The sequence below is a fragment of the Hemicordylus capensis genome, chromosome 6 (assembly GCF_027244095.1).
Source record: "Hemicordylus capensis ecotype Gifberg chromosome 6, rHemCap1.1.pri, whole genome shotgun sequence".
Taxonomy (NCBI): domain Eukaryota; kingdom Metazoa; phylum Chordata; class Lepidosauria; order Squamata; family Cordylidae; genus Hemicordylus; species Hemicordylus capensis.
Genome location: NC_069662.1, coordinates 74,521,252 through 74,593,340, shown reverse-complemented (window position 1 = coordinate 74,593,340; position 72,089 = coordinate 74,521,252). Strand labels below are relative to the sequence as shown.

Sequence of the window (72,089 nt, the reverse complement as noted above, 5' to 3'; positions counted from 1 at the left end):
CCAGATAAAATGATAGGGCATGGAGAACAAGGCCCCCTCCTGATGCTAATGCATAAGGAGGAAGCATATACAGAAGATTTTTATAGCATTTTTTTTCTAAGTGCTTCAACTTTCACATGCACATTCTAAGTAATCATTACAAAAATCTGTTAAAGTTAAAGTTATTAACAGATATTAATAACTATTATTCCCATTTTGATTCAAAACATTTAATGTTTCCAGTGCCATTTTGGAGGCCTGTTTTCCCCTTGCTGATTGGTTTTCTGACACTGGCTTCCGATTGGTTTGCAATCTCCTTGTTTCTTGCTCGGCTTGTGTTGTGATGGGCAAATGAAAGTATTGTCATGGGCAAATGTGACCCCATTGACTTGGGGGAGGGAGGAGGGGGAGCCCAAAGGGGAGGCAGAGAAAGTCATTATAGTGTGCCTTTCTCGATCCTATAGGAGTTTTGAGTAAAGGTTTATTTTAAAAAACAACAACACCTGCTTGACCCTTACTTTTGTGTGGGTGGTAGGTAGCACCCATCATGCCCTACCACCCAACCCACTTTAGTGTCCCTAGGAGCTACCCATAGAGAACATTGGGGTATTTTGAGTTTCCCCATTTTTCCTGATGGCTGGAACACTTGAAATGTTTTGAGTTTTGTTCTGTAGAAACAATTGGTTTGACCACTGTTTTGACCAAATGTTTTGGCCATCTGTGTTTTGTTTCAGGCTTGAAAGAAAACACAACATTCGTTTCATGCACATCCCTACTACCTGTATCAAATCTATTAAAAAGGCATGAGCTTACATCTCCCATTGGTCACAACGAAAGAGAGGAATATAGTCTGATAGCTTTCAATACCAATGCCAATTATACATAAGATGATGCATGCATTCCTCTTGAAGCTGTGGGTGTCAGTGAGTACTCATGGAGGGGACTGCAAGGAGTTAAGCAGTCAAAGAAGCCACAAATACAAATTGCATTCTGCCAACTTGCCAAGGTCTCTGGGGGAGAGAAAAAAAATGACAATCAAAGCCTGCTGTGAGTCAGCCTTAAAACTGTAGCAGGCCTGCTCATCTCACGCTACATGCATGAAATCACACCTTTATACTCTCTACTAATCAATCTGGATTAATCACATGTCCCTGGTTTTGCATTTGTAACAACAACACCAACACCAACACATACATACTCAAACATTTCTTAGGATGTGCTTTTTGAAAACCAATATATCTTACCAGTGGTAACTAAGCAAAGATGTCTGGTGAGCCCTACACTTCAGGAAAAGTTTAATAGGAGTTTAATGCACCACCATCCAGATAAAATGATAGGGCATGGAGAACAAGACCCCCCCCCACCCCCAATGCATAAGGAGGGATATACAGAACATTTCGATAGCATTTCTTTTCAAAGTGCTTGGACTTTCCCATACACATTTTCCGTAATCATTACACAGACTTGTTAAAGTAGGCTACTATTACCCCCAAATTATAGATGAAGGTTGGGAGACTGAGAGAATATTGGCTTGCCATTCTCTAAGTGACCAGAATTCCCTGGGCACCTAGATAATTCATTGCTGAGTTAAAATATGAACTGCTGTACTTCATCAGCTCTCGGAACCAGTTTTGAATTCCTCACTTTGTGCACTATGGTGTCCTTTATACATTACATGCCATGGTGTGGGAGCCACTTTTCCTTGGCTTCAGTCCACTTTCTGTTGCAACATTTAAAGACTCAGCAGCACAGGGCCAGTCATGCAGGTCTCTCCACCCAGTCGGCTGGTGTAGAATCCAGAGGAAAGAGCTATGGTATGCAAGGACAAGACAGTAGAGTTGAATCAGGAATATTAATGGTTTAATGAGATAGATATTATTTGCAGAGAGGCACGTGCAGTCTGCTTTCAGTGCTTTTGCTGCTGGCTGTTTGTTAGCCCCGCCTCTATTCCAGGACTGGATCACAAGTAATTAAAGCCCCATTCAAAAGCTGGCCTGGAACAAGGAATGGATTAAGCAAAAACTCCACATCTGGCTGGAGGAAAATTGTATAGGAAGGACCTATGAGACTGGCCCTGCGTATCTGGTACCAAGCCTTTAAAAGTTACAGCAGTTTCATGGGATGAAGGCAAGGAAAAGCGGTTCCTACACTGCTGCTATATTAAGTCATACTTTGCTGTAAGGCACCAAAGTACTGAAAGAGTGGTCATGGTGAATCTACCCTAACAACACACTTAAAATCAGGGGCTGACATGATGAGGAAAATTGCTCAAAGTAATTCGATTGAAATCAAAAGGACAAGTTAGGCATTTTGAGCAATTTTCCTCAGCCTGTCGGCCAGGGTGGTTAAACAGTGTGATTAAAAGAGGTTTAGTGGCAATGAAGTTGTTCGAAGTGATCTTGAGTATCTCCCCATGGTGCTTCCCCACCATGTTCCCTTTCACCATGTCCTGTTTGGGATTTCTGTGCGGTCACTCCCAGCACAGTACCCCTACAGTGGCTGTTGCTGGTGTCTACCTTATGTTTCTTTTTTAGATTGTGAGCCCTTCAGGGACAGGGATCCATCTTATCTTTATATATATTTCTCAAAGGTGCACCTGTCGCTAATCTCATGCGTGGCAGCTCCCATGAGAATTCGTAAGCAGCTGTCTGGATAGCGATGGGGACGGGGGAGAAAATAGCAGTGGCTGGCCGGCTGGCAGGCGCGGAGGGGAAGTGCTCCCAGAATGCAGAGAAAGGAAAACATTGGCCAGGCCGGCTGGCAAGGGAAAGCACCGCCAGCAGGCGGGGAGGAAAGTTCCGGCCAGGCTGGCTGGGGAAAGTGCTGCTGGCAGGTGGGAAGCCGCCAAGGGAAAGTGGACTGGGATGGGGAGAACGGACTGGAGCTGAAGCGGTGGGGAAAAATGAAGATGAGGAGGAGAGACAGGGAGAACTAGGGGCGCAGATGCTCTGTGCTGGATCAGCTAGTTTATTTAGTATTTCTCTATGTATACCACTTTAGAAACCTTTGTTAAAAAGTGGTATATAAATACTGGAGTAGTAGTAGTTTTTCTCCAGAACTGATTTCCCATTCATCATTCATCCATTCACATTTTCAGGAGAATCCACATAAAATTGACATCAAGCCAGTGTATCACAGTGTTTCTCCTGCTGTCTTCACATTTTTTGAAATACCTGGTTTGTGATGTGTTTTTTGTCTCCTGATTTCAAGAGAACTGCCGAGACATCTTTTCATGAGGAGACTGTCAATCACTTACGACAAGCATGGCCTGTAGAGGTGGTAGGGCTGGGGAGGCAGCAGTGGGACCCTTCCACTTCCACCGCTGCCAGTCTGCCACTTGAGACAACCACCTCCCAGGGGCTGATTAGAGGACTGGACCTCTAATCTACATAAGAGGAGAAGGAAATCAAGACACTATCCTGTTTTGCATGTTATCATATTGCCAAAACATAATTACAGGAACCTCTTGGGGAATATTGAAAGATGTGTATGGTAACTTACTGGTTATTTTACAAGTTACCCAAATAAAAATTACCGTTCAATGTTAGAAGGAAGAAGTCAAAGATACAGTCCTTTTCATTCCCTATTATATCCCGATTCCATGCTAAAGTGACACCTCAGAAATACACTAGCTGTGAAAAGAAACACATAGCCTCATGAATTAAAAATGTGCTCTTTGCTATTACTGTATTAATTTTAGTGAGTAAACTGGTATAAATTTTCAGCCCTCGAAAAAGGACTCTCAGTAAAACAAGCCAAGTGAAAAAGCATGTGAAAAAGCAGGTATTAGCATACCTGCCAATAGTGTACTTTTCCCTCTCCAACTTTGGTAATTTCCCCCATTACTGTTTGTGGTTAGTAGTGAGAGTGCTGAAACACCACAATAAATATTTATCTAGGATTTTTCTAACCCCCATTAAAGCCACAAAGAACTAGAAATCTAGCTGAGAAAATTCCCACAAAACCTAAAGCTTTGTTTGGAGTTGTATTCTTTCAGCTGCTTGCACATTCTGGGAAATGAGACAATTAGAAAAATAAATCAGGTATAACACGGCCCAAGTTTGCTGCTGAGTTGATGAAGTAACACTATGGATCAATTCAGATTTCATTTTTTGTGATAACCATAGATTGCTATGAGGTGTGAATCTGGTGAGCTATGGTGGCCTCCAAACCATGAACAGCATCCAGACGTTGAGCCGGGTCTCACGATCAGTGAGACCCGGTTTTTGTGAGTGCGCGGGGAGAGCGGGCTAAGCCCGAGCAGGGAGGGAGCCCTGGGTGGCCAGATCAGCTGCCCACACAATTACCGGCTCCATGACAGAGCCGGCAGGGGCTTGGGGGTGCGGGGGCCAATCGACCCCCAGAAGCTCTAGCATGCCCTGCGTGAGTGTGCAGGGCATGCTGGTGAGACCCCCGGAGCCAGGAGGCGGCTTTTCGCCTCTCCTCCAGGAGGTCTCCTCGTGAGTAGCCACGGAGCCACACCACGGCTACTCATGATCGGGAAGCCTGGGTTTGCAGAGCGCTCGCTCCAGAAACCCGGGCTAAGGGGAAGGCTACAAAAGCGGGCTAGCCGCTTGTCTGTTTTGGATATTCATGGTAAACTGGATACTGAAAACCAGGGAAAGAACTCTGTTTATAAGAGGGGAGCAGAAAGGAAAGAGCCCAGAGATGAGGTTTTGTGATATGTGAATTAAGTCAATGATTGCAATCTTCCATCTTTTTCCAGAAAGATCCAGAAAACTACTCCAAAGTGTGTGCTAGGGATAGTCTAATTATAAACTATTTTTTTCCAGCTTCTTGTGAACGAAACAAATGCAGTAATGTGTGCAGTAGCAAGCTCTGAAGGGGTCTGTGTGCAAGAATTGAACTTGGACCCCATTGGATAATTTCCCCACAGGGATCAATGCAAAACTCAAAAAGGTTAATAACTAATAAATGTTATTAAAATATTAATAAAATATTAATTAAAATATGCAGAACTAACAAACGGCTGGGCTGAAAGCTCTAAAATTTCACATGGTATTAAATTAAACACTTAATGCTGTCACATGACTTTCAAGAATATTGGTTCACTTGTTGATTTTTAATTGTTTTAAATTCTAAAACTGTTAAAAGTGTCATAACTGCTTTGTTTCAAGGCAGAAACTTACAAAAAATTCTGAAATTGAATCTCCCACTCTGTCCATCATTCAAGCTTCATTTGGAGGAAACTGTCCCTAGCCTTCATATTAAAAGAGTAGTACCCCCCATTTTGGGGGGTTATCCAAAAAGAGTAGTACCCCATGTTATAATTCCAGAATGACTGGGCAGAAATTTCTCAGAATTCATGATGGTAGCAGCCTATGATGATAGCATTAAATGTGTGGACATTCAAGGAGATCAACCCACCTGTTGATTTTTAATGAATATTTAATTTTAAAAAACAACTTTAAAATGCATTAAGAATCAACAGGTGGACTGATCTACTCGAACAGCCACACATTCAATGTTAACATCATGTAGGAACACCATGTGATGTTTCATAGCTTTCTGACCAGCCATTTGCGTGTAATTAATATTTCTGTGTTTCCCATTGATCCCTAAGAGGAAATTTTGATTTAAGTTGGAAATTTGGGCACATCTCCCCTAGTGGCGGCCCATGTTCATTGCTCATGTTCGCTCAATGGTAGCTCTATCCCATATGCTGCAGTTGTTTTCATCACCAACTGCAGTATTTAAGTACGTGTAACTGCAATTGTTCATTTTCATAATCTCTCACTCTTGCTTCTCTCATACCTCTCCTCCTTATGTTATTTCAGAAGTAATGTAAGGTATTTGGAGCAGGTATTGTCTTTTTAACTTATCCTATTCTGTTAAGCAACATACTTGATAATGTCTATGGGTAGCATCTACAGTTGCTCTTAGTCTGGAACAATGGCGCTTGCTCCAGAACAGGGGTGTATCTAGGGTGGGGCAGGCAGGGCATGTGCCCCAGGCACCACTTGAAGGGGGGCACAACTTTTTAAAATTATATATTTTTAAAATGGCCACTGGAAACAAAATGGCCACCGCACATGCTCAAATGGCCTCTGTGAGGCCCTAGGCCAGGCCAGGCCTCGCAGAGGCCATTTGAGCATGCATGGTGGCCATTTTGTTTTTAGCATCCATTTTTTAAAAAAAAATATTTTAAAAAATGGCCACCGCCCATGCTCAAATGGTCCCTGTGAGGCCCTAGAGGCCAGCAGGGGGGAGGGGGAACCTTTGTAGACCTCCCCCCCACAGCCTTTAGGAAGCCCCCCGAAGGGGCTACAGGTTAAAAATAAAAATAACTATAATATAAGTCACTGTACACATATTTAGTTTGGCACTATGCACAGAGAATCAGGGCTTGTGAATACTGAGCTGAAGCTTATAAGCTAGGATTGTATTCATTTGCTCTTACTTTGCTCCTTGTGATAAATGAGTTAAATGTGATGTCTTAATAATATGGCTATTAATGGTGAGTTTGTCTTTGAATCAGTGTGAAATCCTTAGTATTAAGGCCCACTGGGAGTTTCTTGCTCTCTTTCTCTCATTTTAACTGTCTTTCTGAAATACTAGAATTTATTCCAAGCAGTTACACAGTTTACTCTGCATATCCTTTAATTATTTTCAGAGTATCTGGGAAAAGTCAAATTCTCCATTTATTTTTGAAACTTATGTAATGGTGATGCTACAATGCATAGTAGAGAATTAGACAGGCATTTCTGTTTAGTTTTCCAAGTACACCTCCACATAGTATTGGGGTATTTCATGAGCCCCAGCATACTGAAATTTGTAGTTTTCCAGCATTTTTTTGGTCTGGCTACATCCACTGCTAAATAGTTTTTGAAATATTAAAAGATTAACGAGTTTGACTTGTATTTTTCAGCTGATATTATGCTAAAGTTATCTGGAAGATGGGTGTAGATGTTTGGACAGGGAGCACAATTTCAGTGCTTGCCCTAGGCGCTATTTTCCCTAGACACGCCTCTGCTCCAGAATAGCAAATACTTGTTTCAAAGTAAGGACCATTATAGATTAAGGACAACTGTGTATGCTATCCACTGTATAAAAAAGAACCACCACCACCAGTGGTGAAGAGGCCATAAAAAATAAGGTAAAAGAACAAGCACTGTTAAGAGCCTTCTGGATGTAACCCTGCTCAATGAGCAAAGAGGCACCTTTTTAAAAGTGGTGATTCTCTTTATTTAGTAGGGGGAGAGCAACTGGCCCTATCCAACCCCAGCTCAGCATTCCTCCCGTGGCTGTTGCTGGTGTCTATGTTTCTTTTTATATTGTGAGCCCTTTGGGGACAGGTGCCATCTTATTTACTTACTTATGCACTTACTTATTTCTGTGTAAATGCTTTGAGAACTTTGGTTGAAGAGCAGTATATAAATATTTGTAGCAGCAGCAGCAGCAGCAGCAGTAGCAGTAATGTAATGTAACACTCTGACAGTGTTCAGCTTTGAGAGAAATGAAGCCCTGGTACCACACAGAATATTTGGTGTGGAATAATATCTTCAGTTCTTTCTCATACTTAAAATAGGCGATGCATATTTTGGAGGTCAGCACACTTATATTTGAGAGATGAAAAATCTGTGGCGTAGTGTGGTGTGTTTCTGCTTAGTACTGCGTCATGGAATGTTTTGAAATAAATTTTCCTTAATTCTTAGCACAACATTTAAGAGTATGTAAGAAATTGCTAAGAAATGAACCATGACAGAAGGGAAGGGGGAGAGAGAGGGAGAGAGAAGGAAGCACCAGAAATTTATATCAAAAATTCTGAAGTCCTAGAAATACCTTCCCATCAAAGAGCATCAAAGCCAATGCTTACATGCTGCTAGCCTATCTGATACATCATGTTTCATTTGGCTTTTTCGCAGGCTTCCTCATTTGTTTGATACCAATAAATCGAAGCTGTCTCTCACAGCTGTGTGGTCTTTTAAGTCTGTCTTGGGAACCTAACAAGAAGACAAGAGTTTCAGTCTCAGGAAAGATCCAGCACATGATCTTCAGCAAAGCAATTGTGGCTTGTGCTGTTACACTATGCCTCCATTTGGGGGTTTCCTATAAATTACATTGCTGAATTCCTGTAGGGGGAACAATTCAAAAGATACCAGTTTCCACAATATTTCACAGAAAGCTTACACAAATAAACAAACAGAAGCAAGTGGGTCTTTCAAGCAGTGCGGCAGATTATGTTAGGATACCAGTTGATGTTGGCCTATAGTGAATAAGGTTTTGGCATGGCAGTGGTGTTCTTAGAGAGCCCTGGCAGGGTGTGGGGCCTGGGACAAATCAGCCGGTGTGGCGGGCCTCTTCCAGTTAATTTTAAGGGAAGCAATAAGAGGGGGGCCAAGCGGTCGCCTTGCTTGCCCTACCCTAAGGACAGCCCTGCGGCATGGAAAGGGCAGGAGTGAAATGTGTGTGTGGGATAAGGGGGTTGGAAAACAGCATTCACTAAACAGTTTTTGTGCCATTTCTTGTTTCTTTCCTTGTTTATTCTGTATAAAGCCACTTCCAAATACAGTTAAAGTGGGATGGTTCATTCTAGGAATGTGTGTGAACCAAGGTACATGCACAGGTTCGGCGCCATGGGGAAGAGAGCAGCGAGCAGGATCTTTAAGAAAAAGAAGAGCAGGTCTTTACTTGCATGCACCGGGGACAAGTGCTGCCACAGTAGGAAGCTACATGTGGTGGCTGAGAGCAGGTAAGGACCTCCTCTCCTTTTTATTAAAGATCCCGCCTCACTGCTCCCCTCCCCATGGCACCGAACCAGTTCGGACCTTGTCCAAACCGGTTCGGTGCCAAACTTGTGCACAAAACTCAGTTTGTGCACACCTCTAGTTCAGAATTTCTAACAAACATTTAATCATTCAGAAAATGTAAAGATTCAGAAAAAGAAAAATTATTTCTCTTTCTTAGAACAAAGTCATTTACAATAAGACAGTGTGTCCCCTTCCCTCATGCTTCACTCCTCTTCCTCCACAAATACAAGCATGAAATCACAATAAAAGGCATTAATATACATTGTTCTCTTTAGAGAAAGGGGGAAACCCATAACCAGCCTTGTCTGTTTTCTCTAAGCTGCGGAATAAGCCAGCCACAAGAGAGCTGTAAATCAGCACTCTGATCTGAGAACATTCTACAGTTTCTTTCGTACTCTAGGCTTTGGTTTTGTAAACTGCTTCTTGTACTATTTCCAGAGAGGACAGGTCTTGAGATTATAGTTGGTACATTAAAAAAGAAAAGAAAAGAAAAAGATTATGAGTGGAAAGCAGGGACTGACCATATGACACAAGAACACTATTTTCCATATTTGCCTGTTATCGAAGAACTGGAATCAGCATTGACGAAGATAATATGATGTCACTCTTTAATCTGGCAAGCCAAGGAAACCACTTCCTCCATGTGTAGGCTGGCGGTCTCATGATTGCCATTTAATTCTGAAACGCTCATTGAAATGATGTAAGAAAGAAGGGCTTTGGTTTTTAAAGAAAAATATAATAATGAATGAACACTGTTATGAAATGCTCTCCAGCTATGTTAGGAAATATGCTGGTTATTCAACAAAATATACTGATTATCTAAAAACAAAGGAGGGATGGGGGGGCACAGCATGTGAGCTACAAATGTACAGAGCTGACTGCTGAGTTTAACTGTTTCCCCACACAGCACAGACAAACTCCCAGACATTCTTGGAAACCTGAATTTTAGTTTCACACACTCACTGTGGGTTAGTGAGGATGAAATACAGGTTAACTGTAATAAATCAGTTTTGATTCTGGCTGAGATGTTTGAAATAAGGAAGTCTCTGTGTGGGGTGTTTGAGTGTGCGTAATAGAACAAGACCTGTTCCACACAGGTTTGCCAACATGATTACTGGTTTGTGGGGGTGGGGGGTGTAGTGGTTAGAATGCTGGACTAGGACCGGGGAGACCTGAGTTCAAATCCCCCATTCAGCCATGATACTTGCTGGGTGACTCTGGGCCAGTCACTTCTCTCTCAGCATGCTGGCCTTGGGCCGAAATAAACAAATACATACATTCTCTCTCAGCCTAACCTACTTCACAGGGTTGTTGTGAGGAGAAATTTAAATACGTAGTACACTGCTCTGGGCTCCTTGGAGGAAGAGCAGGATATAGAAATGTTTTTTTTTAAATGTTAAAAAAATAAGGAGATAAATGTTATGTGAATGTATAGTCTAGTATAGGTTTGACATGTATAGTATAGGTGTACACATGAGCATCTATCACTTGATTACATGATAGGAAGCAGTTTTAGATTACATAGAAAGCTGTCTCAGATCATTGGTTCATCTAGCTCTGTACTGTCTGAGTCTCTAGGGTTTCAGGAAGAGCTGTTTCCTGGCCCTGGCTGACATACTGTACAGTGTTATGCATGTGGTGGAAAGTAGAGTCATGCATTGTTGTGCATGTCCGTTTCTGCAGTTTTTACACTTGCTCTTGCACAACTGCACAAATGGCACATCCCAGTGCATGCATAAATGTTGCACATTATGTCAGCCCCTATTTAACTGGAGTGATCAGTACTGAATCTGCCAGCAAATATGTGCTCTGCTACTGAGCTACAGGCCCCTCTTGATTTAGCCATCTTTGAGCATAATTGGCAGCTTAAATTGTGAAATGACTAGGGGCAACCAGTGAAACAATTCACAAGCAGGTTGCCACTGGGTAGTGACTGAAGGGGAGGGGAATTCCTGCCCTTACCAGTAGCTATTGGGAGGTGGTGGCAGAGGCAAGGACCACCTCAGTCGGCATCATGCAAGTGTTGCTGAGTGCTAGCTGCCCTCACTGATGTCAGCACCCACAATAGCTAGCAGGAATGACACGCTTGCTTTGGTGCTGGCCAAGGTGCCCCCTTCTGTCACCGCCCAACAGTTACCAGTAAGGATGGGAACTCCCTCTCCCCCTTTGATTCCCCGAAACTGCTATTGGCAGTTCCTACTAGTGAACTGCTTCATTGGTTGCCACTGGAACAGATTCTGTTGAAATGCATGAGGATGATCAAAAGCTTCCCTTTCTCTGAAGAAAGGCAGCAGTACTCCCACTCTCCTAGGAAGACTTCTTCTGCTGGAGGAAGCTTCTTCCATGAGAGGAAGGGAAACTCTGAATCCATCCCACTTGGTGATGATGTGATGTGATATGAACATTCTGTGTGTCACACTTCAAAAACAAAATGAATACAAGTTCTAGTGATCTTATTATATCTGTGATGGCCCATACACAAATGCAAGTCATTATATTGATGGTGTTGCAGTCATCAGCAAGGCATTCATGACTTCACTGGTTCTCCCTTCACCCCCCACTTCATCTCCCAGTTCAATTGTGAATGTAAAGGCATGTGGTCAGTCTTCAATTTGCAACTTGACAAACAGCTACTTTTCACAAGAGATCAGAAAAAATGACAGTCATCTTCCAAAGTGTTCATATTATTTCTTTCAAGCAGTTGTGGGAAAACAGCAGCAAACTCACCTGGATCTTTGTGCAGTAAATTAACACTGAACTACCACTGGACAAATGTCAATTGTACATCTAGGAGCACATGCAGTAGTAGTTTCAGCAGTAAGCTGCCAGTACAAATGCACCCAAAAGAGACACTTTGGAAAAGTTCTTTTTGTGGAGCAGCAGCCATGATGTGGTTCAGTGTGTTGAACAAGGAAGGGGTGGTTCACATGTGGGTGGTTGAATCAAGCAAGTAGTAGTAGCATGAACCAACCAAAGGGTGGTTCATGCTACTACTACAAATATTTATACACTGCTCTCCAACCAAAGTTCACAAAGCAGTTTACATAGTCAAATAAATAATACATAAATAAGATGGGCCTCTGTCCCCAGAGGGCTCCCAATCTAAAAAGAAACATAAGGCAGATACCAGCAACAGCCACTGGAGGGATGCTGTGCTGGGGTTGGATAGGGCCAATTACTCTCCCCCTGCTAAATATAAGAGAATCACCACTTTAAAAGGTGTGTCTTTGCACAGTTAGCAGGGCTCATCATCATGACTGGAACATCATCATGACTGGAAGATCACGTGATAACTTGCCCACATGAATGGGTCATTATGAGCCTAACACCACAGATAGAGCTTCCATATAAATAGCACTTCAAACTCAATGGTTTTCAATTAATGTTATTGCCTAAGGTTGACAGAGGCAAACTATAAATGCATAGGTTAGCCCTGTGTCTTTGTTTTCCTTTTCTAACTTAAATAGCAGTGCAGGGGGCAGGGAGGGTGGGCAGCCAGAATTAGCACTGTGGCATGGAGGAGGGGGCTTTAATCCTTTCCCGTCCCTTGTCCTGATCCAGATTGTGCCCTCCTTTGTGGCCAGTAATACTTGAGGCAAGGTGCAAAGTCCCTGCTGGTCCCCCACAGGCCTTGCCCTCTGGGTTGGAGCTCACTGACACTTCATATTCCCCTCCCTCCTCCTGAAGTGTGCTTTGCTGGCACCCCGCTGGTGCTGCTCCCTTCCTCATTTTCCCTTGTTGGCATCCCCTCCCAGGTCTGTGGGTTTGCCACATCTGGCTTCACCTTGTCCAACTCTCCCTTGGTGCAGCTATTGCTGTAGTTTGGTTGCTTGCCTGTCTGCCACTCATTGTCTTTTTGATAAAGAAGGAAGCTCCAAGAAAAGGACTCTTTTGTAAGTGCAGTGCTGAGGAGACAGTGAGCAAGTAAGCTGGAATGGAGGGGGCACTGAACATTCCAGCAAGTAAGCTGGAATGGAGGGCAGATGAGGCAAAGCTGAATATCATGGTCAGAGTGTGCCCTGGGAGGGGGATGTTGGTGAGGCGAAAAAGGGAAGAAGGGCAGTTCTTCACTTTGCCCGTCCCTCTCGCCATGCTGCTGCAACTCCAGCGTGTTGTCTCCCCAGCATTGAACAAAAGAGTTCCTTCCTTGGAGCTTCCTTCTCCAGTGTGAAGAGAGCAAGTGATGGATGGGCAGGCAATTGAACTGGTGTAGCAGCAGTGCCAAGAGAAAGATGAGAGAGGCAAAGCTGGATGTGGTGGTGGGCAGGCAGAGGGTGCCCTGAGTAGGAACGCGCTGGTGAGGGGAAAGAGGGAAGGAGTGGTACCAGTGGGGGAAGCCAGCAGAATGCACCCCCAGAGGAGGGGGAGAGGAGCAGGACAGAGAGAAGGCGGGTGGTAATGCGTCAGTGGGCCCCAGCCCAGAGCTCCAGCTCAGGGTGTGGGACTGGTGAAGAAGATGAGCTAGAAAAGGAGCAGCAATAGGGAGGAGATGGGGCAGCAGCAGGGACCAGCAGAAACAAGGAGATTGAAAGCCAATTGGAAGCCAGTGCCCAAACCAGTCAGCAAGAGGAAAACACGCCTCCAAAATGGCACTTGAAACACTCAGAACTTCCGACCAGTTGTTCTGACGGAATGTTTCAGGCATTTGCATTCCATTCTGAGCTCAGAAACGAATGCAAACCCCATTCTGTGCACATCCTTACAAGTGAATCCTGCCCTCCTGAGTTTTAAATCGGTGCTTTTCAGTACAAGGACTCTCTTCCTCTTTTATGGTTCTCTGATAGGAACGTTTTTGACAGTGCTATAAGCCTAACACTACAGGGCCTGCACTGTGGGAATGGCTATGTTTTTCTACAGAGAAATTTCCTGTCATGTTGAATTTACAGACATAATGGTGCTGGAAGGCTTTCCTAAGGAGTATGCAACCAGCTGTATGGTGTGACTATTCTTAAGATTGTTGACTGCTTTCTTTAACAAGGCAGAAGTGAGGAAAGCTTGTCCTATCAATCAACCCTTACAGACCAGGGTGTGGCTTGGGGCTCTCTTGCAACTTCTCTCTGTTGGTATGGAGAGTTGAGGAGTTGACTGCCATCTACTGACACCAAAATATCAAAGTACTGTTTTGATCTTTAGCTTTCCTGCTTCACAGTTCTTCAGATTCTGGCAACCAGCTTGATTCAGATTATCTCTATCCAACTCAAATTCATTCAGCAGAATTTCTGAATTTGCCCATACATAGCAAATACCTGTGGACAGTAACTGTAGTGCATTCTAATGATCCTAGCAAGCTGGTCTGTTTAAGGACATTGTGTGACCCAGCCTCATAACTAGAAAATCTAATGAGATTTTTTTTGTTTCCTTGTGAAGGCTCCCTGAACCATCCCCAACTTGAATAAAAAGCCTGGCACCAATAAGCAATTAATGTGATAATATATTATGTTAGTCTTTAACCATTTAAAATGTAACTAGTTTAACCTGTGCAGAGCATCTGAGCACTAGTACTTGATTGCTCCCCTCATCCGCTGCCACAGCTCCCCTCACCTCAGAGATCTCTCCACCCTCACCTGAACCACACTTCTGCTCCTCCTCCATCTGGTTGCTTCCATCCCCCTCATCTCTCTTGGTCACAGCTGAAGCGTTGCTGGTCAAGCTGCAGGCTCCTATCCCCAGATACCTCCCCAACCTCACTCACTTGTTCCCCTCAGGCCACTGACAGGCCTGTGCCTGTCCCTTGCCTGCCTGCCTGCCTGCCTCCCTCCGCCAATAGTCTCAGTAGCCCTAAACAGCAGCAGTGGTTGACTGGGCCTTTCCTTGCTGCCAATGGGCACCACCATGGCCGCTCATTCCCTTCAGGCCGCTGACAGGCTCAGGCCTGTCCCTTGCCCTTCCTTCTTTCTCTCTTCCCCTCCTTTCTCGCTCCTCCACTCTTTCTTTCTTTCTTTCTTTCTTTCTTTCTTTCTTTCTTTCTTTCTTTCTTTCTTTCTTTCTTTCTTTCTCCCTTCTTGAGTTAACAGATCTTGTTCATCTTGTTTTCTCATCTAATTCACACAATGGCAGCCTCCTTCTCCTGAAGGGGCTCTTTCCTTCCTCACGACTCCTCTCTTTACAAACCCCTGCCCACTATCCTCTTATATATATAGATTCCTCTCCTCTACAACCAAGAACATCTTCCAACCAATAACCGTTGCATTCCAACTGTCCTTAACCATCACAGGCTCCTCTCCTCCATCTGCATATGGAATCCCCACTGCCCAATCACCATGGTACCACTGACTCCTCCTCCCTATCTGCATATGGAATCTCCACTGCCCAATCACCATGGTGTTTCTGCTCATGAACTGTCACGAGAGCTGCCATACATGGGATTAGCCATGGGTACGCCTTAGAGAATTTTATATATAAATATAGTTAGATTTCCAGTTCAAAAGCTGATCTTTAGACCCATCAATAAAGGGAAAACACAATACCATCAGACTATGGCTGCTTTAGGGGTGCTTGTCAGTCTAATACCTAGTCACAGCAGTTACCACATAGGCTGCCTGTGTCTTTTTAACCTTAGTTTACAAATAAAGCTATTTTGCATAGATAGAAGGGATTATCAGGTAGAACAAAGAAAATCTGCAAATTTTTAAAATTTGCCAAAATTCCATATTTTGCCTTTCCAATTTAGAATGCTAAATTTCAGATTTGAAATCTAAACTGTGAATGTGAAATTTATCTCAAAATTTGAAATTTGGCAGTTTTAGACTGTTGACATTTCTGCATTGTGAAAATCACAAAATGCTACAGAATGTGAGCTCTCATAAGCTATGAACAATCAAATAAATACTAAATACCATTGCATATATATATGTGCATTCCTCAATATCCTGCTAACATATATGTATAACACGCATAATAAAAGTACTCTAAAACATTAAGTGATAAGTTTGAAATATACCCGTTTTATAGCAAATAGTTTGTTAGGCATTTTGCTGACAAACATTGATAAGACCCATGCTGACAGTATCAAGAGAAAAGGATGGTTTTATTTATTTTTTTAGCTACATCTATTCTATTTGGACAATGACAAATTCAAGCCTCTGGCACATATACCTCTGGTTTGGTGTCATGTCATTCAGGCCCCCTGATTGGTTTGAAAAGGCACCAAAAGAGGGTCGAATCAATTTGAATTCAATTCTAATTCTAAGGTTAGAATTTGATTTGAATTCAAAGTGAATTTTTGGAATTGGATTTGAGTTCAAAATGAATAAAAAATTAATTTCGTGCACATCTCTAGTGTGAGCAAATACAGGGGTACATCTAGGTCATTTTGGTGCCCAGGCCACCCCTATTGGGAGGCCCCCCAGCACGAGGCCACCACAAACATACTTTTGGGGGCCTCCTGCACCCACCCTCCCACACTGAACACTCCTTTAAAATTTTGTTTCCAGCTGCTGCAAGGCTGATGGGTGGCTGCCAGGAGGTGCCAGCAGTCCTTCTCCCCCCACCTCCCACCGGCGATGGCGGCAATGGCCGAAGAGCGACACTGGGCCTGCTGTTCAGCCTGCTGTTCGACACTGGGCCTGCTGTTCTAACAAACTGCGAGGCGCACCTGCGCAGTTGTGAGAGCTCATCACAAGCCTGTGACGTCACGGGCTTGCGATGAGCTCTCACAACTGCACAGGCGCGTCTCTCACACGGCAGTTCATTAGAGATGCTGGGCTGAACAGCAGGCCCAGCGTCACTTTCTGGTCACCGCTGACAGTGGGGGGAGAAGGACTGGGGGACTGCCACAGGCCGTGTAGCCTGCCATGGCAATGGAGGGAGGGAGTGTTTGGAGCCCCCCCCGCCGCCGGCAAGGACTGGGCCAGATCCCCGTGGCCTGGTCCTAAGAATGCCTCTGAATAAACACACATTCATACATATCTGCACATGCATGCAGTGTACACAGATTGTATATATGGTGAATATAATGTGTGAATAGAGCTTGACTTCAGATGTACCTCACAGCAGCAAAGCAGGGAGCAGACAAACACACTGGAGGCAAAAATGAGGCAAGATAAATCCCGAGTTCTGCTTCCTCAGCAGAAAAGGGATCCTCAAAATACAGATCAGTTAGCTTTAGGATTGCCAGACAAGCCCCTGAGAGAGCTCTTATGCTTTTAAAAGACTATCATAGATATGAGAATGTCATCAAGTGTGGCTTTCCCATAACAGACCTGCCGTGATAGAAGAAGCTGCAGCTAGTGACATTTCCCTTTTTATGGAAAAATCTCAAGGATTAGAGCTCACCATCCTACCATCCTGGCCACTTTAAACACATCCTTTAATCTTCCACTTTAATGCCAGCCCTCCCCTTTAAAAACCCATAAAGCCAAATCATCTTTAAATTTTACTAACATGAATAGTTTTTCTCACTGATCCTGACAGATAAGATCCCATACATTGGAAGCTATTAAATGAACTAATGCAGCCCAGTTAGCCTGAGAATTCCGTCAACAATAGACCCATTGCTTGAGTGTCACTCCACATAGCTCAGGAGGGGTTGAGAAGCTGAGTTTATTGGTTCTGACAGACATCCTCTGATCAGTGTCAGTGTGAGGATCAAGGCATGGAACAGGAAGGCAAGGCAAAAGGAAACTACGCTGATGGTTAACATCTGTTTGCAGCCAATTTGAGCCTGAGCCACTAAGCCATACCTTCCATCAGCAGAGTGCAGCTGCTTGTAGGAAGTAAAGAATCCGCCTAACAGCAACAGTATTTCTTTGGGTGCATTTGTACCAACACTCTCAAGCTGCAATTGTTTACTCCAGCAGTAACCATATGAAGTAAAGTTAGATTGTTTCTTTTCCTTTGTGTGTGAAATTTAGTAATACATTCCATCAAATAGCTCACCCCCACCAACAATCATTAGATAGATTAATTCCATTTTCTGAATCTATGAATCCTTATTTGGTTTGGACAAGAACAGCTGAGGGCAGAATCACATCTCCTAATTGCAATTTAATCAAAATAATAAAATTGGTTCTCCTTTTGACTATTAAATTGTACTCCTACCATATGATTAAGACTGAGAGCATCTGCTTACTTCCGTTCACCTTACACCTTTGTAAAGCTACTTCAAAGGGGGAAGGCTGTCAAATTGTACAACTCTGTTATCTTGCCAGTTGTTTAAGATATATAAGGCTAAACCAACCAGCACACAATGAGCACTGAATGGAATACCATTTATAACATAATCATCACTATCTTAGAAGTTTTGCAAACCAAACTAATACATTATATGTATTAATGCTTCTGCAAGGATGCTCATTGGTGTGAGTCGCTTCACGAGTATTACACCCATCCTGCGTCAGCTTCACTGGCTACCGGTCAGCTTCCAGGCTAGATTCAAGGTGCTGGTATTGACCTTTAAAGTCCTACATGGTTTGGAGCCGGGGTACCTGTCAGACCGCATTTGCCCACATGAATCTGCCAGGGCCCTCCGATCATCATCTCAGGCCCTGCTCATGACCTCGCCACTAACAGAGATCCAGTTGGCGTGGACTAGAGACAGGGCTTTTTCGGTTGTGGCCCCTCGGCTTTGGAATGCCCTCTCTGAAGAGCTTCACCATGCTCCCTCCCTCAGCGTTTTTAAAAAACATCTTAAAACACACCTTTTCAAGGAGGCTTTTTAATGTCATTATTTTGTTATATCTGGTAGGTTCTTTAGCTTCTTTAGCTTTTTATAATTTTCAGTTTTAATTTGAACCTAATAATTATTTTTAATCTGACTTTTTAAAAAAATTAATTTTATTACTTGTATCTGTGTCTATGTGATTGTTGTAAGCCACCCTGAGCAGTACTGCACTGGAGGGGCGGGGTATAAAAATTCTAAATAAATAAATAATAAATAAATTATATTGGGTAGAATCCATGATGCTAAATGTCTTGCCATCTAGTTGTTTTTACACAAAAAGTAGCAGCTGCACAAGGGCCCAATTCAGATCAGGAATGCTGCATTTAACCTACCTTGTTTCCCCCACCAAAAATCATATACTGAGTAACTATTAAACCCTGGAAGTGTCAGTACAATGGTAGTAAATAGTACTTTCAAAATTCAATAGCTGCAGGTGGGAGGAAAATTTAGGGAGAAAATGGTGCAGAAGTAATGGATCAGACACCCACTACCTCAATGCAATATTCCTAGTCTAGATTAGAGCCTCACGTGGCTACCTCTGTACTGAAATATGAGATGTTTTACAATTTAAGAAATAGAAGCTACTACTCAGTGACTGACACATCCTGAATAAATTTCTTGACAAAAGTCCTATTGAAATTAAGTAGTCTTTGAAAATAACTCCTGAGTAATAATATTGTGTAACTTTGTATAGACATCAGCCAGTGTTTGCAGGGCAGGATATTCCCCCCGCCCTCTCTCCCCGTCCCCCTCTGGCCAATGACTGAAAATTTCTACTGTATATATCTCATCCCTTGTTATTTTTTAAATTCCCTATTACATTAACAAATAGCCTCAAAAAATAAAAATAAAATAAACAAGTGCAAACTTAATTGTCAGCCTCAGCAGTCAATATACCCCTGATTCTCATTAATCTCCTGATAATACTGCTTGCAGCCCTAATTTTCCCCCCAACAGACAACGATGTTAATTTTCCTGGCAAACCTTGCGGGTGAGAGGTACACATTATATGCACTTTACAGAATCTCAAGTACGTATATTCAGTCCATGAGTCTTTCCAGAAGATAGTTTATTCCAACATGACCACTGATAGTTATGGGTGATTTTGTGGGAAATCCAGATGACATGGGTGGAGAGCTGATCTTGTGGTCAGACAAGCATGCATTGCCCCCTTTGCTAAGCAGGGCCTGCCCTGGTTTGCATTTAAATGGGAGACTACATGTGAGCACTGTAAGATGGGGCCGCTCTGGGAAGAACATCTGCATGCTTGCATGCAGAAGGGTTCCAAGTTCCCTCCCTGGCATCTCTAAGATAGGGCTGAGAGAGACTCCTTCCTGCAACCTTGGAGAAGCCGCTGCCAGTCTGTGCAGACAATGGTGAGCTAGATGGACCAAGGGTCTGACTTGGTATAAGGCAGCTCCCTTTGTTAACAGGCCATAACTTTGTTGCATGATCTGCATTACAAGGTGTGAAACACCAGTGTTTTTTCATACTACATTTATTCTAACTTGAACAGGAAAATGGAAAAATTTTCAAGGAGGAAAAGGTGTAGTAAATAACCTATAAAAGAATGGTTATTTGCATAAGTGGTATTACAGTGGAGGCTTGGTTCCCAAGGATATGCCCCACACACCTGCTCACTTCTGCACCGGAGTTCACTTTCCTTTTGGTTCTTACCTTGTGCAGTCTTTAAACAACAAGAGCAACAAAAACTGAGGCCAGTTTGATTAATACTATGATCTTTCAGGCCCCTTATGAATTTTTATTGATGTTCTTGTGCAATTTTTGTGTGGCGTTTGCTCTTTTGTTTTGTTTTTAATTCAGTCTTTAGGGAAACCATATTTGAAGATGGCAACAATATGTCCCTTTTAGTCTTCTCTTCTCAAGGTTAAACATACCCAGCTCCTTCAACCATTCCTTGTAGGACTTGCAGTGGCGTATCGGGGGGAAACGGCGCCCAGGGCAAGCGCCCTGAAATGGTGCCCCCCCCGCCGCCCCCACATACTTGGGCCGCCGCCGGCGGCGCCGCCCCCAGGAAGCAGATTGCTGGTGGTGGCAGCAATTCGGTGGCGGCGTGCGGCGGCGATGTGGCGGGCCGTGGCGGCGGGTCGCCCGCCACGCTGAGTGTGGCGGTGGCTGGCCTGGCGGCGATGGGATGGCCTCCTCAGTGTAGCAGCCGAGCGGCGGCGCGGAGTGCAGGCAGCGACGCCGAGCCTGCCTTCTGGCCCGGCGTTGCTTCTGAGCAGGCGCGCCTGCGCAGAAACGACGCCGGGCCAGAAGGCAGGCTCGGCGTCACTGCCTGCACTCCACACCGCCGCTCGGCTGCTACACTGAGGAGGCCATCCCATCGCCGCCAGGCCAGCCACCACCGCAGCGGGCGACCTGCCGCCGCCGCCACTCGGCGGGCGACCCGCCGCCAAATTGCCGCCCGCATGCCCGCCGCCACACTCGGCGGGCGATCCAGGGGGGGAGGCGGGGGAAGCCACTTTTTGGCGCCCCCCACGTGACCCACCGGGGTGGCGCCTGGGGCACCTGCCCCCCCTGCCCCCTTATAGTTACGCCCCTGAGGACTTGGTTTCTAGACATCATCATCTATGTTGCCTTCCTCTGATCAACATCCTTCTTAAAATGTAGGGCCCAGAACTGGACACAGTATACTAAGTGTGCATCTAAACAATGCAGAAGAGAGTGGAATGATTACTTCTTGTGATCTGTTCACTATGCTTGCCTAAGATTGCATTAGCTTTTTTAGCAGCTGGCTCATATTCAACTTACTAGCCATGGGATCTTACCTAATTTTTCTATGAGTCCATTAAAATCAGCTTTAACAGAAAAAGTAATTCAAAAACTGCATATAGCTGGGATTAGCAATTTACTGATCATCCAGATAATTTAAGAAAGAAAAAGCCAAGGAGAGGCAAAATTTTAAAAAAGATGAGTAACTATTTTGTAGCATTAGACTAGTAACCACAGACAGCTAGTCAGGCATAAGAACTGGTGTATATCTATTCGTATCACATCAAAAGCTGATCAGTTCCCAAGCACCTGCCATGACTAGATATATCCAATCCAGTCTAGTGAAGTTGAATTGCACCACCACATGGATATTAGAAGAGTGAGTGGAAGAAGAAATTCCTTGCATCCCATCCTAGGACTGTTCGTGTGATGCTCACACCCACTATTTATGCACATAGAAAAGAGGAGCATTCAAACATGCGATTCCCCACCTGCACACTTCCCCCACTCACCTGCACACTAAAGTTGTACAATCCAGGAACAGCTTTAAACATGATCTGCTGTTTGTGAAGATAAGGTCTTACTTTGTTCCTCTACCTGAATTAGGTTGTAAAGAAAATCCCAATGACTAACGGCGGGTGGCGGGGGGAGGGGGGGAGGTTAGTCATAGCTTTCTTCTGTGGAACAGTATCACAAAAGGACTGGTAGTTGTAGTGATTAAGCAACATGATTAACATTTCCTTTTCCTCCATTTAAACTAAGCCCTTTGTTCCCTTCCCATCTCACATACTGATACAGAGTTATCTTTTTAGTTTTCCAGTATCCAGACCTGTGCATCCTCTGATATCTATGACACCAAAGAAAGAGGATGTAATTTAAGAGTCCTTACTTCTTACTTACAAATAAATTCAATCTGGCTCATTCACATCAAAGTTCAAAATAGTGAAACCAATAAGCAAAGATGCCAGAGATGTGGGATCTAGGAGAAGACAAAATTTAGAAACAGGGGCATGCACTTTATTGAATTATGGTGCAGGATGGATTATTTTCAAGTCAATCAAGAATGTGTTTCTAATAAAAAGCTAAGTTCTTGATCTCCATTCACTTACATGGGACTTACGTGCACATTTCAGTTAATTTGTCTCAGCAGTGCCCATGAGGACCTTTACTTTCCAAAACTTGGACATTCCATAATTTTTTAGGGTCTTCACTTTTAATCTGTTTGATGTTGTGGTAAACTGCCCAGAGAGGGAAGTTTGGGGTGGTCTACAAATTCAATAAATAAATAAAATAAAATAAAAAGCCCAGCAGAAACAATAGAAACAGTAGGAGATGGGGCAGGCAAAGTTCATCAACATATCTCTGGATGTCCTTAGGCTGGCCTAAGGTAGTGTAACAACACTACCGGGAAGATTAACTGAAGGTTTCCAAAGTATCTAGTCTATGAATGACATTGACTAAGGAGGTTAGTAGAAGCAAGGGAATTCTTGTTTCAGGACACTGCATGAAGAACAAGATGCAAAACAGCCACAGTTGTCATGGAGACAATAAGAAATTAATGGCAGCAATCTTAGAGGGAGTGCTAAGGTTCTGCCTACAAGAGGTCCTTTCCACACAAGTGAATATTCTAAGGAACTCCTGGCCATTGCAGAAGATTCTGGGGCATTTTTAGGGCATATATACTCAGTTCGTATGGGGAATTAGGTAGACATATTGGGCTTCATCATCATCCGTATGAATTGAGAGTGCAGTGCACCAAAGAATACACCCCAGACTCCCTTGTAGTTGCATGTTGCAGGGGAAGACTGACAGTGGTGAGAAAGTTGTCTTTCAATGAAGTCCATCACTGATCTTCTTGCTGAGAACCCCGTGAAATAATTTCAGGGAATATCTCTTGATAAAAGGCTGCTGTTGTATTGTTCATGGTCCCTCAAACAGGTCCATCCCTAGGGGTGTGTGGGGCTCAAGACAAATGGGGGGGATGGGGCCCCAACAAGGCAAACTGGCAGCAGTGTAGACATGCAGGGCACAGGTGAGCATAGTGTGGGTTGGGGCTACAGCTGCAGTGGCAGCCAGAGGTCTGTTCAGCATTGGCAAAGAGAAGGAGAAGAGGTCACAATTCCATTGCAGGGCATATTGCAATGGTTGGAAGGGCAGTGCCAAGCAAGAGATCTGCAGGCAGAGGAAGTAAGTAAGTGAGAACAGCACTGTGCTGGGGGGGGGGGGAAGAGAAGCAGCTTGCAGTGGGTCATGGCTAGCCACATTCACGCTGGAAGGTAGCCAATTTCCAGTTAGGAGATAGAAGGGAACTGCTGAATGGACTCAGGTAAGCCCCACCCACCCACCGACTGATGCATCAAGTGAATCCAATATATCTGCTCAGTTCAATGCGTCTCCCCCCCATGTATCATCAAGATGATGCAAAATTAAACTGACTCTCAAGCTAATAATTTGCTCAGTGCACAGCCCCTATCTATACAAGTTGTGAACAAATGTGACAACAAGCTAGTTCTTGTTGCTCAGCTCTCCAAAGGGACTAGTGAGGCATTTTTTTAAGACTCTGAAAAAGCATCCCTCCCAAAGTCTTCTGATGTTCTGTTCACTTATGTACAGAGAAATCCAAAAGCAAAGGGTTATCAGGAAACCGCTTATCCTGAAGCACAAAGAGTTGTAGAAAAACAAGCATATTCAAAGAAGGGATGTAGGTTTCATGTTTCCTTGATTGCTTTGCAGAGATACAGCAAAAGGCCAAGATAGTCAAGATGATAAGTAGAGAACCAGTTTGCCATTGAGCCCTGGAGCCTGTACAGGCCAATAATTTTGTTTCATAATAATAATTTGGTTTTTGGGGGGGGAAACTGTAAAAGACACACACCAAAGGGTAGTTCATACTTGCAAGTCTTTTTCAGCACTATGGCTCCAGGTCAGTTCTAGCAATGCATTAAAAAGGCGTTAACATGTTAATTTTGACAAGAACATGGATGGGAATGTATGTCAGAATGCATACCGCATCCAAAGTACTACAGTGTCATAGATTGCATCTTACTTGGATGCCAATTTGAATGCATAATTGAATGTGCATCCAACTTACAGCCAATTTCTCAATATCAATAAAGTGATACTTTCACAAAAGCCCACTTACTTGCATGGGTCTCCTTTCCTGGATTGGGATACATATATATTTAATATATTTTAGCAAGCCACCCTATGTGATGTTTCCAATAATACAGTTTTATTTGGAATTTTATGTAAAAAGGTCAACAAAGCATAATCGTTTTTGAGGAGAACTGTATCACTTCATGTCTCAAACACTAATTAAACAACTCTACTCGACGTCCGTGCGAAGACCCACGTCAAGCAGTTAATGCAACTTGTTACTGCAAAATGTGTTCTGACATATCCCTTGCAGCAGAGCAAGATGGGAAGAAGGCATCTCTCTAGAGACTGCCGGTAGGCAGCCAATAAAAAAAAGCAAGGGGCTTTTGTTTAATGAGATTAAAGCTCTTTGCTGACATACTTCCTAATTGAATCATCTTGAATACTAACCACATCACCCAGAAAGAACCAGTTCCCTCCATCCTTCTCCTTCACCAAATGCTTTTAGGCCATATATATCAACCATCCATAAACTCAGCATGATGTACTGCTAGGAGACTAGCTTCTGCACTCTTCTCATTGCTAATTTTTAGCACCACCAGGCAAGTCAAGAAGAATTTTGACTCCAGTAATTAATATTTTAAAAATCTACGACAATCATCTTGGGGCTTCAGTTCCCCAGAGCAGTAGCCGATGGGCAGTGTGTATGTAAAGCAGAAGTAGATATTTGAATGACCTGGTTCTATAGCTAGCTGGCATTTCAGATTATGTGCACAGATGTTTTTGATGGGATCTGTTATAAGGGCCTCTTACAACAGGGTCCCTTGCAGGATCTGGACAAGGTAGGTCACTTTACTAACATAATTAAGAGAACATGCTAGAGGAAAATTAGTCTTATTTATATATAAAAGGAAGATAAAATTAATGATAGCATAGAAATTGGGATTCTGACTTGAGGCATTTCTGATTTATGTGTATGCAAATGTTTAGGTGGAACATAAGGAATTGTGGTTTGCCCTTAGAAGATGTGTCCCAAAGCAGGACACATTTTCCTTGCTCTAGGACCTTTTACTGGTACAAAGCACTAATTAAAGGCTTTGTATACTGGATTCTAGATCAATGGTTTTCAGACTCTGGGCACTTTCAGATGGAATGCAGAGCCTTGGTTGAATCCAAGAATCCCCACTGCACTCTCCTGTCCAAATGTGCTTCTCAAATCTACCCAGGGTTCAGTTTTGCCAAACAAGACATTTGTACCCAAGGAGGTTTGTAGCTGGCTTGTTTCAAGTGCAGTTGAAATCGTCACTGGGCCACATCCAAATTGTCCCACCTGTGGTTTATTCTTGGCTTAGCAAGAGAGGTGGGCAGAGAGCAGCCAAGGAAGAGCCTTGGACTGGGCAAATGGCAGAGGGAGGGGGACAAAGAAATCAACTGCAACAAAACACAAGTCACGCAGCTATCCGTTGTCTGTGGAGGGAATTCTCCACTTGTTTTCGGAAGCTTGGTTAGAAGGCTCCACATTGTGACTGACGGAGGCCCTCTGTTTTGGGGAAGCCTGGGGCTGCTCAGAAGCTTATCAGTTGTTCTCCAATGAGATCAGTATCCCTGGACAGAGTTCTCGGAGGGATAGTTTGTTATTCTGCTTTAGGATCCCCACCACTAATTAAGATTTTTTGAGAGGTCCACTAGCTCCTCCGGGGGTGATTGAGGGTCAAGCCTTTTTTGAAGCTGCCCTGAGGCTTTGGGGCAAAATTTCTGTTGTAAGAGCTTCACCAGCTCTAGCAACCTTTACAAGATCTCTTAAGGTTCATTTATTATATCAAGCTTTTGGTTAGCTGTAAGTTAGTTTTACTGTTGCTACTGTTATTTTAAACTATTTTAACCGTTTTAATTTTGGTTTTCACTGCGGTTTCATTATGTTAACTGTTGTATAAACTGCCAAGAGACTCCTATTTTTGGTGGCATAAAAATACAAGCAAGCAAGCAATAAATAAATGCTGTTGACCCTCCCTTGTAATAAGCAGCAGCAAAGACATGTTGAGTATTTTAGGACAGATTCTCAGTATATGTGTGGTGACTAGTACATCGAATGGAGAATGCACTTTAGAATGCGCTCCAGAATCTAGGGGTGTGTACAAATCTATTTTTGCAAGTTGATTCGGGTTCGATTGAATCAGTGTGATTCAATTCAAGCTTGAATCTGCTGCCCTTGAATCTGGGTTGATTTGATTCAAATTTTATTTGATTCCACCTAAATTTTAAAGGCTAGGGGGCATCAAAGCAGGTTGGGTGGCAGGGGCCCATGGGTGCCAACTGCCACCCAGCCACCAAAGGCATTGGGCAAAGGGGTGAATTTTTAGGAATGTTTATGTGTTGTGGGTTCTCGATTGTGAAATAACTTATTCATAGGGAATCCCTATGAAGAAGTTATTTCACAACTGAGAATCCACACACAGTATAAATAACTGTGATATTTCACAGTTGTGAAATAACTTCTTCATAGGGATTCTCAATGAAGAAGTCATTTCACAACCCAGAATCTACACATAAACATTCCTAAAAATTCACCCCTGGCAGTGATGGCAGAAGTTTGGAGGAGAAAAAACAGAGGTTGCTGGGGACAAAATGGAGGCTCAAATAGCCAAATCTATTTGAAGTCAAATGGAGGGTGCTTCAATTTGACCTTGAATCTGGTAAGCATTCTTAAGGGTGATTCGATTTGAGGTTGAATCACTCAAATCACCCAAATTTGAGTTGAATCGATTTAGCCACCAATTCATTCGCACATCCCTACCAAAACCCTCTGCAGTTCACAGGGTTTCCATGGCAGATAAGCAAGTGTGTTTTGGTGACCAAGAGCTCTCTCAAGCTAGAGCTCCCTCAAGGTATAAATCTTGAAAACCACTGTGACAGATACAGAAGGAAAACCTGCTCAAGGTAGTTTAGGATTATATTTTCCAGGGTTCTTTTGGATGACTTTGGTTACATCAGCCCAGCCTGTTCAATGATATGGACTCTAAATTTCCCAGCATTACTCTCTTCTTCTAGGCTCTATAGGCTGAAATCACAAACATCAGTACCCCCGAAGCAGGCTTGCTTATAGCTGTCAGAGAATGTGCAGACACCTGATGGAGCCCTGCTCAGTTTGTTGAAGTGAACCCTATAGGCATCATCTCTCCCAAGATTAAGCGAAAGGGAAGTGGTGCAGCAAGGCTCCTTGTGGAAGCTTGAACTTGCCGTGTCAGAGGCTATTAAAGGATAACATAGATACTTCTTGGAGATAACAGTGACCAGGCCCAGGTTTAGGGATCAGCTGAGACCCAGGGCCAAGAGAAGACTCACAGCTGAAATGTGAGGCTGGCGCCAGTGTTCAAGCAATGGCAGAAGTAGCACTACAATTATCTCCAAAAAGAGAGCAGCTCCATTGCTATTCTCTGCCATCCTGTCCATCTGTTCCTATGCTGCTGGAGGGAAGCTCCTATTTACACAAGAAAAACAATAGCCAAATCAGTTGACCTGTTATTTTCTCTTCCAGGTACCCTCCCCATTCATGAATGGGCTTCCTCCAGAAGACCTAGCAATGATGCAGATGTCTTAGGAGGAAGCCCATTTGTGGATGGGGAGGGTTGCTAGAACCCCCCTTTGGTGGCTTATCTTGGGACAGCAGCAGTAGCCCAGAGTACTTTGTGGCAGTTGCATTGGCAATAATCATCTTTTGAAACTGACAGTGCAATGTTCTATCCTGCTGCTGTGCAACTGATGCAGCAAAGGGGCAAAGGCATTGCATTGGTAAACAAAGATGGCAGTCACTAGCACAGCTGCTGTAAAGTGCTCTGGACAGCAAGCTTCCCTTTGGGTATGGGAAGCCCACTAAGGCCAAGTTGCACCTCAAATTTTGAGTTCACCCTGACAGTGATCCACAACCAGCTCCACTACCACACACTTCTAGTACTGTCACTGTTGATTTATGACTTGTCATTTCACAGGTAGCCTCCACTGGAATATGCTTCACTACTTGATGCTGCTTGTGAGCATCACTGCATGTCCAAAATTGGCCTGAAAAGTCCAGGAACTGGACATCCTGTCCAGGTTATAGGAAAAGTGCCATTCTGGATATGAAACATCCAGGAATTTGAACAAGAAGATTGATTTAATGAATTTTACCCATTTTTCTCTTTAGACATTGTAGCTATATACGGTAGTTCCAATGTTTTAAAGCTCCATATCCTTACCCCTTTTCCGGCACCAGTGTTGCTGACTGGCTGGCTCTCAGTATATGACTCAGTAAATATAGCTGCCTAGAGACCTAAGTTTGGGCGGGATATAAATTAAATAAATAAATAAATAAATAAATAAATAAATAAATAAATAAATGCCTTCCCCTCATTTCTAGATCATTTCTAGTGTTAGTGAGTGTCTGCTGTGTTGGAGCTAGAACCCTGGCAGCATTATCTCTCAGCTGCAGTGTCTCATAGTGACCACTGGGTTTTTGGGGGGACATGGATAAAAGTGCTGTGACTGAAAAGGCCAAAACAATGAAAGAATGCACACACAAAGGATATTTGAATTTGTGGCACAGAATGTTAGAGCATAGAGATGCCAAAATGATATGTCAGGCTGAAAAGTTGGATTTGGTAAAGGGTCTAAAAATAGACCCCTCTAGCACTAAATCAATGTGTACATGCTGTATAAGAGCAAAGGCAATACAGCCCGCTTTTCTTGTATGAAAAAAAAGGGAAACACAGCATCCTTTGGATCTGATTCATAGAGATGTTTGTGGACCTATGCAAGTAAATACATCAGGAGGGAATAAATATGTTCTTACTTTAATTGATGACCATTCTAGATACACATATACATACCAGTTAAGTGAAAAGGGACAAGTACTAGAAAGACTGAAAGAATATGTTGCAAGAGTGAGCAACAAGTTTGGGATAAAGCCACAGATCCTCCACACTGACAATGGTGGTGAGTACACTGGGAATGATGTCATAAGATTTCTAAAGGAGGAGGGCACTGAACACCAAAAAACTGTTCCTTATACTCTGGAGCAAATGGAGTGGAGGAAAGAAAGAACCATTCTCTTATGGAAATGATGAGGTGCATGCTTGTAGATTCTGGTTTGGCTACTAAATTTTGGGGAGAGGCAGTGAACTGCTACTTACCTGCAAAACAGATTGCCAACAAAGGCCACGGGAACAACACCACATGAGTTATGGCATGGCAACAAGCCCACTTTGAGTCATATAAGAGTGTGTGGATCTAAAGCATACACCTATATGAAAAGCCAAAAGAACCAAACTCAACTGAGCCATTTTGGAAGGGTGGTATACAAATCAAATAGATAAATAGATAAATAGATAAATAAACAAACAAACAACTGTAGATCTGAGGAAGGAATACTTGTTGGCTATTCCATAGGATGTAATGGATATTGGATTTTAGATCTTGCCACAGAAACAATTAAAATATGCAGTGTAGCATACTTCAGTAAAAATGAAAAACCAACCACTAGTGAACTGCCAGACTTAGAGCCCAATTTTCAGTTGGAGAAAGAATCAAGGCAATATGACGAAAAGGAAGGTTCCACTGTAAGTTTTACACCTAGCAGCGATGCAGCAGAAGAGGATGCTGATGAGAAACAAAGGGTACAACGTTCAACGCAACAAAATAAAGGAGTTCCACCTAAGAAACTTTAATACATTGCAAAGGGAGAAATGTTTCAAGAATCAAGCACGTGGAAAGAAAGTGATAACTTACCTGCAAGTGAAGCACAAAACTGGAAGAAAGCTGTGAAAGAAGAAATGGAGTAATTGCACAAAAACAAACCAACCAACCAACCAACCAACCAACCAACCCACCCATGGAACTCATAGACCTAACCCAGGGAATAAAGACTGTGGGGTGCAAGTGGGTTTTTAAAATTAAGCAAAATGCAGAAGATGTCCAGTGTTACAAAGCGAGACTGGTGGCAAAAGGATTCTTGCAAATATATGGGGAAATTATGATGAGGCATTTGTTCCTGCTGTAAAACACACCTCAGTAAGGACACTCCTAAGCATTGAAGCAGCAAAGAAAATTCAAGTGGATCACATAAATGTGAAAACTGCATTTCTTCATGGGGACATCAAAGAAGATATTGATATGGAGCAGCCTCCAGGATTTGTGGAACCTGGTAAAGAAAAACTAGTTTGTAAGCTACAGAAAAGTATATATGGACTAAAGCAGGTTGCAAGTATGGATGTGCACAAATTGATTTTTTTGATTCCATTTGTGCTCAAAACAAATCACTCTTGAATTGTTTTGTATCCAAATCTACCCCCTACAAATCACCCCAGATTCGATTTGTATTTGCTTTGATTTTATTCTGATACAGATTGATTTGGACCACTTAACAAGATCCTAGGGCCATAAAATTTGAGTGGTGGGTAGATCCCCATGGGTGCCACCTAGCACCCAAATGTCAAGGCAATGGGACACTTGGTTGATTTTTAATGATTTTTTTTTGTTTTTACTGATTTTGAACATTTCTGCCATAGGAAACAATGGGAATTCAAAGCTGCCATATCCCAACCCTAAAATGGATCCCTAGCTTTCATTTTTTAAAAAAATCTAAGCTCTAGCCCTTGTAGAAGTGGAGTTATGAAGCAAAATGTGCAGTCATTATTTTTCAAGTGTTTGGATTCTTTGGTGTATAACTTTTCCTCATGATGAATCCCTATGAGGATTCATTATACACCTTCATTTCTTCTGTTCATTTTGACTGTCACTGGACAGTGCCAACTGTCAACTGCCATGTGCCGACTACACCCCCCCCCCCCGGCAAGGCAGTGGGGTAGTCATTTCAATTTTTAGGAATATTGAAATGTTTAGATTTTTTGGTGTCTAATAACTTTTCCTCATAATGAATCCCTATGAGGATTCATTATACACCTTCGTTTCTTCTGTTCATTTTGACTATCATTGGACAGTGCCAACTGTCAACTGCCATGTGTCAACTACCCCCCCCCCCCCACACACTGGGGTACTCAGTTTATTTTTTAGGTATCTTTGAAGTGTTTAGATTCTTTGGTTTCTTCATTACACAACTTCATTTCTTCTGTTCATTTTGACTCCACTGCTTTGCAGGTGGGGGTGGGGAATTAGTGGCATCCCATGTTCCAACTACCCCGCAACCCACAAGCCACTGGGTACTCAGTTTATATTTTAGGAATATCATTTGTAGCAATGATAACAAGAGCCCACCTAATGGTGCAGTGGGGAAATGACTTGAATAGCACGCCAAAGGTTGCCAGTTCGAACCCCTGCTGGTAAGTATCCATGGGAAACACCTATATTGAGCAGCAGTGATACAGGGAGATGCTGAAAGGCATGATCTCATACTGCACAGGAGGAGGAAAAGGCAATGGTAAACCCTTCCTGTATTCTACCAAAGAAGAACTACAGGGCTCTGTGGTTGCCAGGAGTCGACATTGACTCAATGGCACACTTTACCTTTATGATAACAAGACCGGATATAGATGCATCTGTGGGAATCTTGAGTAGGAAAGTAAGCACACCCAGTAAAGATGACTGGACTACAGTAAAGAGACTAGGCAGGTATCCAAGAGGGACAATCCATCTAAAATTAAAGTTACCTGCTAGCAGTGGACCCAAATTAGTAGGCTATATGGATACAGAATGGGCTGAGGATCAAACAGACCAGAAGTCAACCAGTGGTTATGTATTCTTTTATGGTGGTGGAGCAGTCAGTTGGTGTAGCTGCAAGCAATCAATAGTTGCTCTCTCATCTACTGAGGCAGAATATGTATCTGCCATTCAAGCACGTCATGAGGTAGTGTGGCTGCACAAGCTAATGTCGGATTTCAACATAGATGAACCCAAACCCATTGAGATTTTCAAAGATAATCAAAGCTGCATCCAGGTCTCACAAATGGAGAAAATTAAATTTAGAACAAAACACATAGAAAAAAAATATCATTATGTGCGGGATGCACAAGAAAAAGGACTAGTAAAGTTAATGTATTGTCCAAGTTAACATATGGTAGCAGATGTGCTAACAAAGTCATTGCCCAGGGATCATTTCAAAACCTTGAGAGAGAAGTTTGGACTTATAGACAGCAGCATGAGCTGATGAGAAGGACTGTTGGAGACAGGACCCTGGCAGCATCAGCTCTCAGTTGCAATGTCTCATAGTGACCAGTGTGTGTGTGTGTGTGTGTGTGTGTGTGTGTGTGTGTGTGTGTGTTAGGGTCATGGATGAAAGTGCTGGACTCCTCCCTTCTTTCTTCTTCCAGTGTTAGTCTCCATTTTGTCTCTCCAGAGATGTCTGTTTGTTTTGGTCTCTCTCTTCAGCCATGAGCTAAGCTGAAATTAAGCTGCAGGCTTTCCCACATTTGTTTGTAATCTTTTCTTTATATCAATCCTTGTAGTTCTTCAGTACTAAAGAACTGTCTCAAGACCTCTTGTTTGTTGCTTTCTCACCAAAGTGGTTTTGCTCTAGTGTTTGGGGGACTGAACTGCCATTCTTCCCCTAGGTGCTGAAGACAGCAATAAAGGACAGTAAGTATAGAGAAAACAAGTTCATAGGAAACAAAAACATCGGAACATAGGAAGCTGCCATATACTGAGTCAGCACATTGGTCTATCTAGTTCAGTATTGTCTACACAGACTGGCAGTGGCTTCTCCAAGGTTGCAGGCAGGAATCTCTCTCAGCCCTATCTTGGAGAGGAACCAAGAGTCCTATCCAGGGAGGGAACTTGAAACCTTTTGCTTTTCCCAGAGCAGCTAGGGAATTCAGGGCAGAACAGCATTGCTTAGATATTCCTAAGTGGAATATCTTACAGTGCTCACATGTGGTCTCCCATTCATATGCAACCAGGGCAGACCCTGCTTAGCTAATGGGACAAGTCATGCTTGCTACCACAAGACCAGGTCTCCTCCAACTGCATTCAAACAATGGTCTTTTTGTAAACTGTTATTAAACAAAGTAAACAATGCAGGTTTCTTTCATTTCTCACCTGCACTTATTTTACTGTCATTATATTTACTTTGCATATTTAATTGTGTTTCTTGAGGTGAAACATTCCTCTCTCCTGTGCAAAGAACCCCATAGGAAAAAGGCATGAAATCACCACCAAATGCCACTATCAAGCTTGCTATCAAGCACTCTTTCAAATTCTGGTGTTTTTTTTTAAGAGGAGGGTTTTTAAATTTGCTCCCTCAGCTTGACAGTCATGTCCAGGAATTATCTCCAACAAGTGTGGCAAGCCCACTACCTGGGTATGCTCTTGTAAGCAATGCTGTTCTGCCCTGAATTTCTGGCTTGTAGAAAGGCACAGATATAGCCATACCTTGGCCTGATGATTCTCCAAAAGATAATGCCTTGACAATGAGTCAGAGTACATGGAGGCTATGAAATTATGCTATGTTCTAATAAATAAATAAAAAATAAAAATAAAAATACCTGATCCAAATCTTATTTCTGCTTTGAACTCACAAGGTAATCTTAGGCAAGCCACTTTCAGTCCTGTATTTGCAACATGAAGATGATACTCACCTACCTTACACATTTTGCTCCTCTCTTGAAATCCCCCAAATGTTCTCCCAATTTCACTGCTTGTGAATGGAGGATCAAGTGCGGGAGGCATTTAATCTCAGCCTTAGTTAGAACCAGTCCTTACTTTCTAACATGTGAAAGAATAGGGCTAAGATCTATCTGTCTGGAAGCCTAGATACATGGAGAGGTCATTCTCATGACAAAAATGGGGATGGTTGGGAGGAAGGCAGGAGCCTACCTCTCTTCCCCCACCTGATCAACAGCAACCTCAGGCTCTGCTGCCCATGTGGTAAGTGGGAGGCAGAGGAAGGAATCCCAGCTGCCAGGAATCCCTTATATGAGCATGGTGCATTGTGGAAATTCCTGCTGCCAAGTCACTCCTTCCACTAGCCTCTATGGTTTTAATGGCTGCCAGCATCCCGAAAGGAACTGTTGGCAGACTAAGTGCCTACTTGACTTGGGTGTGAGGTAAGAGGCATGCACATGTCTTCCTACCTCACTTTTAGCCTGGGTACAAAACCAGGACTACCCAGGAGTAGAGTGCCAGGATTGGAAGCTATCCTGGTGCTTCTCATGACCAGCCCTACCGAGGCTAGCACTGTCCTACTCGGTAGGGCTGGTCATGAGAACGACCTCAGAGGCTGGTTATGATCATTCAGTAAAAGACTCCAGTACCTGTAGCAAAAAGGCAGCCATTCTTGAGGTACAGAGCAATAACCTTGTGACATTGCACAGACTGAGAGAGCAACTATTTCTGATGAAAATATGGACATGCCTGCAGTGCAGATATGCAATGGGTGTGGCCAAGCAGCCTAGATGCAGCAGGCAATCCTGACAGCAAGCATGCCACAAAAGGAAAGCAGGTAATAAAGTTCATGCAGGGTATATTATTGCAGATTGCCAAAGTAGATGAGCCAAGCCATCATCATCATCATCATCATCATCATCATCATCATCAAGACTACATAATTAATTCAAAATTTTGGGCATATAATACAATTTAGAAAAAGAATCCTTGAATTTTTACAGCTAGCAAAGTTTGAGGATACAAGACAAGTCCCCAAACAGGGCAAAAATGTCTTCTTTGTGAACTATGTCCAATGAAGCAATCTCCTGGACAATGGCAAATTTTCACTACGATCCCATTACTCATTAAGTAATGCCCATTAAGCTTAGATGCTTAAAAACATAAAGTGCTTCAGTGCAAAATGACTAAATATTTTCAAATTATTTAAAGTTCTTCCATTACAAGGGATACAAATCTTAAGCCCAACACATTACATGCAGAAGTGTATAATGAAAGAAATAATATCAATAAATAATGCATGTCATGTGTTGCAGCACCGCAGGTCAGGGATGTGAAGTTGGGTTGCAGGCAAGTGGCTATTACTGCTCTTCCTCTATCCCACAGCACAGCCCAGCCTGAGCCACCTCAGCGGCACAACTCACAAGCCTTCCAAGTGCTTCCCTTTCAAAAAGCACACCAAGCCATGTGCCTCACCCCCACTGCCTCTTCCTCCACACCTGCCCAGCCCACCAGCTCCATCACTTCTCCTTATCCACCAGTGCAGATAAGTGACAGCTCCAGCCAGCTAGATTTGCTCGGTGCAGGGCATCCAAAAAGGAGGACTGTCCTTAGGACATGGCAAGCAGGGTGACCGGCCCGGGCCCTGCTCTTTTGACCCCCATTAGAATTCACTGGGCCCCCACAGTGGCTGATTTGTCCTGGGCCCTGCAGCCCACCAGGGCTCTCTAAGCACAGCCCTGCCAAAAAGATGGGCTCCAGCATATCTAGTGCAGAGCTGGATCTCTCACCACTAGCCCCAGCTGTTACCAAAGCAGCAGAGACACTGCTGCTGCCATTTCCAAGTTCGGGGAAGAGATTTGATGAGAAACAGTGAGAGGCAGAATCCCTCTCATGACATATTCTCTCCTGGAATGGAAGCTGCGGAGTATTGAAGAGCTTGCATACTGTTGCTTTAAGAAGCACTTCCTGGTTGGTGAGGTTCTTGGTTGAATGTAAGCTGTGATTCAGCAGTTTGGAAGAAAGCCGTAGGCTTGCTGGTTGTAAGTCTTTGTTCTTCTTTCCTTTTTTTCTTGTTTGGCCTCCCAATAAAAGTTGTTGAGCTCTAATGCTGCCTTTGGGGTGAAGCCTCATTATAACAGAAGCTGCAGTGGCCTCACCCCTGCTGCCTTGGTAATGGCTGGGGCATTCCCCCATCACCTTAGCCTCGCTGCAAGCTGCACTGCATCACATCCTTTCAGAAGGAGCAGGCATGTGGGTGGGTAGGGTGGGTGGAAGAGAAAGGAGGTGACGGCAATGAAAACCATGATTCTCCCAGGACTGTCACCTGATGGTTGTGATAATCCTGGCTAAATCTGGATAGCAGGAGGGATAAAAGCATCGCAGGCTTGAAGCTGAGGCTGGCAACAGTCTCCAAGATAGCTTGATTCCCAAGGGCAGCTCCTCTTTGGGGGTGGTCTTTTTGGGGTGGCAGAATGTGCCCTTGTTGCCCTGGCAGAAGCCCACCAGCCTGCCCCTGCATGCCTCCAGCAGCCCTATCCCCACCCTCTTCATCCTGACCACCAGGCTGAGTGACTGGGGCATGCCCTGCAGGAGGCAGTGGAACTTGCCTATGGCAGTGGTGGATTCCTGGGCTCTCCACTGCTGCTGTGGTCCAAAGTCATCAGCAGCTCTCTTCCTCTCTTGCTGTCTCCCCTTTGGAAGGAAGGAGAGCTGTTCCTGGCTTCTCTTCTTTGACAGTTTGGCAACACAGCAGAGAAGAAGAGAAGCTGAGACTAGCATGCTTGTTCTCACCCGCCCCTTCACACCCTGCCTCTCCATCACCATGCTGAAGATGGAAGGGGAGTGCTTAACCCTTTCCTGGCCTATTGATTTTTTTGCAGCATATGCCTCTTAACCACTTTTACCTGTTTCCCCCCAGCCAGGTTCCAAAACCAGAAGGAAAGTGTTACTTGGGGTGGAATTGCCTTGTGAAAACCTTTACAAGGGAAACAGACATGGAAAAGGTTGAGTACTACAGGTATCTTCTCCTTTGATTTTGCCGAATGTCCCAGATGCATTGTATACATGCACAGATGTCTACATACACATATATATTCTTGTGTAAATGTATAAGCATCTATTTGAAAAGTCATAATGGAAATTCTCAGAATGTGCAGAAACTTCCTGAGAAATTTCACTTTTATAGAAACTCATTTGAAAAGTCATAATGGAAATTCTCAGAATGTGCAGAAACTTCCTGAGAAATTTCACTTTTATAGAAACTCTTGCAAATTCTCAGATGGTTTAGGGAGGAGAGATGGTTTAGGGAGGTTCTCTTGCAAATTCTCAGATGGTTTAGGGAGGAGAGCTGGTCTTGTGGTAGCAAGCATGAATTGTACCATTTGCTCAGCAGGATCTGTCTTTGCATTTGGATGGGTGACATGAGTGCTATAATGGGACTACAGCTCAGTGGAAGAGCATCTTCATGCTTACATGTAAAAGGCCCAAGGTTCATCCCCTGGCATCTCCAGGTAGAGCTGAGAAAGAATCCTGCTTGAGACCTTGGAAAGCCAGCCATTGCCAGTCAGTGAAGACAATACTGCACTAGATGGACCAATGGTCTGATTCAGTATAGGGCAGCTTCTTATGCCTTGGGATTTGAATTTCACTTTGCCAACCCTACTTTGGATCCCTTGAAAATGTAGAATACAGATTTAATATACTGCTGTATGCTGACTGAATTGAGTTTACACTGTGCACAGATGGTGTAATGCAAGAATAGGGTTAATGTGAGTTAGGGTGGTTCCATCCTTAGTGTTTGTAAATGTTCATTTACATAGGCACTACAGACATTTTCAGAGATCTGGGGCTGAAATGTGAAGTATGATAATTCCATGCCCTGAAGTGTTGGGAGCTCTGGCTAAAGCAGCAGGATGAACATCTGCGTAATCTCCTGCAGAAGAGAAAATGATTTACCAGGGACAAGTGGCTAGTAAACTGGGCCCATTGGGCTATAACTTTTCTTACTTCTTCTCAAAGAAATACTTTTCAGTTGATGGCTTCAAATTCAGTTCTCTGTTTGGAATGCATGGTTAATTTAGTGGGCAACATATTTTGCAAATGGCCATGCAACCTACAGTGTCTAGTCATTTTGGAAGCTGCATTCTAGAAGAGAAGGACAATCAGCGTACAGGTTGTTGAATATTATCTTTGGAAAGCTGGCAAGATAAATCCATCTCCAGCAGGAAGAAAGAATAGATTCCCCCCACCAAAGCAGAGATTATTGTTAGCTATTCCAGAATGCTAACTGTTAAAGCATTCACTCTCAGAGATACTCTAATGAAGACTGAAGGTTTATATAGGCTTGGCTAGTCCCCATGGTAACGGCCTTTCTACTGGGTTACCATAGGAATTGTAAAAGCCTCTATAAACCTCCATTAATAGAGCATATACTCTCTCCAGGCAGACTCCTAGAGAACACATTTCCAATTTTCAATAATAAAGGAAAAGGGGGTTTTGTTTGGAGTGGTAGGCTCTAACAGTTTGACAACCTAGATTATCATAGAATATATTAGAAATTGAAGACATTTGGGATATAGCAAGACTGTAGAGGGTGAATGGCATGAAGAATGAAACAATCTATAGTTTGAGCTATTGTATGCCTGAGCCATACTGCGCCACATGTTGTAGGTATTGTTAACCAGCTCCCCTAAACACAGTTCAAACACTATAGCCCGTGGCCTCCTCACTCTCTTTAAACCCCTCGGGAAGCTTGGTTAAACTGAAGTTTTGGTGGACAAAAGTTGCCCAATAGGAAAGGAGATTTATTACAATAACGCCAGCTAAATAAAAAGAACTAGCTAATTAGTCACTTTAACTTTGCAAACCTTTCAAAAGAGCTTTTGTTTTGTTTGTTGTCATAAATTCCATGTCTTCAAAACTATTATGCTTGTAACAGTGATGGTACTTGAAAATATGCCAATTATCTTCGATAACTCAATGAGATTTCGTTTTTGCTAACCTCAGTGTTTGAAATATCTGAGGCATTTCCTGCAATAAAGACAAGTAATGCAGGAAGGTTCAATGGGGTAGTGGCAATGCTGGGACAACTGTATCTATGGCAGCAATCCTTAAAACCACCAACACTGGAACATCCTATTCTATTGAATACTGTTTCAAACAAGACTGCACTCTTTTAGGAGCTAAGTTTTATTCAGTGGGGGTGGGGTGGGGTGGGGGGTGGGAGTGGGGGGGAATCAGATAAGGCCTGTTTCACACAAACAGCAGATGAACTGGCAAGATAAAAAGGTACAATTAAGATGAAGGTACGATTTCATACTGCTGGTGAAGGTCCTTAACACAGCTGACTATTTCCTCATTTTAAAAAACTAAATAAATCCCTGCACATCCCAAACAAGCAGATCAGGGAAACAGCAAGGTTAGAACTCTTTACCCTTATACTTAGATTAGAGCTATAATATAAATCTGAATCAATAAAAATCTGTCTCAATAAAACTAATACAAAATGATCCTTGAGATAGTCTGTGTCCAACTTGAAGGTCCAATAGTTCATTTCAAAATTGCTGATGAAAAGCACTGTATAGATAAATGTTCCCAGTATCATGTTTTAATTGGAAGATGAAGTATCATGTCGTAATTTTGCCAACATCTGATCAGTCTTGTGTTGTTACCAGACGTGTTTCGACTATACCAAGCCTTCTTCAGTGGCTTCTCCGAACAGCAGTTCAATCCTTATGTTGGGTGGAGACTGATAAGAGACAGTTGCCACTGAAGAAGACTTGGTATAGTCAAAACGCATCTGGCAACAACACAGGACTGATCAGATGCTGGCTGAGTTACGACAAGATACTTCATCTTCCAATTAGAACATGATAATTTTGTCTGTAATTGTGAAACAAACTATTGGACCTTCCAGTTGGACACAGAGAGGTGCTTCACATGATCAGTGTGAAGCACCGGAGGAGGTTCTGCAGGGGGAGTGGGCTTAGCCCACTCTCCCTACAGACGATCAAATGGAAGCCCTAGGCGGCCAGATTGGCCGCCCACATGACTGCTGGCTCCGTCATGGAGCTGGCAGGGGCTGTGGGGATCGGGGGGCGCGTGGCTATCTCAAGGATAATTTTGTTTTAATTTTATTGAGACATAGATTTTTATTGGTTCAGATTTATTATATCTTGCATAGTTGGACAGTTTTTAATTTTATTACTATTATATTAAAACATTCGTATATAACATTTGGATTCTTTGATGTTCTGATATATTGTTGAATCCAAACAGGGTTCCCCCCCTCCCCTTAACGACAAGTTACATTCTGTAGCTTGCAGATCGAAATAGCCGGCTGAGGTACCTACTAAGCCCAATGTCCCTTGCAATGCCTGGACATTTGCAGAAAGTTTGTATCCTCTTAATAAGGCACTGATTTTCCAGTACAAAGGTTGGAAGTGGGACCTTAGTGGAATGATATGTAGATTGCACAAAGAGTTTGTGGAATATCCTGGCTATATCCTGGAAAAATCAACTGGTGCCAATATAGCCTTGATCCAATCCCTGCAATAAGGATGGAACATCCTCAACATAAGGCTAATCAAAATGCGAGGATATAAATGATCAGGATGCAGTATGTGGGTAAGTCAACAAATGACCCAAGTGCACAATTCTGCAATCACAAGTCTGTAACTACTATCAAAAAATGTGAACAACCAGTAGCCAAACAAATACCAGTAAACACAAACTGATTTGTCAATTACTGCAATAAAGATGCCATCAGATGCAGTGACATTGGAAGCAAGAGAGAATTTTTGGGTCCATGCACTTGGGACAGTAGCCTCAGTAGACCTTATCCTTGAAGACAGCAGCCGATCCTAGACTGCTGAACACTACAGCATGGACATTCTGTAACTGTTACCGTATTTACTCTAATAGAATATGACGCTGAATTTAAGATTACCTCCTTAAAAGGTAGAAGTTAAATAAGGTTATACCTGTATTTACCCAAAAGGAACAGCACTCTGAATTTAAGATGATGCCCCCAATTTCTAACATCAAAGAACTTTGAAAAAACTTAGTCTTGGATTCAGGTAAATACAGTACTGCAGCTGCTGTAAGGTAAAGGTAAAGTGTGCCGTCAAGTTGATTTCGACTCCTGGTGCCCACAGAGTCCTGTGGTTGTCTTTGGTAGAATACAGGAAGGGTTTACCATTGCCTCCTCCCACACAGTATGAGCTAATACCTTCCAGCATCTTCCTATATCACTGCTGCCCAATATAGTACCAGCGGGGATTCGAATCGGCAACCTTCTGCTTGTTAGTCAAGCATTTCCCTGCTGCGCCACTTAAGGTAATATACCTTGCTTATAACATCAAAGCAGCTGAAGGTGGAAGCTGTCTTGCCCATTACATTTCTGTTTAGTTAACAGTAAATTTATACACCCACAGATAATTTTTATATTGCCAAATTATAAAATCTCATGGTGGGTTACAGGTTTCCTTCTCTGCTCTCAAATTTACAAAGTTAGTTTCTTAGCCGGTATTTGGAATAGGAGAAACAGGATATTCTCCGCACTTTGCATACAATTCTGTAGGATTTGAAATAGACATCAGTGACATGTGTGAATTACACTCCTTGAGCTGATGATGATTATGTTGATGATGGACGATTGTGCATGGTGCTTTATAGAGTAATACAATCTATGTGGGGTAAAAAGGAAGGGAAGAGAGGTGCAAAGGTTACAAACAACACAGAAAGGAGGACTCTGAAAGGTGAAAGGTATCAAGAGATAAAGTGAGCAAATACATTTACAGGTATTTGTTTTGTTTTAATTGGGGCAAACAGGGCTGACCTCATAATTGGGCAAACTGGAATGATTATCTCAGACAGGTACTTTGCATGCATATTGTGAGAATAAAATGGACTAGCCCTCATGTATGCCACCTTGAAGGGATGGAATAAACAAATAATTTTTCTCATATCATCTCAGTTTCTGTTTCTTGATCTTCAAGAAACTTTTCAGCAGAATTAGCTGAAGAAAGAACCCAGCACCTCTGGATCTCTGTTTTCCACCATGTTAGTGGAATGTTCTCTCAGCCAACTGTAGTTTAAGCCATCATTAAAACCTTAGGAACAGGAACGGATTCTGGCTGCCTTGTGCCTTATGTCTTAGCAGTACAATTCTGGTAACCACATCTAAAAAAGGACATCTGGAAAAGGTGCAGAAGAGGGCAACCAAGATGATCAGGAGTCTAGAGCACTTTTCTTATGAGGCAAGGTTACAACACCTGGAGTTTAGAAAAAAGATGACTGTGGGGAGACATGATAGAGGACTATAAAATCATGCATGGAGTGGAGAAAGTGGATAGAGAGAAATTCTTCTCTCTCACACATAACAATAGAACCAGGGGTCATCCCATGAAATTGATTGCCAGGAAATTTAGGACCAACAAATGGAAGTATTTTTTCACACAACGCATAATCAACTTGTGGAATTCTGTGCCACAAGATGTAGTGACAGCCAACAACCTGGATGGCTTTAAGAGGGGCTTGGATAACTTCATGGAGGAGAGGTCTATCAATGGCTACTGGTTGGAGGGTTATTGGCTACCTCCAACCTCAAAGGAAGGATGCCTCTGAGTACCAGTTGCAGGGGAGTAACAGTAAGATAGAGGGCATGCCCTTCACTCCTGCCTGTAGGCTTCCAGCGGCATCTGGTGGGCCACTGTGTGAAACAGGATGCTGGACTAGATGGGCCATGGGCCTGATCCAGCAGGGCTGTTCTTATGTAGGTGCAGTTGGAATAATTGCCAGATGTAATTTGCCTTCAGCAGCGGTTGTGCTAGCTAACTGTTGTCTTTCAATAAAACAAGATAACCTATTTAGTATGCTATTATGCTGCACAAGAAACTATAGAGTGCAAGCTAGGAACATTAACAAATTATTCTTTGGGGGCACAGACTATATCTCAGAAGTGGTGAGATAATCAAGCTACAAGGAAAAGATCTCCTAAGCCATTTAGCAAGTTCAGCAATAGCTTGTGGCTGCTGAAAGCTTCACAGATTATTATCAGTTGACAGACATGTGGCCGGAGAAATATATCAGCCATTCACTGAGGAGAGAAGAAGGGCCAACCTAGATGTTAGGAGGGACAATCAGCTGCTCTCCTGATGCATCTCCACTTCGTATCACCCCACTTTGTAAAAGAAAATGTGTGAATTAATGTCCAGGGGTGTAGCTAGGGGAGGTGGGCCCATGTTCGGCCCTCTCTCCGGTGCCTCAGAGTGAGGGAAATAATTAAGAAAATAGGCAGGGGTGGAGCTGGAGGGCCCTCAGGAGCTGGAGGGCCTGGGTTCTTGACCCATCCGCTCAATTATAGCTACACCCCTGTTTATGTCCCCGTGTGCAGAGTTTTCCACCCCCACTCCACTTCAGTGGCTGCTGCTTACATAGCAGGGGAAACGGACTACGATGTCACATTGTGCAACTTCATTAACTAGGTATTACCAGGAGACAAGGGAAGAGATGTGGGGCCATTCTTGGTGGTAGCCACAAATCCCTCATGACTTCTAGCTTAAACTTAACTGGCTTCTTTTAAGATGTCCTATAACCACCTTAAGTGGTGCAGTGGGGAAATGTTTGACTAACAAGAAAGTAGAAGATTGCCGGTTCGAATCCCTGCTGCTACTATATTGGCAGCAACGATATAGGAAGATGCTGAAAGGCATCATCTCATACCGCTCAGGAGGTGGCAATGGTAAAACCCTCCTGTATTCTACCAAAGAAAACCACAGGGCCCTGTGGGCACCAGGAGTCGAAATCAACTTGATGGCACACTCTACCTTTATTGCTACCTACAGCAGTCATTGAGCATAGATCCCTGGTTACTTCTCTTGCATAAGCCCAACAAAAGAGATTAGGACTGACTCTGGGAGATTTAGGACTTTTTCATTTTAGCCCGAGCCTGTGAAATGAACTTTTAGGAAGACCTGTTTGGGTTTTTAAGGATCAATCCATTTAATCAAGCTTTTGGGAACAGAATGCTACAATGGTCTATAATATGGCTTCCATGGGTCTTGCTGCTGTTAAGGTTTTTTTTTTTTTTAAGTTGTTTAGATTTTTAAAAAGTTTTACAATATTTTTAAAGCAATTGCTCCATTTGTTTACATTTTATTATGAAAGTGTATGTATCTATATCCTGTCTCAGTATACAAAACATTCTGCATGGACATTTAGAGAAAACTTGGCATATCCCTGCATGCCACTTCCCTTCCAAACACGACCAGGTCATATTTCAGGTTCTTGAATGGCACCTATGGCCATATGAGTAGAAGTTTGCTTGCTTGTTACTATGTTGTGTGTCTAAATCAGAGTTGTTTGTTGTTCACATGTCTGTAGATCCTTAGCAATGACAGATATAATGGGACCCTACTTGATATGGTGGCTGGCACGGCACAGCTGCTGACAAGATTTCTCTCCCACCTTCCAGTGTGTATGTGCACATGTGTGTGTGTTTGTGTGTGTGTGTATATATATAAGATAATGTGATCCTTAGTCCTGCATTTGCCTCTAAGTACTGGACTCCATAATAGGTTTACCAGAACTCCCCCCATGTCTGAGGCCTAATGGAAGGAATGGATCACCCTAACATAACAGAAATCTCTTCATGTTGGTCCTTTCAGAAGCTGAGTAAATAAATCCAGAGTAGAAGAGTTACAGCAAGTGCATTTCATTCTCTGGGAGTGACAAAGTAACAACATTTCATATAAGAACACCTCATTGATGCTCAGCAACAGAAATTGTTTGTGACCAACGTGGCAACAACATCCCAACAATCTAAATATAACCATAGTCGTTTTAAGTTTTTAGATTACTGGCAGTAAAAAGAACACTTCAAAAAAGCCTAGCACATTTTAACATCTGGCGCCCTATGTTTTTATATTCTAAAATATTCACGTGCTTTGGCATGAGGAAAAATAAAATTGTACCTTAGTTTTCATTGGGCTTGTTTTTTTCCAGGCAGCATCAGACTGAAAGTCTAAAATACAGACAGTGTAGATTTTATTTAAATCACGACTCGTATACACTTAAATGCTTTTCTCACCTAATCTGGATGGGAAAGAACAATGGAGTGTTAGTTCCAAGCAAAACAGTTCTTGTGTTAAGTGGGATATCCAGTACTTTCCCAGCTGGATTTACATGATAAAATAGGGCTATAGTGGTGGTGCTGGTGTTTGGGAACGCCTCATTTTTTGTTTCCTTATAAAATGGCATATTTCATTATTTTCAACAGAAGAGAACATTTACATATCTAAATCAGGTCCATCTTTCAGATTTTAAAAAACACAACACATTCAATCTAACCATTGCAAAAATGAAAATTTATCTGGGTGTGAGGGCAATCTGGCTGCAACATCTGTCACCCCACTGATCGCTGGGGTTGATTCGGCTGCTCTGGCTGGCTAGGTGGGTGTCCCCTTCCTCCCTCACCGCTCCAAGTGTGTCCCTCCTGAAGCTGCATGCTCGGTGGAAGAGGACGACCATCCCAGATAGGAGTGTACCGTTCTTTGGTCAAGGGTATCTAGCAGAACAAATGATGAGTGGTAATAAACACAACTTTCAGCTCAAATGTTATCCAAATAACATGCACACCAAAAAACAGAAGAGAGAGCAGTACCATGCTTTTATTTTCTTGTGGGTTATATACTCTTTTTTTAAAAGAATTGCTAATTTAAATGGACGATCCCAATGATATCCAATTGATTAGAAATGGCAGTGTGGGTAATATCCTGTATGACCTGTATACTCACAGTACCATGTGGAATTGCCCTATTGTAAAGCCCCCACTTCTGCCGATGGGGCTACCTCCATGAAAGCCGAGGGGAGAAATAGAAGGTCAAATCTTGGAATGAATGGCTACATGGACAGCATTCCCGCCAGTCCATTTATTCCAAATATTCCAAGTATCCTCACCAGGGAGATATTTGCACTTGGCTTCAAGCTTCGGGGTAAATGTTGAGTGAAGTCACTTTGAACTACACTCGTGGCATTGAGGGAAGCAGCCCCTCCCCTCTGCTCTCGGTTTTCTTTTGAAACAAGCCCACATGCAGACGTAGTGTTTTCCTTCTAGCCAATGGGAGGCGGGGGGGGGGGAGAGCTCCCTACAGAGATAGATCTGCATTTCTGAAGAGAGCATTCCTCTTATCATGCTAATGATTCTATGTCAGTGCCTCTCCGTTTGCTCCAGCGTTTTCAGAAAAAGTAGCTTAAAATCAGCATTTTAAAAATCTGGAAATACCTCGAGATAAGCTAGAATTTGCAAGACAAAGCCTGACTTGTGTGTGAAGTGGGTCCAAGAATCTCGATGGGACTTCGGGGTAAGTTTGGCTGGTGTGTGAATGCACACACTCTCTCCCTAAGGAGATTCGGGGCAGAACAGAAGCCCTGTGTGTAAAGCCTCCAGGTATGCTTTATTAAAAGCACTTTAAACTCTTTTTGAAACTTTTTTCACCAACCATTCTCAAGGTGGCTGGATGTGTTGCTCACCTCCAAAATTGTGGTTGTTCACCATTTGCCCAGGAGTCTCCTGGAGATTCTTGGGAAGTCCCCAAAAGAATACTGTACAGCTAATAGGGGTTGGGTAGGACTAGTAATGAGTCTAAAACCAAGCACAGCCTAATGATAGTAAAAAGGTAAAAAGATGGTTTTATTACAAAAGAAGAAGCAAAGCATACTTGAAAATAGGAAGAATAGTTCAAACAGTAAAATGCATTTTTGGCATACTACCTGATCTGGTTGATACGAGATCAGGAAGGCTTCTTAAGTTTGCAAAAGAACTATCAACATCTTAAGCCATTCCAGGAAATATGGCTGCCGGTGTGAACTCTTGTTTAATCTTTAACAACTGACTCTAGAGTTGTAAGTTATATTTAGGTCTTTAACAACAACAACTTACTTACCATGTTTACTAAGACTTTTGTTCCTTACCAATCTGTTTGCGCTGCTATTTCTTATCTCTGCTGCAAAGACTGCTGGGATCTATACAGGGGCTTAGCAAGGTTGGAGTGGGCCCAGAGACAAGATTTTAAAATGCCCCCTCCCCTCCACTGAAGCTCAGCTCATGAAGTAAAGAAATCTTAAATGAGGCTGAATAGTGGTAACAAAAAGCATAGTAAAATTTATATCTCCTATGTGCCACCATAGAACATCATCCGAAATTATTTTTATAAAAGGTTTTGTGAATTGTGGATGATGCAAGTCATTTAATGGTACTAGAGAAAGACATGCTGTTCTGGTACCTCCAGGTCTTAACACTCACATCAATTTCGGAGGAGGAATACAATTGAAGGAAGCCTGGGTGGGTGTGTGGCTGGGGGAGTCAGTCATGTGACTTGCCTCTGGGGGGCCCCCAAGGCGGTGGGCCCCCAGACAACTGTCTCCCCTTGCCCTATTATAGTTACACCCCTGGATCTGTAGTACTACAAGAAACTCTGTAAGCAAGTACACTACAGCTGCAATGCGTTTTTCCAGCTGGGAACATACAGGATCTCTTCTTACCAGGAAGAAAACTCAGAAATCAAGATTTCCCATTGGATAGCTGGATCCAATAGTTGATAAAAGACAATCTCCAAAGGCATTTTTCAGTGGCCACAGTGGGCAGATAAGGGGAAGAGAAATAATCTCCTCCAGTCAGGGTTGAGCCAAGCAGGCCAAGGGTTTCCTGCTCAACCCAACAGGAACTGAGGTGACTAAGAACACACATTCTAGGTCTGGTCAATCCCCTAGATGAGGTTGTCTCCCTGGTTGGGGCATGATGTCTAACTGGCCTCCCTGGATACTTTAGAGAACAGAAAGACTTGCGGTTTCCAGGAGATAGGAAATCTTGCTAGCCTATCTCTCAAATAGTTACTGACTGACTTGAAGAGCAAAAGTTGTGCTTTTTGCCTGTGTGACTTTCTGGTTACCAAGAAATGGAGTCTTACAGTTTGAAAATACAAATAGTTGTTTTTGGTCAGGGTTTAAAAAGGGAAGCCATCCATCACAGCCACATCTAGTAGACAGAAGTATCTTGTGGGTCAGGCCATTGGGGAGAAGAAGACAGGTGGATGGCTGTAGAGATTGTCTGTCAGAGGTTCTCACTGGCCTGCACCATAGTTGGTGCTCTGTGATCTGCATGCAGCCCTATATGCATTGGCTGAGGGGGGCAGAGATGGAAGGAAGAGGACTGCTTTGATTTTTTAACATTTCTTGAGTCACCTTCCTGCGATGATATAATCAAAATTAGAAGAAACATGGTGGACCACAGATATTTGCATTACTAAATACTGCAATGAACATTGACACCAAATAATGCCTAGATACCATACATACCCTCCTTTGCCTCTCATTCATTATTGAAAAAGCATGACCCTTATCAAGAACTGGATGTTGTCAACTGTATAAGTCCAGACCTGTCAGTCAAACAGCATTAATTGGTAATTTCTACTGCTAAAAAGCATATTGTTATCCTCCTACTTCCCCAAGTGTTGAGAAGGGTTCCTGGGACGATTCTGGATCTTGATGTCTTTGTAATATTTGGTATATTTTCAAATGCACTAAGTTAAGCATTAGATTGGAGCAACTAACAGAGTACATTAATCGAAGAGGGATGTGCGCAGGGTTTGCAATCCAGCCAACAGCCCATTCTTGCTGACAGTGGAGGCAGGGGAGGCTCCATGCACACTTTTTTATAGCTGTTTCCCTCTTAAACACAAAGCAATCTTATGTTTAACAAAACTTTATTCAGAAACATAAAATGTCCATGTTGAGGCCCCCCTAGTAGGAGCAGCTCAGGATTTCATGGCCTCCATGGCAACCAGGGGCAGATCCAGCAGGAAATTACAGGGGGTGCAACAGGAATCACCGCCCCCAAATATTTTTTCCACATATTAAAATATTGGGGCTTGGATTTTCTCTCTCTCAAAAATGCACTATACCAGGGGTGTCAAACTCAGATCTGGTGGTGGGCCGGATTGGATTCTGATGTACCTCTGGGGAACCACACATAGAAGCTCTTCTCATGACTGGTGAGAAGAGCTTCCAGTGGGTTTGCGGGGAGAGCAGATTAATTTACCCCTCCCCACAGACGATCGCTGAGCCATCCCTGGGCGGCTGATTGGCCGCCCACAGGATTACCGGCTCTGTCACAGAGCCAGTTGGGGTGGCAGAGGTCGGGGGCCGCCTAGTCCCTGGAAGTCCAAGGATGCCCCATGCGAGTGCACAGGGCATCTTGAGGAGACCCCCGAGTCTGGGAGGCTTGTTTCAGCTGGGAGAGGTTGTCCAGGGATTTGGACTGAAATATGCTGATGACACTCAGCTCTGTCTCTATCAGCTGATCCTAGGGAGGCAGTGGATGTCCTGAACTGGGGGTTGGAGGCCATCACGGTTGGATGTGGGCTAATAAACTGAGATTGAATCCAGACAAGACGGAGGTAATGTTGGTTAGCAGGAGAGCCAGTCAGGATGAGGAGATTATACCAGTTCTGGATGGGTTTGTACTCCCATTGAAAGAGCAAGTACACAGCTTGGGGATATTGCTGGACCCGGCTCTACTTTGGAAGCTCAGGTGGAGGCAATGGCCAGGGGTGCCTTTGCACGGCTTTGGCTAGTGTGCCAGCTACTGAGGACATTACTGCCTTTCTCGAGTAAGATACTGCCTTTCTTGAGAAGGCAGATCTGGCCACAATTACCCATGCCTTAGTCACATCACAGCTGGATTACTGTAACATGCTCAATGTGGGCCTGCCCTTGAAGAATATTAGGAAACTGTAGCTAGTGCAAAATGTGGCAGCTAGGATTTTATCTAGAGCTGCCTGCTGGGATCACATCACACCCATTTTGAAAGAGTTGCACTGGCTGCCAATTTGTTTCTGGGTCCAATTCAAGGTGCTAGTTTTGACCTTTAAAGTCCTTCACGGTTTGGGCCCTGGGTACCTGAGGGACCGTCTACTCCCAAAGGTTGCTGCCCGCTTGACACAGACATTGGTGGGGGGCAGGGGGGCTAAACCGATAATGAGAGAGGCTTGGCTGTCGTGCATGCAAGATAGGGCCTTCTCAGTTGTTGCCCCCAATATCTGGAACGCTCTCCCAGTGGCCATCCGCTCCTCAGTCTCAATCACAGTTTTTAGAAAGCATGTGAAATCTTGGCTTTTTACCCAGGCTTTTATATGACTGTTCCTATTGAGGCTTCTTTGTATTTTATGGTTATATTTTGCTTGGTTGTTTTTTTAAAAATCAGATTTGTATTTTTATATTCGATCTGATATTTTAATTGTTTAATTTTTGTAGTCTTGTTTTAACTTTTGCATGAACCGCCTTGAGATTGTTTTAATGAAAGGCGGTATAGAAATCTAACAATAAATACAATATTGTTAATGCTCCATCATCTGTAATGCAGATTCCGTGCTATTTGCATCAAACACTATCCATAGGTCTTTCTGACCTTTCCAGCCCAATACTGAGACTCCTTTTTGCAACATATACACTTTCCCTTCTCAGTGCATCCCTTGTATTCTAGGACAGTATCCTTTAATGAGAGCCAGCGTGGTGTAGTGGTTAGAGTGCTGGACTAGGACCGAGTAGACCCGAATTCAAATCCCCATTCAGGCATGATACTTGCTGGGTGACTCTGGGCCAGTCACTTCTCTCTCAGCCTAACCTACTTCACAGGGTTGTTGTGAAGAGAAAACCGAAGTATGTAGTACACCGCTCTGGGCTCCTTGGAGGAAGAACGGGATATAAATTGTGAAAATAAATAATAATAATTAATAATAGGGGGACCTCTACACCCCCATGGGTGGTTGTCTGAAGGCTGCAAGTGCAGATTTGATGTAGTGAGGAGTTTTCTTGAAAAGCATAAAGAAAATGATAGTGTATAGAGAACCAGAATCAGCCATCATCCGCACTTCATGGCCATTAGGTTTTACTTGACAATGTGGAGAAGTAGGCTTTGAGAGTCACAAAAAGCTGTCAGGAAGTGGCTCATCTGCCCCATCCTTACCATATGGTGAATCAGTAATAGAGGGGACTGCAGACTTGGAAACCTTAGCAATGTATCCCCTGTTCTTGCTCATGTTGGAAATGACTTTCAGTGCAGGACAGTGAGCAAAATTGGCTTTGTGGACAGTCTCCACCTCAGAACCTCCTCCTTTCTTGTGCTGCCACGTTCTGGGGGCAGTGCCATATGAGAAGATTGGGATTGGAAGGATTTAGGATGAAAAGCCTGGATTTCAGGAATCGAGCTGGCATAGTGAAGAGCATTTTCTACCCTTCTAGCCATCTCTAGATCTTTATCCAAAGTAAGTTTCCCATCCAGTAGCAGTTTTTCATGCAGTTTGGAGGAGTTTGTTTGCTGGGATATGCAACAGCTGCAGCCTAACTTACTGTGAATAGTTTGCATGTAATTTGCTCTGAAGCTGGAGGGGGCACTGTAGTTTCCTCTGTGCTGGCTTGGCTAGCTAGAAGTTTCTATTCTCCTTCCTATTCCTGTGTGTGAGTCAGCAAGTTTTGCACTGACTTCTAAGTGTTTGTCTCGCAAGTAAAGTTGTCTTAAACCTTGCACTGGTGTTTGTTCTGAAAACCAGGTGGACAGCTCACATTCTGCAACCTTCATTTTCATAACAATCAGAGCGCTGATCATTTCATCAGTAAAGCTGGCAAACACTCAGGTTATACTTAAGGCATGCAGTGCTGTGACATATTGATCAACAGATTCACTGGGCAGTTGGAATCTAGAATAGAACTTGGAATGTTCCACAATCACATTCAAAGTAGGGTTGAAATGATCATCTAAGATTTGAAGGGCAGCTTAATAAGGGTTGGCATCCTCTTCCAAATTGGTAGGAAAGGGCAAATTGGTAGGGTTGGCACCCCCTTCCAAATTGGTGAGAAAGGGCAAATGAGTACATATTCTTCGGCCTTCAGGGCCCAGGCAGTGAAGCAATATAGCCTTCTGCTTTGCTGGAGTAAAATTAGGGGTCTGTATAGAGGTGGTAATTACAGAAATAGGACCTTCATTGTTTCCGGGTAAGATCAGGTTCTCTTAGCGTGGACAAGAAAAACTGTTTTGGTGGGATCTGAGCCATGCTGCAGTGGGCGTCCAGTGAACAACAGAGTCCAGGATTGATAAGGAAAAAGTACCTTTGGGCATTGTGCCAGTCAGGAAGCTGGAGAAACAATCAGCAACAATAGCAGAATGCAGCAGTTCAGGAATGTAGGCCCAGTAAAGCAATGAAAGGAAGATGCAGGAACCTTCACAAGCTTTGCAGGCTCACATGCATAGCTGGTTCAAAATTTCGTGTCACCAAATGTTTTATAGTTGCTTCCTTCTTTGCTTAGTGTTTATCTTAGGCTGAAGCTTTATTCAGAAACAACTTAACTTCCTTTCCCTCCCTTTCCTTTCTGACTCCACCCCCAAACTCTACAGGATTCCCACTGGAACAAACTTCTAACAAGATAAAATATTGTTAGATAGAATACAACACACTCAGCTGTATGTAATCATTGCTACGACACTACCACTGGCAGTAGTGGCACAGCACCGATTACACACACAGCTGAGTGTGTACACAGAGCCTCCCCTGCCTCTGCTGCCAGTGAGGATGGGCTCTTGGCCGGCTTGCAAGCCCTGCACATATCCCTCTGATGAATGGCACACCGCACAGTATGCCATCCTCTGGTGGATTCCGTCAGGATACTTATGGGCTATTAAGGCCCCATTCAGAGATCCTCTGGCCTCCTGGACTATCAGACAGTAATCTGCCTAAGAAAATAGTTGGCCATAGTCATAACTCCCAATTTGTTACAACATATATCTGAAAATGGCACTAATTCTTGACTTTTATAATGGTTTTATTGAAAGTAAAAAGGTACAAGGTATAATTAGATTTCTTGAACTTAAAGAAAACTACATAGAGATATAAAACATAAAGAGATATTCATAGTGATATTTTTAAAAAGACAATAAGAAAAACATAACCGAGACACATTGTACGGAGTTCGAGCTCAGCCGAGATAAAAGTAAGGATTAAGCGAAGTTACAAATCGTAACCAAGTCTGGGAGACAGATAAGAAGTCTGACTATTGTAAAGAAAATGGCACTAATTCTTTAGTGTCCCAGGCTGAATTAGTCTGCAGATATGAATCTAGTCCTATCATAGAATCATCTTTGATGTTAACATTTTCCATATTTTGCCCGGGCTCTTCCCCCCACTAGTAAACAAAGATGAACAGAGATGTTCCAGATGAACATAAAATACTCTATAAGCCTCTTTCTTCCTTTTGTTTCTTGCATTGAGGATTTGGATACACCTGCCTCTTCCCAGTTTGTTGTCTTTGTAGGTCACAGTTTTTGACACATGAGTTACAGCAGATGAAGCATGAAGGGAGCAGAAGTACTGGCGTATTCACTTTGAGCTGGATCAATCTTAGCACTGGGCATCCGGCAGGCTCTGTGAAGAGATGGGAGAGCCTTTTATAAACCTTGTGCTGTGGAAAGTGCGTGAATAGGTTTTGCCTTTCACAGACGCATCCCATAGCTCATGGAATGCCTGTCAGCTGCCCACTTATTTGACAAAATTGAACGGAAGGCAACTATTCAATGAAAACAAGGAAGTCCTTACTTAAGTGATGTTTTAAATTGAATTATTATGCCAGCTGATGGTACAAGGGCTCCTTGCTATCCCATTGATGCCAGAACCTAAGGGGTATACTCGTGGGTCAAATGGGCCGTAACCCAGAACTTGGCTTTTAAAAAGCCCAATCTGACAGAGGAACCTGGATGACAGTGCATGCAGGCATTCCCACTCCACCTTTCATTTAAGAGCAGACACCCTCTGTCCTGCACTACAACCCCAATGACATTTTAACACTACTTTATCTTTCACAGTTACTATGTGTGCATTGTTTAATTTCAGTTTAAACATTTCATATGGCTATTGAAATGGCTGTCTTATTTGCTTCAAGATGATTTATTGTATTTTATTGTCTTTTACCCTTTTATCATGGATTTTGTTTTTATTGTAAGCCGCCCCAAGCAGTAGTGTGCTGGAGGAGCAGAATATAAATATTTAAAGTAAATACATATCCTTTGAGTTCCAAATAAAACCAAGAGGTATTGTTCAGGTTCTTGAATATAAGATTAAAATCTACAGATTATAATTTGTTGTAGTAGTTTAGAATAAAGGGTCATTGTTTATAACATTTAAAAATTGATTTTGTAGTTAGCATAAAGCTTTCTCTATGTTCTAGTTCTGTAATAGTGCTTTAAATACTAGATTATATTTAACAACATTTGATTGGTAAATTAGACAAGTACTTTTTTTAAAAAGGGCCAGTCTTTACTTGGATGAAGGAGTAACATGGAGTTCCATTATGTATTTATTTTAAAACAAGAACAAGACAAAATCTCAAGGTGCTATGAAGCATTTATTTGAGCCCAACACCTGAGACCTTGGGTTAGGGCGGTATAAAAATGTGCTAAATAAATAAATAATAATAAATAACACGTTTCAGACACAAAAGGATCTCTTCAAGGGGAGCACTAAAATGATATATAAAAATACATTTAGATCACATCATAGAAATACATCTAAAACTAATTAAAATGGAATCACCAATAACATATATCATACTTGTGGCAACTTACATTTATGGTGTTCCAAAGAGAGTTCTATAAGTAAACTTTTGCCTTCGCACAAGCTTTATAACACTGTTATCTAAAGGAACAAATCTATACTATGGCCAATCAACCCAGCTGTAATTCATTAACTCTACCAACATATACTTAAAGGAATATCACACACTTCATTTACGCATGGCCAAAAAATCAAGTTCCTCATTTAACCCCTGTGGAGCCAAAGTATTCAATTCCAAAATCCACCATGTTCTCTTGAGTAGAACTTTATCATTTCCATATGTAATTCTTTTAGTTGCCCCAAACTGTACATCCCTAAAGGAATTGTTTTCTCCAAAAAATGAGCTAAAAGAGAACACCAATTTTCTTACATTTCATATTACTCAGATGTTCACCAGTACGTCTTTTCAGTGCTCTAAATGTCTTACCAACATACCATTTCTAACAAGGTGTGGGTGAATGGCTATCCCACCGCTTTGCCACCATATGTTGAGAGATAGCTGCCTATCCCACCTATACTTTTGCCGCTGCCACCAAGTAGACATTTTGTATGGCTGGGTTCACTGCCACAGCCACTAGTGAAGCCAGACTGCGGGTGGCCCGTGTCCAGCTGTGGTGGTGGCCCCTCTCACCCCGCCCCCTATGTCTGATGTCAGAGGCAGGGAGCATGGTCTGGCTCCCAAACGGGGCTGCGCGGCCCCGTTTGGGAGTTAGATCCAGGCCAGTGCTGTGTTTGCAGTGTGGCCAGGAGTGGCTCTTCGTTTAAGGCAGGGAGAGCTGCTTCTGGCCATGCTGCGAATGCAGTGCTTGCCATCCAGCTCCTGAGCACGGCCCCGTTCGGGAGCTAGATTGGGGCCAGCAGTGCGTTCGCAGCACGGCCAGAAGTGGCTCTCCCTAACTTTAAGGCAGGGAAGAGCCACTCCTGGCCGCTCTGCGAATGCAGCACCAGCCATTTAACTCCTGAACAGGGCCATGCAGTCCTGTTTGGGAGCTAAACCAGCACTCCTCCCAGATCTGACGTCAGATGTGGGGGCGGGGGGGATGTCAGGGCCATGAGGCGCGGCGGCGGCCTGGGTTATTTGAACCCAGTCGCCCAACTGTGGCTACGCCCCTGATCACAGCCCTTACACCTTTGCCAAAAATCACCAAAAAACTCAGTAGAGTAGGCAAGGCCTGCAACACAGAATCCAGCCAGCATTCTAAACATATTATTTACAACTAGCTAGGCCAGGCACAGAGCATCTGTGCCTCCGGCCGGCCCACCACCGCCACTGTCCCGCCCGCCCACCAACTGGCATGCCCAGCTTCTGGCTGGCATGCCCAGTTTTCTGGCTGGCTGGCTGCTCCCCCTGCCTGCTTCCTCCCCCCAAGTTTCTGGCTTGTGGGCCGGCTGGAAAGCTGGCCCGCCACCTCCTCCCACTCCCTCCTCCAGTGGGGGAACCTCCTCCCACTCCCCCGCCGCCTCCTCCCACTCCCACCTCCTCCCACTCCCCCACCGCCACCACCTCCTCCTGCCTCCTCCTCCTCCTGACAGCTGGGCCAGGCCGGCCTGCCACCCCCACCTGATCAGCGGCCAGGTCAGGGCCAGGCTGGCCTGTCACTGCCTCCTCTGGCCCACTGGCGACCGGGCCAGGCCAGCCTGCTGCCACCATTGTCTCCCATCCCTGTCGTTATCCCCCCAGGCAGCTGCTCTCGCGAGAGCTGCCACACATGGGATTAGCGACGGGTATGTTTAGGAGAATAAAATATATAGATAATTAAGAGGTTTGTGCCTCATTCCTTCACACAAGGGCATCAAATAAAATCTATCACACTTGATGTATTGCATGTGGCAAAATATTTCAGTGTATAACATATATGATTTAGATGATTCTTAAAACTGGTAATTATACAAGTATATCTACAGTAAATACAATGGCCACAAGGGTGATGGTCCAAAGGTTTAGAAGACCCTGGCAAAATATTCAATGGATCATGCACAAGTGGGGTGCCACAACAAAGAAGGCTCTCCTCCCTAGCTGCCACCTGCCTCATTTCTAGGGACACATAGGCCCCATATCAATGCAGTAGCATAGGAAAGGGTCTGTTGTCAACTTTATTACAGTGTGTCGTATCTGACTGGGGTATGCTTTGAATGTGTGTGCGGAAAACCCCTAAAGGTCAGTAAGGAATTAAGTTAACAGCCTACAAACAATGCAATTTATAACAAACATCTTATCTTGCACCTAGGTAATTGGCAACTGCACAAGCTATTCTGATGTGAATTTACATTTCTCCCACACAGTCTTATTTTATCAAATGGCTTCAAGTTAAGATTTGTCAGCTGTGGAGTTACTCCCTAAATTGATGCAATGTGGTTGATATATTATGCAAAGAATGTTAATATGTTGTTTGCATATAAACATTCCATAGAACTAAATATTTTCCAAGGTATATATCTTTTAATGGTAACCTGTATTTTTTGGAAAAGATTTTCACAGATGGATGTCAGCATGCTGTCAAAAAATTGTTGGTTGTTCAGCAAATAAGTATGCAATGGTGGTTTCATGATTTGTGTTCTTATTTCTCTCAGGTAAGTTGCTAGCCAAAATGTCTCAACTTCAAAAGGCACCTCAGAATTTTTGCAGACTGAACAATCTCCTCTCACTCTCTCTCTTCCCCAGGGGCATCCTCGGGGAGGTGCCCATGAGGCATGAACCTCCAATAAATTGCTCAGAGCCTCGAATCTCATCGGCCACCTCCCTCCTCCATGACGTTTTCCAGAAAGGAAGTACAGCAGTGGAGGCACCTGCACAGATTATAGGAGAATGTCCCTAGCTTTATTTTAGCTCTCTGCAGTTTCTACCTTCATAGGAGCTGTATTATAATGTTAGAGACTTTAAAAAATATTCTTGAGGAATATTATTAATTATCAAAGGCGATAGGGTGTGGGTTCCAATCCTGGACCCTTTAAGTACCTAGCAACATCCCTGCTTTCCCCCATTTTCAAGTATTCCCACAGACATACAAGATACACATGTATTGGGATATATTGATGCTCAACACAGTGTATTGTGATAGAGGGAAGGGAAGCAAAATGCATGTATGTCAGATACTCCAATAAACGGTTTATTAAGACCAATAAAGAAATTAAAACAGACTAATAACATCATGAATCTGCAGAAATTTGAATACAGCAAAGCAAGCTCAATGAGAGCATGGAAGCAATGTATGCAAAGAGCTAATGTTTAGTGTATTGCTAGAGTGGCATAAAAATGACAGAAATAAAGGGACCTTAGCAGGGACAGGAAAGAAGCCTAGAAAAGAGGGAGGGTGTCTACACATACATGTTCTGTAAGAGAGGAAAAGAAAAATGTAAGAGAGGAAAAGAGAGGAGGCAAAAAAGTTAGCAGAAGTGGCAAATGATTGGTTTGCATGGGAGTTCTTTGTAGAAAGTATGGCTCTATTGGTGGTGTGGGCAGCCAATGTGAACTGCAGCTGTAGGCTGAAGCAGCTTTTTCCTTAAGGGGAAAAAAGTATGGTGAACAGCTGGTGAAGGGAGAATTTATAAAAAAGTATTTATTTATTTATTTAAAATATTTATACCCCGCCACTCCGGTACATTACTGCTTGGGGCAGCTCACAACAATAAAATAGCTATAATATACAATAAAAGTAATAAAATTAACCAAATTGAGTAAATATGTTAAAAAGTCAGGTTAAAACCACAATCAGTATTAAGTTCAAATTAAAAGTTATTTTAAAAGCTAAAAACAAAGAATTATAAAAACTAAAGAACCTACCTGGAGATGGAGCATTAAAAAGCCTCCTTGAAAAGGTGTGTTTTTAGTTGTTTTTAAAAAACACTGAGGGAGAGAGCATGGCGAAGCTCTTCAGGAAGGGCGTTCCAAAGCCGAGGAGCCACAACCCAAAAGGCTCTGTCTCTAGTCCCCGCCAACCAGATCTCTCTTAGTGGTGGGGCCATGAGCAGGGCCTGAGAGAAGAACATGAAAGTAATGAAACTTGACTGTGCTGCTCGAGAAGTGGAGGGCATGTGAATGAAGCACAAGCAGAGGGAATTTAAAATGTGGCTTCAGACATGTCAAGCAGCTGAGCCTGGCACATATATGAACTAATTGTTTTCTCTGGTTTCTTCTCTCAGGGAGGCTGGTCAGTCAGCCATCCTCCTGGACTTCCCTTTCCCTGGGGTTTGCTCACTAAAAAGTGGGGTTTGGTGTTCTTGCCAAACCTCCAACAAGGTGACTTTTTAAAAATGGTGATGGATATTAGCTTAATGGGGGTGGGAGGAAGACCCACACCAAAAGACCGGAAACAGCAATTGCCTCTATGCTCTTCCTGTGAGGTTTCAGAAGTTAGTTAGTAGTGGCTGGCCACACTATAAGTAGAAAACAGGATAATGATGATGATGATGATGATGATAATAATAATAATTAATAATACCCTCAGTGAGGCACTACCTTGGCGTGGTTGTGGGGCTTGCGTGCTCTGAGGAAGGTAAGAGCTATGCCAGAGGTCCAACCATACTGGACAGGTCTCACCAGAGGAGCCAGACAAAGAGTGCCTCTCCCATCAACAATATGGTGAGACGTAACTTTAATAAATCTATACCGGATCGGTCATCGCCCGGGTCAACAAGGACCGCACCAGGTGCTGGAGTCCTTGGACATCTGGTGGCAAGTGGGCAACAGGACTCAGGATCTTCAGCTGAGCAACCAGGGCTGAAGACAGCAAAGTTACTGGAAGAAACGTCGCTTAACCAAAAAAAAATACGAAAAATGCCAACAAGGAAATAATGATCTGCTATTACAAGTCTAGTCCAACTAGAAGAGGTTATTTAAAAAGAATGTACCAAATTTGGAAAGAGAAGCATCCAGACACAGAAATAACAGAACAAAGGCTAGCAGACCAGAGAAGATTCATAATAAGAAATAAAGTATTCACAGGAGTTGAGCTGGAAGAATTGCAAAGAGCAACACAGGCTCAAGATATGGAAGAGGAATTATCACCAACTGAAGCAGTTGCTCAGGCGCAGGTGGAGGAGGTGTTGGAAATAGAGGATATCACTGTTGCTGAACTGTTTCAAAATCAAAACCAGGCAACCTCCCCTTTGCCTTCACCTCAAAAACCCGAATGCCGTTTAACAGAAAAGCAACAACAACTAAAGCAAAAAATAACTGAGCACATGAACCAAACAACCACCAGGGTTCGACTCCCAGCTCTAAAAACAGTTGCCAAAAACAACTTGCTCAGGTATTAAAAGATGTCAATGCTGCACTTGCAGAAATAACAATCAATAATTTGCAAGAAACAAACCAACTAATGTACAGTGCAGCAACAATAACAACACAAGAGCTCGGATATAAGATCAATGGACCTGTAAAAAAAGAAAGCAGTACATCACCTAAATGGAAGATTAGATTAGAAAATAAAATCTCCAGGCTTAGACCAGATGCTAGTAAATTGAAAGATATGAAAGACAAGAAGCTGAAGAATGAAAACACCAAACAGTATCTGATCCAAAAATACCACCTAGATTCAAGGAAAATTAGAGAAGTCCTGGAAATAGTAAAGTAGCAAATAACAGCAGTGTCAAAGAAGATTAGCAGATATGAAGCCAGAATTACACAACACAGGCAGAATCTCCAATTCCAGTCAAATCAGAGACATTTTTACCAAAGCATAGAAGGAGAAACTGCAAGAAACTTAGAAACACCAAATAAAGAAGAAACAGTGCAATTCTGGGGGAAATTATGGGACAATCCAATAGATTATAATAAAAAAGCAGGCTGGATGAAAGAGGTCAAAAAATGTAACCAACAAGTGCTAGATCTAATAATAACACCAGAATTAATAAGTGAAAGAGCAAAGAAAATTAAAAATTGGACTGCTCCAGGCCACGATGAACTGCATGGCTTTTGGCTTAAACACCTAACAAGCCTTCATAAACAACTATCAAAACAGTTCAATCACATTTGGCAAGGAGGTGATATTGAACAATGGCTAACAACTGGGAAAACTCATCTCATCATGAAAGACCCAGCAAAAGGTGCAGTTCCAAGTAATTATAGACAACCTGCCTGCCAACCATGTTCAAATTATTAACTGGAATAATAGCAGATGAAGTGATGCAACACTTAATAACTAACAAACAGCTCCCAGTTGAACAGAAAGGAAATTGCCCGAACACCAGAGGCACAAAAGACCAGCTGCTGATTGACAAAATGATTTTAGAAAATTGCAAGAAAAGAAAAACCAATCCAAGTGTTGCATGGATTGACTACAAGAAAGCCTTCGATTCATTGCGATATTCAGTAGCGATATAGCAATGGATTTTGGACTAGACAAGTGTGCTGCATTAATAATGAACAGAGGGAAAATAACAAAAACAGAAGGAATAGAACTGCCCAATGGAAGCAAGATCAAGAACCTAGAAGAGAAAGAACATTACAAATACTTGGGCATTCTCCAGGCTGATAACATCGCACACACTGAAGTTAAAAGAAAATAAGAAAAACAGAAGGAATAGAACTGCCCAGTGGAAGCAAGATCAAGAACCTGGAAGAGAAAGAACATTACAAATACTTGGGCATTCTCCAGGCTGATAACATCGCACACGCTGAAGTTAAAAGAAAAATTGGAAGTGAATACATCAGGAGAGTTAGAAAAATCCTCAAGTCCAAACTCAATGGCGGGAACACCATACAAGCCATAAACACCTGGGCTATACCTGTTATCAGATACAGTGCAGGAATAATAGACTGGACCCAGGCAGAGCTAGAGACGCTAGATCATAAGACCAGGAAAATCATGACCATCAATCATGCTCTGCACCCCCGCAGTGATGTCGATAGGCTATACCTCCCTCGCAGCTCAGGTGGAAGAGGAATGCTGCAAATCCATCAAACAGTAGAGGAGGAGAAAAGAGGCCTTGAAGAATATATCAAGGACAGTGAAGAAGATGCACCTAAAATGGTCAATAACGCAAAACTATTCAACACCAATGAAACCTAGCAGGCCTACAAGAAAGAACAAGTCAAGAACCGAGCAGAAAAATGGAAAAATAAGCCCCTGCATGGTCAATATTTGCACAATATAAGTGGAAAATCAGACATCACCAAGACCTGGCAATGGCTTAAGAATGGCAACTTGAAGAAAGAAACAGAGGGTTTAATACTGGCTGCGCAAGAACAGGCATGAAGAACAAATGCAATAAGAGCAAAAGTAAAAAAATCCACAATAAACAGCAAGTGCCGCCTTTGTAAAGAAGCAGATGAAACAGTGGACCACCTAATCAGCTGTTGTAAAAAGATCGCACAGACTGACTACAAACAAAGGCATGACAAGGTAGCAGGGATGATACACTGGAACATCTGCAAAAAATACAAGCTACCTGTAGCCAAACATTGGTGGGACCATAAAATTGAAAAAGTTGAAGAAAATGAAGATGTAAAAATATTATGGGACTTCTGACTACAAACAGACAAACATCTGCCACACAATACACCAGATATAACTGTAGTCGAGAAGAAAGAAAAACAAGTCAAAATAATCGACATAGCAATACCAGGGGATAGCAGAATAGAAGAAAAAGAAATAGAAAAAATCACCAAATACAAAGATCTACAAATTGAAATTGAAAGGCTGTGGCAGAAAAAGACCAAAATAATCCCAGTGGTAATTGGTGCCCTGGGTGCAGTTCCAAGAGACCTTGAAGAGCACCTCAACACCATAGGGGCCACAGAAATCACCAGCCAATTACAAAAAGCAGCTTTTCTGGGAACAGCCTATATTCTGCGACAATATCTATAACAACAGCAACAACATTGACGATAAAATTCTGGCATCCCAGGTCCTTGGGAAGGACTCGATGTCTGGATAAAACAAACCAGTCAATAACACCTGTCTGACTGTGTAAACAACAACAACAACAACAACAACAACAATAATTTGATTTCTATACCGCCCTTCCAAAAATGGCTCAGGGCGGTTTACAAAGAGAAATAAACAAATAAGATGACTCCCTGTCCCCAAAGGGCTCACATTCTAAAAAAACCACAAGATAGACACCAGCAACAGTCATTGGAAGTACTGTGCTGGGGGTGGATGGGGCCAGTTACTCTTCCTCTGCTAAATAAAGAGAATCACCACGGTAAAAAGTGCCTCTTTGCCCAGTTAGCAGGGGATGAGATAAGACAGTTTGATTCAGCAACGCAATGTTTATATCTTATTTCGGCATCAACTTAATATTGAGATCCATATAATTACAGACACACTCTTCATTTATTTGATCTCTATGACACAGTGAATTGAGTTATGATTTTAACAAAGCTGGCAAGAGAAAGAGTTCTGAGAAAAAGTAAGGCAGCCTAAACTAATCTCTTCCTCTACAAAAGATAGCAGTGATTTTGGTGGTGGTGTCAAAATGCTTGATCAATGAAAGCTCTTAGCATTCCCAGATATTTTCTGCCGCCCTAAATGATCCAACAGAATGTCTGGATGTGATTATGCCATCCCTTTTATAGCAACTGGCAGTAGAAGCAGGGCACTTATCAAATGCTGAATGAATGGCCGTCTATGGCAGGTGGGCTCCATTTGACTTAGTGAGTTGCAGATTGTGCAGGCCTGCATTACAGTTAGGCAACATGGGCCTTGCTGAGGAGGAAGGTACAGGATGGCTTAGTGATCTGACTGGTATTGTGATGCTAGCTAGTTAACCTTTAATGTTTGAAATTGTATGATCAATATGATGATTTATGTTGAAGCCATAGAAGCTACTTAGAGAAACCAAGCCTTCTCTAAGTGCGTGAGTATTCAGTCCATCGACAAGCATAATTTAGAATCCAAAGGTTACTCACGATTTGGCAGTGCTTTCCTCAGGCTCTCTCTTGTACTCCTGCCAAATAGCTTACAAGGATCAGATTTGATTAAAATGGCAATGCTCTCTGCTACTTGCATGTAATTAGAACCATTCATTACAGCATTAGCTGACAGTTTGGCAACCTGTAAAATTTTCTGAATATGGAGAACATTCCATGGAAACAGTTCAAGGGATGAGAGTAGGAGTTGAGGCCAATTTGAACGACACTAAATGGATTACTCTCCCATATTCAGAAAGATTCACAGGTTGTTAGAACAACTGCATGGCCAACCCACTAGGCAGCGGAAGCAGATGTCTGGAATTACAGGAGTCGGGATCTCTGGACAAACTGGGAATTCCTAAGAATAAACACAATTTCCTTCTCACCACCTCCGACTCTAGAGACAGGATCTGAGAGGTGGAGCAAATGTGTCCTCTGAGATGACTCCTCTCCCATTTCTAATTAAAGTGTTCATTCACTTGTATAGGACAGGGGAAAGAGGGTGCTCCCTGTAGGTAGGAACAAAATGCCTTCTCAGACCCTATTGTCCCAAAGGTCTGCAGTCAAAGTCCCCCAACTCCACCATTTTCCTGTTTTTGGCCCCTTTCCTTCTTGCCATTCAATTGTATGATACAGAGGGAAAAGGTTGTAATCAGGAAAATGCTTGTGGTGGAAATATACACCAAAATGAGAGGGCAGTATATACCTAGGGCAGCAAAAGAACTTGAGCGGATGCTAAATAACTATTGTTGTCTGTTAAGGTCCAGGCACATGCTAACATTTTGTACATTCAATGCCAAGTTTTTCTCATTAGACACTGATATATCTATTGTGCACATCTATAGTGTAATGCTGTAAAATATCACAGCTGTTTTGTTTTCAACAATGTCAGAAGGATAAACAGGGGGAAAATCTTTTTGAAATCTATATCTTTTTCAGGCTAGCTTTTCTCAGTGTTGTGGTAAAGATTTTGTTGTTTTATTGACAAAAATCCAACTTTTTAGGCATGGGTGAATATGTTCAAAGATAATAAAAGCAATAAAACATCCCATTTCTTGAATCTATATTTCTTTAGTTCGACACAATATGAAGTCAAGTACGTTTTTCTTATTCGCTGTGACTATCTCATACCTCTCGGCCATTGCACTGTTGCCCAGGAAGTGTTAAAAGAGAGCAAATAATGCTATTCTGAAAGGAGTTTGACCCACATGAAACCACAATGCAACTACGCCTATTGATTTCAATGTAGCTATTCATGCAATTATGGTAAGCAAGATTTAGCACAAAGTGTTTGGAATCTTAGGATAGCATTCACAGAAAACATGGAGCCTCTTGTTAAGCTGCATTTTCCCCTCATTGTACCCTTGATGGGAAAGGAGGGAAGAGATTAGATTAATGAGCTGACCATTGTGCAGAGTTGTTGCTGTTTTTATTAGATACTAGTACATCTACATCATAATGCCTGTCATTATCATGGGAGGTATGTATGTGTTTGTGGCCAAAGGACTTGTATATTGTAAGGTCTCTGGGGTGTGTGTGGGGGGGAGTGCCATAGCACCCCACTTCAGGACCCCTGTCAGTACAGGTTAGGTTACCCAACATAAGCAGGATAGAGAGAGCAAGTCCCCAAGGACAGACTTTCACTCTTCCTCATAGCAATGAATGGGAATTATTCACCTAAATAATATAAGAAAATACTCAGTTTCAATTAAATTTTTTTTAAAAAAATCCCAACTTCCTTGCCCCGGGTGTTTGCAGGTGGCTAACAATCATGCAGTGCTTGTTACACAGCAGGAAAATACAATAATCAAAGATTTTAAAGAATAAAAGTGGTTGAAAACAAGCCATAACCCACTACAGAGAGCTCAACTAGCTAGCCCCACCAGTCAGGCATCACCCTCCCCCCAAATAAAAAAGATGGTGCAGGGCAGTAGTTCAGTGGTAGAGCACAGGCTTTGCAAGCAGAAAGTCATAGGAACATAGAAACATAGGAAGCTGCCATATACTGAGTCAGACCATTGGTCTATCTAGCTCAGTATTGTCTTCTCAGACTGGCAGCGGCTTCTCCAAGGTTGCAGGCAGGAATCTCTCTCAGCCTATCTTGGAGAAGCCAGGGAGGGAACTTGAAACCTTCTGCTCTTCCCAGAGCAGTGCTCACACATCAAGTCTCCCTTTCATATGCAACCAGGGTGGACCCTGCTTAGCTAAGGGGACAAATCATGCTTGCTACCACAAGACCAGCTCTCCTCTCCTAGGCTCTAAGCCTGACATCTCCTAGGTTCAAAGTCCTAGGTTCAAAGCCTGACATCTCCAAGTAGGGCTGGGCAAGTCTTAGTAGAAGAGCCTGCCCCTCCAACACACACACACTGCACATTGCTAGTGCAGCCCGCGCAGTCCATGAGCATGTCTGAACATTTTTGTAAATGAGAAATGGGTGGTGGTGGTGGTTAAGGAGAAATGATAACTAACAGAGAAAAAAGAAGGAAGGAAGGAAGATCGAAGTGCCTTCCAGATATTAGGTGAGATTATCTCCCTTTCTTTAATTACAGTTAAGAACTGAGACTCCCTGCCCCCCCCCTGCAAAAGTCACTGAACACACACACACACACACACACACACACACACACACACACACACCCATTAAATAATGACTAGAATTTATCCTCTTTGACAAGTTGGTTATTTTTCCTGTATTTTTTTTAAGGTTCTGTTTGGCATGTTAGAAAAATAGGGTCTAAGGTTGTTATAAAATAGAGGCTGTTCCTGAAATAAATGCTCAGAAACATAGCACAGGGCCACTCCAAATGATACCAGCCCCAGCACACATGAAGAAGGAAGGGCCATGCCAAGAGAGTGCCTGCTGGGATGTCCTCCATGGATATCCCAGCTCTTTCCCAATACATCCCTTGAACATTTGTGGGGGCTATTCATCTGAATGGCCCAAAAACACATGCTCCAAATACCATTCAAACGAACAGCCTCCACACCTGGTCAAGGGATGAGCTAGGAGGGCATCTATGGAGAATGTTCCCACAGGTGCACTTTCACTCTGCCCCCTCATTTTGCACTTGTGCTGGGGCTGATATTGTTTGAACTGGTCAATAGCTGCCACAGGATGTGGTGACAACCACCAGCCTGGATGGCTTTAAGAAGGGCTTCGATAAATTCATGGAGGCCAAGTCTTATAGCTGTTGCCTCCAATCAACTGCATCAGCAGATCTGTTGAAGGGCTTGGGATCAACCCATGCAACAGGTAGAGTGGGTCTGGAGATCTGCTCCAGACACAAGGGGATCTAGTTTTAATTTTTGAAAATAAAACTCAGGATAAATAATAGTATAGAAAGCTCTATACAAACAGTAATTGTAAGTAAGTAAGGATAAGTAATAAAGATATATATGATCTCATGCAGGCCCAGATTAACTCACAGGCTAGTACGGCTGTAGCCTTACATGTTCAAACATTCAGGCCCTACTTTAGACCCTTTATTTGGAAAATTAAAGGGCATTCATACGCATAGCCTAACCCAGGCTAGGGCAGCCCAGTCTGGGTTAGGCTATGTGTGTGAAGCACCAGGATCCACGCAGATCCCAATGCTGCCCATGCGCCTGCCTCAGCCTCTTAGCCTGGCCATTAGCTGAGGTTGTGTGTGTGCTCAGACTGCTTGCAACCCAAGTGGACATAAAGACAGGTGCCTAGAGTTCCAGTCACATGGGGGTAGCCCTCCAATGCACCACACCCATGTGGTGCATTGTGGGATACATGGAGGCCGGGATGCATTGTCTCGGGCTCTGGAGAGCCACACTGCATGCAGCAGTGCACATCGTGTAGGAGCACGGTCTGCGCTTCCCACCACTGATGCAGGATTGTCTGGGGGCAAGGTAAGTTTTGTGCAGCCTCCCCGCTCCCGGTCCTCCCCACCTCTCAGCCATGTGAATAGCCTTTTAGGTTCTCCATTTTGGCTCTTCTCTTCCATTATCCTTAGGTCCCTCATAACCTTAGTATGACCCTTGGCACGTGATACAGCCCCTTTGCTGAAGTTAAGCTAGGTCTAGGCCTGTTCAGTTCCTTGATGGGTGACTGCCTAGAAACTCCATGATTCTGCTTTGATTTCCATGATGGAAGGAAGTTGGGATATAAATGAAGGATCTGGGAATTAAATTCACCAAGAACTGGCAGTGAAACATTTGGAAGCCAGTCAGGAAACTCTGAGTTAGGAGAGTGGGAAACTGAAACAATTAGTCTCTACTAAAAGAGCAATATAGACTGAGGCACCCTGTGGTGTATCAAGGAACTCATCTCTTATGATAATACTCCCTAGAAGTGCACAAAAGTGGGGCTTCCTTAGGATGTCAGCCAGTGTGTGTGCATGTAAAAAACTGGGAACTTGGGGGTCATTTTGGTTGTTCTTTGTGATAGTGCATGAGTTCTTTGTTGAAAACCACTATTAATTAATTTATTGTTGTTATTTATTATTATTTTATTTTATTTTATTTCATATGCCTTCTCTTCTACAAGCAGGAAATTTAGCACAGCCTTTCCAAGTTAAGTTTTTTTTGGAGAAATGAGAACTGGAGATTTATGATGTCACGGCGAAAAGCTATTTATGTGTAGATTTGGGAAGATATTCTAGGGCACAAGTACACAGGCCAAGCACACAGGCCAGATTCATAGCAACATCAGTTCTGTCCCCACTGGAATCTGCTGCCTGGATCCTCCTTGCTTCCTCGCATCAGCTCTATGCATCTCTGGTCCCTGCTGTTTTGTCTTAGTAGGGATGCATGCACCAAACTGATACTGAGAAGGGGAAGATGCTTCCATTTGCTCTGCAGTAAGTGTAGCTTCATATGTAATCATATCCTATGCAGTCACCCATAGAATTGCCAATCATTACCTAGCCTTCATTTTTACCAGGCTCATTCCAGTAACCTTCTGTCTGCTCCAGCACATATAATGAAAAATGACTGAAGCTTTGCAAGGGAGTCTAACTCCAAAGACCATTGGGTCAGAAAGAACCACAAGCAAGTTAGCATGGTTCATTCCTGTTTAATATGAAAGCCTTCCTTTATCCTCATGTTACCCCTGCCAGACGGGTGACTTAAATAACTGCAGTGAAGGTAATTCAATAACCTCTCATGGCAGCTCATTATGCCACTCCCTGCTCATGGAATTATACAGATTTCCCTAATTTCTAAAGTTACATTTCTCTGCTAGATCTTAATTTAACTGCTTTTTGATCTTTTCCTATTGACTAATGAGACTAATTTGAGTCTTGTCTGGTATTATCTTCTCTTTCAGACACAAGATGTCTGAGCTGGAGCCTCTTTATTATTACAGAATCCCTGTGGCTTTCTGCCATTGCTAATTATCTGAATTCAATCTGGATACTTTCATACATTTGGCCCTGAAATTGCTGGACATCAGGGCCAGGCTGGGACCATGAGATGATGCACCCAAATCTAGACTGGAAGGGTATGCTCAGGTCCCCCAAACTTAACAGCGGCCTGAACTGGAAGGCCAGCGAAGCTTTGTTGGTTAGAACCTGAAATGAAGCAAGAATACATACCTCAGTTAACCAGGCAAAGAGAAGGCCCAGTTTCTAGTATTTATGCCAAGCCTGGCCAATCCAGGCTTCATCCTACCTGCCAGTTGCAGGGGCTGATGCCACATACCCTTATTCTTGTCTGTGCCTGAAGAAAGCTCTGAGGGCTGATCACACATACTCTATGGTAGTTCATTCAGCTAGGTCCCAGGACCACTTCACATCCTTAGGTTTCTGGACTCAGATTGATAAAATTTGCCCAGAGTTGTGACCTATGTTTTTCTGAAAACAATTTTGGCTAAAATACAAAATGGACCTTGGAACCCCCTGCACTGAACCAACCATTTTCATGTCACAGGAATGAAGACTGTGAATCTCCAGTGTGACTGTATATAGCAATAGCAATAGCACTCACATTTATAGACCGCTTTATAGCCGGAGCTCTCTAAGCGGTTTACAATGATTTAGCATATTGCCCCCAACATTCTGGGTACTCATTTTACCGACCTTGGAAGGATGGAAGGCTGAGTCAACCTTGAGCCCCTGGTCAGGATCGAACTTGTAACCTTCTGGTTACAGGGCGGCAGTTTTACCACTGCGCCACCAGGGCATATATATTATATATCATATAACATGAATAGCCCTCTTGTTTATTTAGAAATCTGATTATATAAATAAATTTGCACTATATTTGTTATATCTTGGCTTGTAGGTACTACTATGAATATTTATACAGTATTCATGGACTCACCATCTGTGATTTCATATTCCGTGGTCAGGTGATATATATACAGAGGTGACTGACAAATGCAGGGGAAAATGGGCCCACCAGGGGTTAATTTTGCATATCCGTGGGTCAGAGGCAGCTGGAAATGACTGCAAAGATCATTTCTGGCCACCATTTTGTGAAACAGAGCCATTTGGTAGCTCCTTTACTTTTAAAACTCCACAATAAATTGTGGGGAAAATACCCAAAATGCACTATTTCTGACTTCTGGGGGGCATTGCTGGATCACTGGAGGCCCTCAGAGCATGGAAGGGCACTTTATTTTGCCCTTTTCACCCCTTTCTCATGGGTTTTGGGCAATTTCTGGGCTTCTGGGAACCTAATCTCCATGAGCCCATTGCCCCAATGACTCAGTATTCACAGCTGCCGTATCCACGGTAATTGTGGAGAATGGAACCCGCACAAATACTGATGTTCTTTTGTATATCACTATTCTACAAAAGTTTTCAAAGCAGTTTCCATAGGGGATAGATAGATAGATAAGAGTTTAATACAGTACTCCCACTGAGTTATAATCAGTGGGATCATTTTAAGGAAGTATGTATACAGTTCCAAAGTGATGTGGTCCTTTTTATTAACTTTAAAAAATAATTTTATTACAATTTAAAATTTATTATTAGAAATAATTGGAACAATTATAACATATTCATTTATTTGATTGATTTGGCTTAGGGCAGGTGACAGTGGCTGACATCCAGAGGAATAGAGTGCTTGCATAACGAGCAAAGTTGTGCTAGCACAAGAAGATTGCTTAGTTTCACTAAAACCAAGGGATTGTCAAATTTGCTCTTGTACAAAAGTCCCCTTTAAATCAAATGAGGCATGCTGAAGGTTGCACAAGCATGCCTGCAGTAGCATAACATTAGCCAGAAGTTAAAACTTCTGTCATCAAGGGGCTCACAATATAAAAAATAATGGTTTGGGGAATAAAGAAATCAAATGAAATCAAAATTCCTTTGTAAACACAATAGCAATTTAAAAGAAGGGGGGAGAGTGGGGAGAGCTCAGTCCCAAGTGTTGCGGTAGTAGGGTTTCTTCTTGGCCCCTGCCAAGGCAGGAGGTAGATGTTAACTCAGAGGTCCTGGAATGCTTCTTTTCCTCAGGTGGTGCTGAAAGCAGCAGTGCCACTCAAGAAAACATAGCATACACCTTTATATAGTAATTAAATGTATCATTCCAATATCCAAAAACCAAAATCAATGTTTGTACAAATCTATAGTCTTACCTTCCTTCTCTAATACAAACCAGATTTATTAGTTTAGGCATTAAAGTGATATTCCAGATGTAAAAGTACCAGTCATGGGCTGGTGGAGGGAGTCTTCCTTTTCCAGTAAGGTGCAACTGATATTATAACTACTATAAATAATCTCATTATTTACATATTGACAAAGATCTCCCCTCACCCCCACCCCCATTCACAATTACTGCAGGGAAATTATATTTAGCATTTCCATCCTGTAAATCTGTATTTTAGGGCAAGTCCAGAAAATATACATACAGTGTGCCTTCGTCTGATTACATTTCCAGGAGGAGTCATTTAGTAAATTAAGAGTATAAAGAGGGAAACTTGCCAGAAGGCTAGAGAACGGGCATTTATGCATTTTAGAAAAAGAAAGGGTTGTGGGGGATGGGGCATGATCACACAGGTCAAGAAACAGGAAAGAATAAAGGAAAGGAAAATAACGTTCCAGAAAGAAGAGGAAGAGGGTCTGTTGTTACAGGGACTGATAGAAGACCACAGAGAGGTAAGTTGGGGTGGGGGCAGGCTTTATTTAAATGAGAAGGGGCTGCAAAGTAAGATCAAGAAAAAAACAGGGGATGCCCACATAGCAACTGCAGGGTGACCACATAGCTATAGCTACTTGCCTTCATCCTCCCAAGCTCACAGTATTCCATTGTTTCCCAAATATGAAGTCTCCTTCTTGGGGAAGAAGGGTAAATCTCCTGGGCCATTATGAGTGTCTCACTACTTTGAGCTTGGTTTTGTTACTTTCCTCATGGTATGAAGAAAATCACTCAATAAATAGCTATATCTCAAGCAATGTCTGAATGCCTCTTCTGAATGACTGTCTCAGACAGGAAGGAATCTTTCATTCCACATCAACCAAATCTACATTGTAATATACAGTGAGGCTGTTCTCACTCGCAGCCTAACCCGATGCCCAGCCCAGCCCAGGCTGCATGTGAGAACTACCAGGATTGAGCCCTATCCTGGCAGGCCAGCACTGCTTTACCCTGTTTTGAAACCCGCTTCTTAAATGAGGTCGAGAGAGTGAGTGCTCCCTTAACCCAATTTACTGGATCGTGTGTCAGCATTGGCTGCTTTCAGTTGATGCTGCAACACTGACAGGTACCCACCCATTGCTGGGGGTGTCCTCACAATGCACTGTACACTTGTGTGGTGCATTGTGGGAGTT

The 72,089-nt window shown here is 42.9% G+C and overlaps 1 long non-coding RNA gene across 1 annotated transcript; it reads left to right on the top strand.

Moving 5' to 3' along the window:
- Nucleotides 1-35,779: 35,779 nt before the first annotated feature.
- LOC128328789 (uncharacterized) lies at nt 35,780-44,815 on the top strand. The gene is made up of 3 exons (XR_008309399.1): nt 35,780-35,870; nt 36,749-36,847; nt 44,499-44,815. It is a non-coding gene; the product is annotated as an uncharacterized LOC128328789 (long non-coding RNA).
- Nucleotides 44,816-72,089: the final 27,274 nt, after the last annotated feature.